Source organism: Cryptomeria japonica, chromosome 8 (assembly GCF_030272615.1).
Source record: "Cryptomeria japonica chromosome 8, Sugi_1.0, whole genome shotgun sequence".
Lineage (NCBI taxonomy): Eukaryota > Viridiplantae > Streptophyta > Pinopsida > Cupressales > Cupressaceae > Cryptomeria > Cryptomeria japonica.
The window spans coordinates 604,628,305-604,700,393 of NC_081412.1; the positions used below are offsets into that span (position 1 = coordinate 604,628,305).

The 72,089-nt window shown below is 38.0% G+C and overlaps 1 pseudogene; it reads left to right on the forward strand.

Annotated features, from left to right (window-relative positions):
• Nucleotides 1-15,484: 15,484 nt before the first annotated feature.
• On the forward strand, nucleotides 15,485-52,498 carry LOC131071735 (uncharacterized; annotated as a pseudogene).
• Nucleotides 52,499-72,089: the final 19,591 nt, after the last annotated feature.

Consider the following 72,089-nt stretch of genomic DNA (forward strand, 5'->3'; position numbering starts at 1 on the left):
TATTTAACCCACAAAGAAGAAGAAAAGGATTAAATGAACAAATCATAAAACCCTAGAAATAAGAGGACAAGGAATTAGGTCAAGACAACAAGAAATTAATGTAGGTTCGATCATGATTCTGATTGGCAAAGGACCAATGTTGATAAATGATTGAGATTGATTGACAAAAATCAATGACAAATTGACCAAGATTGACAAGGAGATCAAATTGATAGGTGCCAATTGACGAGGAACAATGACTAATCGATCCAAATTGACATGATTGAAAAGGACAAGGATCGATGACAAATCGATCGCAAAATGACAAGATTGACAAGGACAAGGATCGATGATGAATCGATCGCAAAATGATGAGATTGACAAGTTGATAATCGCAAATGATTACTAAAAAGCTAAAGATGATTGACAGATTGACAAGAGGACAAGGATCAACCAAAATCATGACTGAAGATTGCTATCGACAAGACCTAATTTGAAAGTGAGAAAAATGAGGAATGCAGAAGAAGGACTCGATGCTTACAAATGATAAAGACCAAGTGCGCAACATAGAAGAAATGTTAATGCAACACAAGAACCCTAAAATAAGGCAATGCACAAATGTTAAAGTATGACTCCACAAGCGTTGACCATTTTTAGATGTCTACATTATGAACTACTAGTCATTATTAGATTAGCCCCTTTTGGTTGTTGTTGTTTGTTGGCTACAACTGTCATGCTTAACTTTTTGTATCTCTTATGTCTTCTTTCAACTCGGTTAGTGCAGGATCAAGGGGGGCCAAAAAGTGGCGATGTGAAAAAAATAGCCTTCTTCACTCGCCCAAAAACGCGAAAATCCGTGTTGACTTTTTGCTTGGCCTGGTAATTACCTATGCAAATCGGATATCTGATTTTAATTTGTAATTTTAATTTTAAAAATATATTATATGTTACATATTATATAATATATAATATATTATTATATTATATGTTACATATTATATAATAAATAATATATTATTATATTATATAATATATTATATAATATAATATTACATTATATATATTATATAATACGTATTATATAATATATTATTATATTATAATATATAATATAATATAACATTATATTATAATATAACATTATATTATAATATAATATTATATTATATTATATTATAATATAATATTATATTATATTATATATTATAATATATATAATATAATACAATTTGTATTATATATTATATAATATATTATTATATTATATTATAATATAATAATATATTATATAATACGTATTATATAATACAATATTATATTATAATATAATATTATATATAATATAATATAATATTATATATAATATAATATAATATTATATTATATTATATATTATAATATATATAATATAATACAATACGTATTATATAATATATTAATATATTAATATATTAATATATTATTATATTATATATGTTATTTAAAAATAATTTAAGTATAAAAATCGAATATCCAATTTTATCGGATATCCAATTTTCTGAGACTTTTATATTTCGACAGTGACAACCCGTGAGTCATTTTTAACTCATGGGCCGCGTGATTTCATCAAAATCCGATATCCGGTGCACCCGATACCCAATTTTTTGACAAAAAATTGCTAAAAAATAGATTTAGAGGTAAGAATTTTATCGTTTTCAATCATTTTCATTCATTTTTTGTATTTTTTGTTAATGTTTATTTGATTTTTCATTGAAAATATGGTTTTTTTCATGAAAACTAGGTTTTTTAAAATCAAATACCTAATTGTTTAAATTTGTTAACTAAATTTAATTGTTTAATTTCAATTAGGTTAAAAATGGGGGATAACAATGAAAACACTGATCAACCACAACTGCAACAACCAAACCCTCATTTGCCAAACCCCCCCTCAATTCAAGATTTGATTGCACAAAATTTGAATGAATTGAGGGGGATTGCAGAAGTATATCGTAGGATCCCTCATCTAAACCCAATGTTTGATCCTCTCATGTTGATCATAAAAAGTATGGAAACCATGACTGAGGAGCACAATGCCACCCTTTTGTGGCGAGATTCTATGAGGGAAAAATATGCAGATGGCTTGTCGTATAAGGATATCAAGGATCTCGAGATATCCAAAGTTGAAATCACCTCATTGTTTGTCAATCCCCGTACTGGTCAGCCCATAGATCCCAAAAAAATAAAACTTTCTATTAAATGGTGCACAAATGATGGGATTGTGAAAAACTTTTGGGATCATTGGTGGATGGTTTTCGACAAAACACCCAACAACAATCTTGATATCCCTTTCTATTTCATAAAAAAATTGTATGCTGAGTTTGTTTTACACAAACATGTGAACTACTTTGACATCCAACCTTTCCAAGGTGTAGGTTTAGGTATGCCCCAAAATAGACCTAGGTCAGTCAGAGTACTCCAGGGCCCATATGTCCCCCCTCCTCCTGTTGATCCCCCACCTGCAGTGTGGCATCCTGATATCATTTGTGAGGCAACTTCACAGACCATATCGACTATTCACTCTTTAAGTAGCCTTTTGGTTTCTCAGGCTGTGTCAGTAGCTCAGCCTACTCTTGATGGTAGCGGTGCATCCGGTGGCGTTGACACATCATCCTTGGCTCCACACATATGCGTGCCCCATAGTTGTGCCATGTGTGGGCACGTATGCTTGGGTCCAGTTGGACAACCCGTTGATCCTCTTGTGGACAGTGCAGATTATGAGTTGCATGAGATGCATGATGCACCAGATATTATTACACAGACTGGAGGATACCCTGGGGAGCCCTCACATGCTAGAGGCGAGGAGGCACCGTCATCATACATTGATGATGTAGTGGTAAGATTTGTATTTTCACAGTTCATGTTATATTTTAATAAAATATTTATAAATTAGATAATATTAAGTACTAATTTTTATTTACATGGTCTATTTAACAATTGATGACCAAGGATGAGTTGAGACAAATTTAGGAGGGCACCTTGTCGGCCATTTCATTTGGCCTTGATAGCTTGATGGTACATATATTATTGCACCTAGTCATTTGTATTTTATTGTACATACATGCTCATCATTTATATTGGTATTAATTAGATTATGTAGTAACTTGCATGTATATCTTATTTTACTCTTGTAGGGCACAAGCAGCACGAGTGTGGGGTAGTGTGATTTAGGATCTGGTAGTGCAGTTGGAGACAAGGGAAAGGTAATTGAATGAAAATATGATTGAATGAATAGTTTAAATAACTTATAGTGATTATACATGTCTAGACATAGATTGATAGTTTCATATACTTGTTGTGTATATATACAGAGAATTCTTGGCTTCACATCCTTGATGACTACACCCAGTATACCTGAAGAAGAAGAAGAGATGCCTCGAGTAGATGTGTGTTTATTTTATTTTTTGATTAGTAGATATAATTTGTTATTATCAGTGACAATTATATGCTAACTTATATCAATGTCATGTTTATGAACATATGTAGGTTGTGTATGAAAATATTCAAAACATACCTCCTCTACCAAAGACATACATCAAGAGTCCTGCAAAGCTGAAGAGAAACCATGGAGATGATGTAAACATGAATAGTTCAATTATAGTTCATTTTTATGTTAACTTTTCGAATGTGAATTATATAATATAACTAATATTAATCGTGGTTTGTTTTTCTTGTGCAAGATCCTTCATAGTCGAGCAGTGCGGCGAAGAGGATCGATTTTGATGATCCATCAGCAGCTTAGGATGTTATAGATAGTTTTGGGATGCTTACATGTCTAGTTGGCATGTATATTTTGTATATGGACATACATTCATGTATTTAGACTTACATTTTGTTTCAGTTGGCGTTTATGTCATATTTGTGTATGGACATACATTTGTATTCATTTGACATTTTTACATATACAAAAGTTGATATTCGAACAGATAAATTGTTGCTCATCTGTGTGTGGTGTTATCATGGAAATCTTTAATCTTCATTCCAATAATTAACAATGGTTAATAATGGCTATTTAATAAACAATACAATTAATTTCATTTCATCATAAGTGTTGTTTTTATAATTAACAATATAAATCATTTAATGAATAATACAATACAATTCATTTAATGAACAATACAATTTATGAACAATACAATTCATTTAATCAACAATACAATACAATTCATTCAATGAACAATACAATTCATTTAATGAACAATACAATACAATTCATTTAATGAACAATACTTGATACAATTCATTATTACCCTATGCATGGTCCTATTTTTCCCCCCACCTCAGTCAAATGCTTGGGGTTTTATTAGGGAGGCAATTTTTCGGTTGGCAAAAAAATCGTCAATCTCACTCAATTGAATGTTGTCGCATGGCCAATTTCTCGTTCTGCTCGTCGCGATGACGAATCGTCAGCTCCAACATGTCTAGTTAGGCATTATTACCCTACGCATGCTCCTATTTCACCCCCCCCCCCACTCGATCGAATGCTCGGGGTCATACCCTACCAGCGTCGTCCCTTGAGCGCCCTAAGTGCTCAAAATTGTCAAACTTTGACAAGCCCTAACTTGAAATCCATGGCACCTGCAAATGATCTATTTGAACCTACGGGGCCACAAGAGGGGTCCCTACAAAATCCTATCTTGGTTTTTCAAGTTGCCCTACGGTTTTATTAGGGCAGCAATTTTTCTGTTGGCGAAAAAATCGTCAGTCTCACTCAATGGAATGTTGTCACGTGGCCGATATCTCGTTCTGCTCATTGCGATGATGAACCGTCAACTCTGACATGTCCAGTTAGGCATTATTACCCTACACATGCTCCTATTCGCCCCCCCCCCCACTCGATCAAACGCTCGGGGTCATACCCTACCGGCGTTGTCCCTTGAGTGTCCTAAGTGCTCAAAATTGTCAAACTTTGATGGGCCCTAACTCGGAATCTGTGGCACCTGCGAACAATCTGTTTGAACCTATGGGGCCATGAGAGGGGTCCCTACAAAATCCTATCCCAATTTTTCAATTTTCCCTACGGTTTTATTAAGGCAGCAATTTTTCTGTTGGCAAAACAATTGTCAGTCTCACTCAATGGAATGTTGTCGCGTGGTTGATTTCTCGTTCTGCTCATCACGATGATGAACCATCGGCTCCGACATGTCTAGTTAGGCATCATTACCCTATGCATGCTCCTATTTTTCCCACCCACTCGATCGAACGCTCGGGGTCATACCCTATCGGTGTCGTCCCTTGAGCATCCTAAGTGCTCAAAATTGCCAAACTTTGATGGGCCCTAACTTGGAATCCATGGCACCTGCGAATGATCCATTTGAACCTACAAGGCCATGAGAGGGGTCCCTACAAAATCCTATCTCATTTTTTCAAGTTTCCCTACGGTTTTATTAGGGTAGCAATTTTTTTGTTGGCAAAAAAATCGTCAGTCTCACTCAATGGAATGTTGTCGCGTGGCTGATTTCTCGTTCTGCTCGTCGTGATGACGAACTGTCGGCTCTGACATGTCCAGTTAGGCATTATTACCCTACGCATGCTCCTATTTTTCCCCCCCACTCAATTGAACACTCGGGGTCATACCCTACCGGCGTCGTCCCTTGAGCGCCCTAACTGCTAAAATTATATATAAACAAGCATTACACTGTAGACACATAATAATCATGAATATTTCCATGTATTGTATACACATAATTACCATTACACTTGCATGTGACATCCATGAAGGGATATGCAAACATGATTTTTTTTCATTATCAATACAACTACACTAATGTACTCATGTACAGATACAAGGACATTATCATCAATATAAATAAACCAATTTGCTCATGGACATTGTATATCATCACAACAATGTTACATCAATTCGCATCCATATACAAATACAACATCCCACTTCATCTGCATTAGACATCCTCATGTCCTAAGAGAAAAGCTTACGTACAACAATGCCTGCATATAAATGAAGACCAAAATAAGTAACCTTTTTATGCGGAATGAATGTGCTACAAGAAACAAATTATAACACTTAATACAAATTAGTTTGGCAAATTATAAATAGATCATTTCAAACATTTTTAAGACGCACAAGATTGTATAATTATGAAACTTACCAGTTTCTCTGCAAAGTATACAAGCATAACTTTGAAGAAAGACACATGTTGATTAAAGTCCTTCTCACTGCATTTCTCTGCATGGTTGAAGATGATGGTAGATATGGTCATTTCTAAATAGCAATACATTCACTTGAATTAATGTTTATGCACAAAATTTTATCTCATTAATGCACAAAAGAATATGTACCATCACCAAGAGAGGGTCTTGTAAATGGCGGATGATCTAGCATGAACCTGCATATCATAAAAAATCATAATGTGATGTACTATTGTATATCATCAAAAAAGACCTGGATAAGCATAAAGGTTTTGCGATAATTATATCATCAAAAATTGTTAGATAGTGTTCTCTAATAACAAAAATTGTAAAGCTCATCAAATGCATGATAATAAGTCGTGTTGCAAAAATACATCCCTTCCGATTATATCGTGTACCTGCTATGTGCTAATCGGGAAAGAGTTCTTACACATCTTGAAATGTTGATCCAACCACTGAGACCTATGGGTGTGCCTTGCATGCTTGTAGAAAATATTTTCCTTAAAATCCAAAATAAAATCAGCAATACTCACTTCTCTTGATACTAATTCACATCTAGAACCTTCACCTCCACTCTTCAAAGTATATTTCACTGTCTCGTATCTTTTTTTCTCAACATAATTATTTCCAAACTCGTGTTCGTTGCCCTCATGAAAACATGAAATAAACTTTGACAACCCAACGCATTTTGAGCACTTCTCATTCAAACAATCATTTCTATAGAAATAGCAACCATCATCTCTAGGGCATAGAAATAGATCTTGCAAGTCTCTTGATGATCTCGGAAATAGCATTGCACCACACTCCTGCAATATCTCATTAGTATGCATCGTAGAACGAATATGACATAAAAGTTCATGGTACATTGAAAACGCTACATGGTACTTGCAACAACAGGTATTGAGAATCTTAAGAGGAACACAATAAAATGGTTTCAAAGATTCAAAGGCCCTTTGTGATATTTGCAAAGTTGGATGTAATTCACAAAAAAATTTGTACAGCATTGTTTGGCTTGATTCCAAGAAATGTTTGGGATGCGGTGTGCAGTCTCGGTTGTCAATTCTTAATTTCAAAACGTCCTTTACATTGGGTGACACTCTAGAATTAGAGTGCCAAAATTGTTGAATCTCTTCCTTCACATTGTCAGTCAACTTTCTATCAACACGTGGAAGCTTCCCACCAAATGCCCATGTATCTTGTTGAAGTGGATCGTCAAGTCTTTGTCTTCGTGCAAGTGCTCTATCCAAAGTTTTATGGTTTATGTTAAAATCAACACAAGTTTGTCTCATTTGACGAGCCTTCCTCAATTGATGGCTTACTAAGGAGGTTGTAATCACTCTTCAAGCAGCTCTCTTATCTCTTTCTTTGGTATTCTTTCCAATAGAATTGAGAGTGTCAAATAGATTTTTTGCAATAATAGAATTTCTCTCCATCTTCTTGTTCATACGAATCTTCAATTTGTTTAGCAATGGTCTCATCTTTATCATCTTTATCAATTGAACAAAGAGTTGGCATTGCTCAGTCAATGTCTTATTGCTAAAATTTTGGTTGAAAAGTTGTGTAGCCCACAACCGAACGGTTCTTGTTGACCTCTTGCCTTCAAGATTTGCAATAATATTCTCATCGATTTCAAATAACCATTTTGGGGTTCTTGAAGGTCTTGGATTTGGAATTTGTCTTTCATCCATGAGAGGGTCTTCATTTCTAAAGTAATTAGGTGTTACATATGGTTCGCTTGGTTGAGCAATTCCACCTTCAATGTTAAATTTTTCCACATTTTCACCTCCTATGTCAAAATTTTCCACATGTTGAGCATTTTCATTATCACTTTCAACATTTTCAAAATTTTCAATATTTTCACTTTGAAAATCTACATTTTCATTTTCAATAACTTGTGGCACATTTTCAAATTCAATTTCCTCTTCAGTTGAAGCAACATTAGCAATATTTAACATACCTTGTCTTCTCCTCCTATGACATTCTCTATACACTTCAATTTGGTCATTTGAAAGTTTTCTTTTGTGTTTAGACTTTCGATGACTACTACTCCCCATTTCCCTCCACACATATGCTCCTTCATGATTGACAATGTAAGTTTTCACTTTAAGAATCTCCCAAAAGCACAAATTTATCTCTAGCTATCTGAAAACCTGTGATCCTCGATAGAAAATAGAATATGTAGACTGTGGGCCATTGGAATCTACAAAATGGCCCACAAACCCTTTTTTTCTTTTTTCTGTACTAAAATTGGATATCCGATTTTAGTACAAAAATTTGTGGTCCCCAAAAAATATCCCGTTGCCGCCATTTATTTAGTAAACTGCCACATGGCAGAAATCTGATATCCGATTAAATTGGATATCCGATTTTAGTACAAAAATTTGTGGTCCCCAAAAAATATCCTGTTGCCGCCATTTATTTAGTAAACTGCCACATGGCAGAAATCTGATATCCGATTAAATTGGATATCGGATTTTATTAGTCATATTTTAGACAGAGAGAGAGAGAGAGAGAGAGAGGGTCATATGGTGTCCCATGAACCCTTATGACCTCTTAGGACACCATATGACCCCTAAGGACAACATACGACCCCTTATGACACCATATGGTGTCATTAGGGGTAGTATGGTGTCCATAGGCGTCATATGGTGTCCTAGGACACCATATGACCCCTTAAGACACCAAATTATATGTTATGGGTCATATGTTGTCCTAAGGGGTCGTAAGACACCATATGACCCAAAGCGACCTAATATGGTGTCATTAGAGGTCATATGGTGTCCTAAGGGGTCATATGATGTCTTAAAGGGGTCATATGAAACAATATGACCCACTAGGATATAATATGACCCATAACGACCATATGACCCCTATGGACACCATATGACCCCTAAAGACACCATAGGACCCATTAAGACACCAAATCATGTCGTTAGGGGTCATATGATGTCTTAAAGGGGTCATATGACACAATATGACCCACTAGGACATAATATGACCCATAACGACCATATGACGCCTATGGACACCATATGACCCCTAACGACACCATAGGACCCCTTAAGACACCAAATCATGTTGTTAGGGGTCATATTGTGTCTTACGACCCCTTAGGACACCATATGAACCCTAACGACACAATTTGGTGTCTTAAGGGATCCTATGGTGTCCCAAGACACCATATGACCCCTAACGACACCATAGGACCCCTTAAGACACCAAATCATGTCATTAGGGGTCATATGGTGTCCTAAGGGGTCATAGGACCCAATATGACCCAAAGCGACCCAATATGGTGTCATTAGGGGTCATATGGTGTCCTAAGAGGTCACAAGGGTTCATGGGACACCATATGACCCCTTAGGACACCATATGACCCCTAACGACATGATTTGGTGTCTTAAGGGGTCCTATGGTGTCGTTAGGGGTCATATGGTGTCCATATGGGTCATATGGTGTCTTGGGACACCATAGGACCCCTTAAGACACCAAATTGTGTCGTTAGGGGTCATATGGTGTCCTAAGGGGTCGTAAGACACAATATGACCCCTAACGACATGATTTGGTGTCTTAAGGGGTCCTATGGTGTCGTTAGGGGTCATATGGTGTCCATAGGGGTCATATAGTGTCTTGGGACACCATAGGACCCCTTAAGACACCAAATTGTGGCGTTAGGGGTCATATTATGTCCTAAAGGGTTATATGGTCTCCCATGAACCCCTATGGACACCATATGACCATTAACGACACCATAGGACCCCTTAAGACACCAAATCATGTCTTTAGGGGTCATATGGTGTCCTAAGGGGTCGTAGGAGACAATATGACCCCTTAGGACACAATATGACCCAAAGCGACCCAATATGGTGTCATTAGGGGTCATATGGTGTCCTAAGAGGTCATAATGGTTCATAGGACACCATATGACCCCTTAGGACACCATATGACCCCTAATGATAGGATTTGGTGTCTTAATGGGTCATATGGTGTCATTAGGGGTCATATGGTGTCCATAGGGGTCATATGATGTCTTGGGACACCATATGACCCCTAATGGCACCATATTGGGTCGCTTTGGGTCATATTGTGTCCTAAGGGGTCATATTGTGTCCTACGACCCCTTAGGACACCATATGACCCCTAATGACATGATTTGGTGTCTTAAGGGGTCCTATGGTGTCGTTAGGGGTGATATGGTGTCCATAGGGGTCATATGGTGTCTTGGGACACCATAGGACCCCTTAAGACACCAAATTGTGTCGTTAGGGGTCATATGGTGTCCTAAGGGGTTGTAGGACACAATATGACCCCCTAGGACACAATATGACCCAAAGTGACCCAATATGGTGTCATTAGGGGTCATATGGTGTCCCAAGACATCATATGACCCCTATGGACACCATATGATCCCTAACGACACCATAGGACCCCTTAAGACACAAAATCATGTCGTTAGGAGTCATATGGTGTCCTGAGGGGTCATATGGTGTCCCATGAACCCTTATGACCTCTTAGGACACCATATGACCCCTAATGACACCATATTGGGTCGCTTTGGGGCATATTGTGTCCTAAGGGGTCATATTGTGTCCTACAACCCCTTAGGACACCATATGACCCCTAACGACATGATTTGGTGTCTTAAGGGGTCCTATGGTGTCGTTAGGGGTCATATGGTGTCTATAGGGGTCATATGGTGTCTTGGGACACCATAGGACCCCTTAAGACACCAAATTGTGTCATTAGGGATCATATGGTGTTCTAAGGGGTCGTAAGACACAATATGACCCCTAACGACATGATCTGGTGTCTTAAGGGGTCCTATGGTGTCGTTAGGGGTCATATGGTTTCCATAGGACCCCTTAGGACACAATATGACCCCTTAGAACACAATATGACCCAAAGCAACCCAATATGGTTTCATTAGGGGTCATATGGTGTCTTAAAAGTTCATAAGGGTTCATGGGACACCATATGACCCCTTAGGACACCATGTGACCCCTAACGACATGATTTGGTGTCTTAAGGGGTCCTATCATGTCCATAGGGGTCATATAGTGTCTTGGGATACCATACGACCCGTTATGACACCATATTGGGTCACTTTGGGTCATATGGTGTCCTAAGGGGTCATATGGTGTCCTACGACCCCTTAGGACACCATATGACAATTTAAGACACCATATTTGGTCGTTATGGGTCATATTGTGTCCTAGTGGGTCATATTGTGTCATATGACCCCTTTAAGACATCATATGACCCCTTAGGACACCATTAAACCCCTAATGACACCATATTGGGTCGCTTTGAGTCATATGGTGTCTTACGACCCCTTAGGACAACATATGACCCATAACACACAATTTGGTGTCTTAAGGGGTCATATGGTATCCTAGGACACCATATGATGCTTATGGACACCATTGTAGCGTCCTAAAATTGCGACACTTGCAATTTTGACTGCATTTGGATCTTCACGATGGCGGTGCAATGCTTCACCTGAATGGAGACCCCGAAACCTGTTTTTGACACCAAAAACTGCATTTTTCTGCACTTTGGCATGATCCCTCCTTGCACCCTGTTGTCCTGGGAGGTGGGACCATGGCGCCCAGTGCCCTGGTCCCTGGCCCTATTTTGGGCCCGGTCTCCTTTTGGGCATCGGGTCTTTAAGTTTGCAAATTGGAAAAAAATCTTTCTAGGTCGGCCTAAGGTCGGAAAAATCAGTCTTTCAACCCTAATTGACAAGTATATAAACTACATTTTCCCCTCTCAAAAGGAGGAGGAAAAAAGATAGGTAGCGGAAGCAATATTCAAACATTCAAGCATTCAAGCATTCCTTCAAGCAATTGAGCATTCTAAGTCTCCATTCAAGGCTAAGTGTTGCATTCAAGACAAGGATTCAACCATTGAAGAGGAGATCACTTACAACACATAACATACAACATACATTACACCTTCACATGTAAGAATACAAACATTCTTACAACAAGGTATCAGTACTTGTTTACATTACAAACATTTACATTTACAGCATTCTCATTTCTTGGTTAATTCCAAAACCGAGGTTTGACCTAAAGGCAAACCCCTCATCCCTAACCCCCCAATCATCCTCTCTTTTCTGTGTGTAGGTTGTAGGTACGCGGCTGTAATTGAAGATTTGGAATCCTTGTGCAGAGACGAACAGATCCACCTTCGTTTCGCGGATTTTTCGGAGGACCATGTGCAATCCGGGCGCCATCGTCCCGTCAACTTTCACTCAAATTTGCAGAACAGCACCGTCTCGACATTTTACTGCTAATTCTAGGTCCAAAGCTTCATCCCGTATCCCTATCTCTGTTTATAAGCGAATCTTTCTTACTTTTACATGCATTCCTAGTTCAATCAATCTTTCTACATGCTTTACAAAAGAGGGTATCCTTGATGTCGCAACCCTTGAAACTCGTTTAGAATCCAATCCTGCATTGTGTGGGATTGGATCTTGTGGGTTTCAACCCCTCTTTTGAATGTAAAGTCTCTCCTAAGTGAAAAACATCAACCCTAGTGACCTCCCTCCTCTCTCCTTGGAGTTGGGGAGGGGAGAACATCTAGGGTTCGATTTTTCCGCTTTACAACCATATGACCCCTAATGACACCATATGGTGTCATAAGGGGTCGTATGTTGTCCTTAGGGGTCATATGGTGTCCCATGAACCCTTATGACCCCTTAGGACACCATACGACCCGTTATTACACCATATTGGGTCGCTTTGGGTCCTATGGTGTCTTAATCTCTCTCTCTCCCCCTCTCCCCTAATCTTTCTCTCTCTCCCCTAATCTCTCTCTCCCTCTCCTTATCTCTCTCTCTCCCCTAATCTCTCTTTATCCCTCTCCCCTAATCTCTCCAGCTATCTCTCTCTCCCTCCCCCTCCTCATCTCTCTCCCTTTGTCTCTCTGTCTCTATCTCTCTCTCCCCTAATCTCTCCACTAATCTCTCTCTATCCCTCTCCCCTAATCTCTCTCTCTCTCTCTCTCTCTCTCCACTAATCTCTTTATCTCTCTCTACCTCCCCTCCCCTCCCTCCCTCTCTCTCCATCTCTCTCTCTTTCTCCCTTCCCCCTCCCCATCTCTCTCTCACTCTCTCCCCTAAGCTCTCTCTATCCCTCCCCCCTCCCTCTCTCTCTCTTTCCCCCCACTCCCCCTCTCCCTCTCCCTCTCCCTAATATCATATACTAATTTATTTATAAATTAATATATTAATATATTAATAAACAAATCTAGTTAGAGAATTTACTGATTAAAATCGGATATCCGATTTTTGCTATCAAATTTTCAAATTTCAAATTTCGGCTCGGGAATGTATTGGTATTTGGCTTGGAAGTGACAAGCCTGAAAAGTCAACTGAAAAAACGTGTTTTTCAGTATTCCTTGATTTTCCAGACTTTACATTAGTGGCTGATGACTTTTTTAGTAGCCAAAATTGATAAAATGAAAAGGGTTTTTTAAGGACGTTCCTAGGTTTCCAACAATATAAGGCTTGTCTTATTTCGACTTTAATAAATAATTATTATTTATTTTCTAATTGAATTCTGACAATAGTCCTGATTGAAAAACACTCATAACTTTCAAACGGTATAACATTTTTTGAATCCGAAACATGCATCACATCCTATGCTTTGTCTACTATCACAAAAAATTTAAAAAAATAAATTTCATTAGGTTTTGACCAAGTTAAGGTGGTCAGACGTAGGAGTTTCTGAATTTCTGAAAAGCTGTAGTAAAAAATTCATAAATAATTATTTACTTTATAAAAAATTAAAAAAAAATATGTGTCACATCCGGACATGAGTCTAATACTTATATTATAAATATTATAAAAAAATATTATGATTTGATTGTGATTAGGGTGGTCAGACATACGTGTACTTTTTATTTTTTTCCTGAAATTTTATAACCACTGCATTGAAATTTAAAATTTTCATCAAATAGGATTTTTTTTTTTCCAAAAAATAACTAGTAGCTTAGAAACTACATTCAATTTTCTATATATTCTCTTCTTACATATTTTAAAAATAATGTTCACAACTTATTCAAATTTTCATGTCAAGTTGCATAACTCTGATTTTCTGAAATTTCATTGCCACTTAAGGGCCTGTTTTTGCACACCATGATTCTGCACATACCCAACTACAAAAAAAAATATTGTGGATATACTCATCAAATTTCTTTCTTTATAGTCTCAATATTGTTGGCATTCTTTCTAAATAGAGAGGATGTCATTAAACATATAGATGGGTAAATTAATCTTTTAGTCAACATACCCTCTTTAATTTTTTTGAAAGAAAAATCTATCCTCTAATAAGTTGAGTAGGTCAAAGGTGATGATAATTTTTTAATTGTTATAATGTCTTTCAAAATATTAAGAAAGTTCATGCGAAAATACCAGGAGAGTGAGGCTGATGGTCCTAGTCAAACGATCTACTCCATACATAAGCGAAATCTGAAATATTCACAACAATGTGAAGAACTAAATTAATAACTATCTATATTACCCCATTTTATTATTTCAGAAATAGATCAATAGCAACAATCATAATAAAATGGTTTAAAAATGTTTCTACATTTAATGATAAAAAAACGAATAGCTCCATTAATACAACATAATTAAAGCCATACATAAAATGAAATCACAATTCTATACAACTCTCTAAAAAGTGCCTATCTCCCTTACGTAATAGGCTATGCCAATAAACAAATTCTCAAGCTCTTCATGGTCACCCGTATTCATGATTGTCTTATAGAGAGGTCATCTATAATTATCCTAAAGTGACATACACATCATCCTTGCTTTAAAAAAAAAGATTTAACTTAAATATTTTGGCATATAATGGCAGGTCTTGACAAGTACAGGTTATGGAAATTTACAAGCGACCAAAAAGAAATGAATGACAGGCATGATTAGCCTACAAAAAATTCTAGGCATGAAAACATGAAGGCGATAGTTTATATTTATACTAGTTGAAATTCCTTAGCCTTTTGTGATAAAGCGCATGAAAAAGGAAGCTGAGTTTGGTTTTCAAAAAGGTGACAAATCCAAAGGCATTAACCATATTTTGAGATTTTTGTAATTTATTAAATTTTTTTATCTCTCTATATTAACCAACATAAATAGAAACTTTAATCTTGAAAAATTATAACATACAATTGATAAAGAGCAATAATTGGTTAAACAAGACTCATTACAAATATAAATTCAGTGCTCACCACTTTCACTTGTAATCAGTATGCATATATACTCTTGGCATTAATTATACGCAAGGTGAGTGTAACACAGAAGAAAATACTCACAGGAAAAGGGGATTAGAGTTTTGGTGTTGGTTTTGATCATGGTTTTGATCAGTACACAGTAGAATTCAGAACATGGGAACTGTATAGTGGTTTATATGGATCCCCACCAGCCTGTTGAAGACAGGGTTGAGGATTTGCTTTCAAGGATGACTTTGGCTGAGAAAATTGGGTAGATGACCCAAATTAAGAGGGTAGTGGCTACCCCTGCAATTATAAGGGACCTAGGAATAGGTATGAATTTTTTTAGTGTTGTGGCTTAGGATTATTATGATCCAACTGGGTGTCATACTACATTTTTAGTCATTATGAATTGGGTATTGTATGATAAATTTCATCTTTTTAGGTTTAAACTTTTAAGGTATTCTAGCTTGTGAAATGTCTGAATTGGAAATTGCATTGCATTTGTTTTGGGTTTCTTCTGTTAGAAAATGCAATTTATTTAGCATAAAAAGTAAGATGGTTGGAGCAGTCCATAAAACTTGTAGTTACATTTCTTTTGCTATGTGTATTGCATGTGTTACAACATTGAGATTGGCCTAACATAAGGATTTTATTGATTTTGAGTTGGTGAGTGAATTAGAGGCAAAAAAATGGACACCCAAGTTGAAATTTCAGTGAAAGAGAAATCCTCCCACATTAGAATATTAATTTTTCTATTATGTATTTGTTCATTGATGTGGGTATTTGAATTTCATGGGTTTTTGGAGATAGATGGAGCATGACAGGTTTGAAAATTAAAGGACTTCTACTGCTATCTTCCCATTTTGTAATTAAAAATGATTTTTTTTTCATTGATTTTAGAGTTTTGTTTATACTTAATAAATTTTAAGGATGTGTGGTATTGGGCAAAGGTGACTGATACTGGTTTTAAAAGAATGCTATACTCTTGTCTTGTTAAGGATTTCGTGTATGCTTCATAGTAAGCATACTGTTGCATTGTGGCTAAAGAGCGTCATGTAGTTTTGAATGATTGATGGTACTATGTTGGTAGTATTTTTTATGACATCATTATTCATTGATGTAGAGATTTGAATTGCAAGGGTTTTCTATATACTGCAGATTTTAAGGATGCATTCCATTAGGGTTAGAATCTAGATGGCTCATCATGATTTGGGAAGGACTAATATCCTCCCATCTTAGTACAATTTTTTAACAAAATGTTTTTGTTAGTTGAAGTGGTGATTTGGATCTCAGGTATTTTACATATTTATATAAATGCAGGTAGTTTTATAATTGGTGCAGAAAGTATCCTTGGAACTAAGACATCTCCTATAATGTGGGCTAATATGGTTGATAGTTTCAGGATAGAGCTATGAGCTCCTGTCTTAGGATTCCTATGATTTTTGGAGCTGATGTTGTTCATGGTCATAGTAATGTTTATGGAGCAACAATTTTTTCACATAACATAGTGTTGAACACAGATACCACTGAGAGGGGGGTGAATCAGTGGTTCCTGAACTTTTTGACTTTCAAGTAAACTTCAGAATATCAATTATGCACTTAAACACTAAACAATCAAACCGGTAGAACAAGAAAGAAAGCCAAAAGGATCATTCACACAAATGTAACTCACAACACTAGATTTACAAGGAAAACCCAATGTGGGAAAAACCTCGGTGATAAAAGTTGTTGGAGACTACTACTCCAATCCAGCCTCACAGGTAAAACACTGAATTACAAATATTTTGGGCACCAACCCAAGGAGCACTAACCCCTGCACTTTTAGGGCATCAACCTAAGGAGCACCAACCCCTGCACCAATCTTTAACTTGGCGATGCATATTGAAATACTATTTGAATACAATTAAGGCTTCTTGTTGCAAATGAATTCTACAACTCTTTGATCAAATAACTCACTGCCGATTGACAGTCTTTTCTCCTCCACTGGATCTCACACTACCAGTTGTGAGATTAATTTCTCTGATTCTCGGCCTCTGTTGTCTCTCTTTCCCTCTTTCACACACTCTCTCAACACACTGAGTCACACTTGGATGCTGCCTGCTCTGCCACACCTTGTCTAGTAGGCTCAAATGCAAAACTATAGTTATGCCAGTAGAATCCTCTCAATGGTATGCTTGCTCACATACACTACAACTTTCTTAGAACTATTTCTAAGGCTAGCAAATCTTCTCCTTTTCTAACTCTCTCTCTCTCTCTCTCTCTCTCTCTCTCTCTCTCTCTCTCTCTCTCTCTCTCTCTCTCTTTTCTCTTCCTCTTCTCTAAAGCATCCACATGCTATGTCTTGAGCTCTCATCTCTTATCACGTGATTTCCCGCTAGAAAGCAATTCAAACTTCGGAGCAGTTAGGGTTTCCTCTTCCCAACACAATCTTCATGAGATCCGATCCATCCTGTCTTGGATCGATCACTTGTCCTTCAAGGATGTATCTATACATGGTTTCTGTAGACACCTAAAAATGGTCAACGCTTGCGAGGTCATACTTTAACATTTGCGCATTGCCTCATTTTAGGTTTTTGCGTCGCATTAACATTTCTCCTATGTCACGCACTTGGTTTTTATCATTTGCGAGCATCAAGTCATTCTTCTACATTCTTCATTCATCTCACTTTCGAATTTGGTCTTGTCGACAACACTATCCAATCATGATTTTGATCGATTTCATCCTATCGCATCAATGTGCGTGCTAATTTGTTATCATTTTGGACATCGTCAATCCTAATTAGGGTTTTGTCCTCTTATTAATCTTATCATCAACCTTATCATTTTGGACATCGTCAATCCTAATTAGGGTTTTGTCCTCTTATCGATTTGTCATCAATCTTTATCATTTTCAATCTTGTCGTTTAATGATCGATTTGTCACTGGTCATTGTCATGTTCGATCTTGTCATTTTGCGATCAATTTGTCATCGATCGTGGTCATTTTTAATCTTGTCATCTTGCAATCTATTTATCATCAATCCTTGTCCTCTTGTCAATTTTGTCATTTTGCGATCATTTCGCTATCGATCATTGTCTGTCTCAATTATGTCAATTTGGATCAATTTGTCATTGTTCCTCGTCAATTGGCGCATTTATCAAATCATTTATCACATTGGTCATTTATCAATCCAAAATCAAAATCATGATCGACATTAATTATCTTCAATCAAGACCTAATTGTCATTCTCGCATTGCTAATTCACCTTCTAGGGTTTCGTGATTTAGTCATTTAACCTTGCTTATCACTTTCTTCCTTTAGGATTAATAAATTACTTATTTATCCTAAGTCTTCTCATTACAATTAAATCTTCATTTAATTGGCTAATTATTCCTCTTTGTGAATTAATTAATAAATGATAAATTATTAATTAATTTACCTAATTTCTAATTCCTAATTTTCATCAATTTCAATTTTCTTAATTTTATAATTTCCTAATTTCAAATTCCTCCTATTTCTCTCCTAAATTCATGGAAATGACATGTCAATTTGTCATAATTTGTCATAATTGACATAATTGATTTGCAATTTCCATTTGAATTGAATCATGCTAATCTTGTCATCTCTCCAATTCTTCTATAAATTGGATGAATTTCTTCAATCAAACCCCTTAATTTGGTAATTGGTAATTGATAATCAGGCTATCAAATCTAAGCTTCTAGTACTCTTGATCAAGAATCCCGTCTACTTGCTTTCAATTGTGTGTGCACTTGTAGGTGAGATCCACAACTATTTGAAGAGGAAAGAAGAACAATGGAGCCGCATGGAAGGAGCATTCAAATCGTCATCCGGTTTGCATAATATTTAGTTTTGTATGCTTCGTTTTCATGTCTCTATTGAATGTGTCTTAGGATAGATCATTGCAATGAATGCATTTGTGATTGAGCTATTACGTTTATCTTGTTTTGTGATGATTTCCTATTTCCTATGCTACAGTTTCCATTATCCAATGCACATTTGCTAAAAAATAGAAATCTCAAACAAGATCTTCTGCCTTGAAACCTCTCGACACATAAAATGTTTCAGCTGTTTCCTTTTCGATGTCTTCCTAAATCTGATTTCCTTTGCATTGATCTAGGCGCCAACTACTCCTTGATCTTCCTCTTTCATTATTTCTTCCTCGAGCCACAACGGTCAGTTACAATCCTGTGATTTCTGGTTGTTTCATTTATATCGACAGACAGTTTCACCAACTGTGTCGATGATGGTTTTATCAACCTCTGCCTATTTGCCATCTCGGCTCCAGATAGCATCACCATGGTCAGTCACTCTACTCACCGACACATAGTCGATTCAAACTTGAACATTCAGCAAACTCATACCGGTACATGCTTTTACCGGTAAGGCCTTCTTCTTCTGCTAGTGCACACTATATCGGTAACACATCTTCACCTTAAGTGGTTTGTGACAACTTTAACATTCTACCTCTTCATCATAAACAAGCAACCATCCTTTAGACCGATTTGTGCCTTACCAGTAAGCCTTCATTCTGTTTACTCACACTCATGTGAATATTCATCATGCTGGTTGACATCAATGACAACTTTAATGCCAAAATTCCAACAATCTCCCCCTTTGGCATTGATGTCATCATCTCGCAAGACACTCTATATCGGTACATTTCTCCCCCTTTAACACAATGACAAAGGGTACTGTACACTCCCCCTTTGAACGCTATAAGCTCCCCCTAAACCACATAAGGCCTTCCTAGACAGATGACACAACTTCCAACTTCTGTTAGAGGTACTCAAAAGTGCTTACCGGTAACGGTTTGGTGAAAATGTCTGCTACTTGTTCACCAATAGGAACATAATCCATTTTTACCTCCCGTCCTTCAACCTTCTCTCTGAGAAAGTTATACTTGATAGCAATGTGCTTTGTTCTGAAATTCATGAATGAATTCTTTTCTATGTTGATTGCACTCGAATTATCACACCGGATGAGAATAGGATCAGTGATGTCCACCTGCATGTCTTTGAGAGTCTTCATCATCCAAAGCACCTGAGAGCAACATGTAGCAACAACAATGTATTCAACTTCAGCAGTAGATAGAGAGACTGAGTCCTGCTTCTTGCTATACCATGAGACCAACCGGTCGCCTAGAAAGAATGCATCACCACTTGTGCTCTTTCAATCATCAATGCAACCTGCCCAATCAACATCAGTGTATGCTTCCAAGATAAAATCTCCTTGTTTAGGATACCACAAACCATAGCTGAGTGTCCCTTGCAGGTACCTATAAATTCTGCTAACAACATTCATATGTGACTGCTTTGGTGTAGCTTGGAATCTGTCCACCATGCATACTACCTGAACTATATCTGGTCTTGAAGTAGTTAGATACAGTAGACTTCCTATCATGGACCTATACAGAGTCTGATCCACCACTGATGATTCATCATTCTTGCTCAATTTGCTACTGGTCACCATGGGGGTACTTACCAATTTACAATCTTCCAGTTGGAATTTCTTCAATATCTCCTTTGCACACTTGATTTGTGAGATAAAGATTCCTTTATTTTGCTGTAATATCTACAAACAAAGGAAGTGTAGCATCCTAAAATTGCGACACTTGCAATTTCGACTACATTTGGGTCTTCACGATGGCGATGCAACACGGAACCTGAATGGAGACCCCGAAACTTGTTCATGACATCAAAAACTACATTTCTCAGCACCCTGGCCTGATCCTCCTTGCACCCTGCTGTCCCGGGAGGTGGGACCATGGCGCCCAGTGCCTTGGTCCTTCAGGACTAGGGCGCCCAGCGCCCTGGTCCCCCAGGACCATGGCGCCCAGCGCCCTGGTCCCTGGCCCTATTTTTGGGCCTGGTCTCTTTTGGGTCTCGGGTCTTTATGTTTGCAAATTGGAAAATAACATTTCCTGGTCGGCCTAAGGTCGGGGAAAATCAGTCTATCAGCCCTAATTGACAAGTATATAAACCACATTTCCTCTCCCATTTTGGTAGGTGAAAAAAAAAGGCGAAAACGATATTCAAACATTCAAGCATTCAAGCATTCAAGCATTCCTTCAAGCAATTGAGCATTTTAAGTCTCCATTCAAGGCTAAGTGTTGCATTCAAGACAAGGATTCAACCATTGAAGAGGAGATCACATACAACACATTACATGCTACATACATTACACCTTCGCATGTAAGGATACAAACATTCTTACAACAAGGTATCAGTACTTGTTTACATTACAAACATTTACATTTACAACATTCTCATTTCTTGGTTAATTCCAAAACCAGGGTTTGACCTAAAGGCAAACCCCTCATCCCTAACCCCCCAATCGTCCTCTCTTTTCTGTGTGTAGGTTGCAGGTACGTGGCTGTAATTGAAGATCTGGAATCCTTGTGCAGAGACGAACAAATCCCCCTTCGTTTCGCGGATTTTTCGGAGGACCGTGTGCACGCTGGGCGCCATCGTCCCGTCAACTTTCGCTCAAATTTGCAGAACAGCACCGTCTCGACATTTTACTACTAATTCTAGGTCCGCAGCTTCATCCTATATTCCTATCTCTATTTATAAGTGAATCTTTCCTACTTTACATGCATTCCTAGTTCAATCTTTCTATCTACATTTCTTTACAAAAGAGGGTATCCTTGATATCTTAACCCTTGAAACTCATTTAGAATCCAATCTTGCATTGCGTGGGATTGGATCTTGTGGGTTTCAACCCCTCTTTTGAATGTAAAGTCTCTCCTAAGTGAAAACCATCAACCCTAGTGACTCTCCCTTCTCTCTCCTCGGAGTTGGGGAGGGGAGAACGACTAGGGTTTGATTTTTCCGCTTTACATTTTGGTGAACCCGACGTGAACATCCTCATTCTGATTATTCATGGTTAGATCTGAAAATTTTGTTTCCTTAATTACATTTCCATGTTTGATCTTTTGCAAATTTTAGAGGCTAATTGCATAAAAACCCTAAAATTTTCTTTTTAGTAATTAAGCTTGTGAAATGTCTAAATGTTAATGCTTGTTTCAGATCTACCCTTCTATCACAAATTATCAAATCATATCTGTGCTTTAATTTTGAAAATTAAGTGGTTAAGTGTCAAAACCCTAATTTTTAAAACCTTCTTGATTCAATCTTTGACTGATAATTTGACTGATCAAAACACCTCCAAATCGGCTGTAATTTTGGATTCCGCAATAAAATCACAATATCTTTCATCCCTAAAAATTTGGAAAAAAGTTGCGAGGACCGTGTGCACCCCGAGCGCCATCGTCCCCGACATTTTTTCTGAAATTTCGAGAGCTAGATCTTACTGTATTTTTCTGCTAAAATCCAGAATTTTGGCTGATTTCATCAATTCTAACACTTTTAAAATTACAGTCAAAGTTGGTCTAGGGATTGCTTGGATTAAGGCTTCTAATCATTCAAAAATTGTTGAAATTGAAATTCATGTCAGAATTGTGCTTCTTACTATCCTAAATCTGAAAAGTGTGTTGGCATTCATTCGAAATTTCAGTGTTTTATTCAAATTTTTGCAGTTTGTGACTTTTGAAATTAAGTGTTTAATTGCAACAACTTTGATTTCCACTTTCAAATTCGAATTTTGCATTAAATCGAGTCAACTTCTAAATTTCAAAACTTGCATTGCTTTCAGCATTCCCTCTAAAATCATAAAATTCAAAATTTCAGTTTCCCTCTCTTTTTCAAAATTCAAATTTTACATTTTTCAACAATCTTGGTAGGGTTCAATTTTGAGATTGCAACTTTAATTTGGCCAATCTACAGATCGTAAAATCACTCAATTTTTTCAGATTGGCTTTAAAATCATCATAACTTTCATCCCTGAAAATTTCGAAAAAAGTTGTGAGGACCATGTGCACTCCGAGCGCCACGGTCCCGAACATTGTTTTCGAAATTTCGGGAGATTGTCCTAATTGTATTTAACAGCTTAAATCTAGGAGATTGGCTGATTTTATTAAAATTTTCTACCTCTAAAATCCAAAATCTTCTCTCTTTCTTTAGTGCATGAGTTTTACAACAATAAGCCCTACTTACACTATTCCCGTTAGACGAAGCCTTAGAATTAAGTCTTTCCAAGGTGTAATTACCGAGGAGATGGAACCTAATTTGAATGGCCTTTTTAACGAGGACATGGGTAATTCCTCTAATCCTCTTAATGATGAAGAAGCTCTCCATGAGGTTTTTGTAGAACAACTTTCAAAATTGGATAACCAATTTGATGATTTTCGACAATGGATGTCTCAAGAATACCCCAATAGTCAAGCTCTTTCATTAATTGAGGGTCTAAAACGTATGGTTCAAAGTGATAAGAATGGAATTGATATTTTGCGTGGTATTGCACACATTGTGGATTCGAATGTGATGTCGATGAAGAGTTGTGCCGAAACCTTGGGTTATACACAACCTCCTACCCAAGTCAATCATTCTATTCCTTTCACAACTTCTATTGCTAGTATACCTACTTTTACATCAAACATAATGACTACTTCAACACAAGACATCCCACCTATGATCACCAGTCATGGGGGCAATCCATCTTCTTCAATCAACCCTCTTCCTTCATTCAATCCAACTTCTTCATTCATTCCTTCAGTGAGTGTTCCTATTATATCTCCACAAATGAACATGACGCAAGGGGGCAATTCGTTTAATCATTCCATTCCTCCTTGTAGTGTTCCTCCTTTCCAATCATCTCCTATGACTAACTATCATAGTGTCCCACCACCTTACTCTCTACCTTCTTTCAATAACATAACACCTCCATCACAATCTAACACGTCTAATATGAACTCTTTGACTGAAGCGACCATTAACAATCTTGCACAAACTATCTCTTCTTTACAGCAACAAATTGCCTCTATGAATCAATCTAAGTTTAGTGTGCCCACATTTGACATTGCGAGCCCACTTTCTCTTGACATTGTTCGAGCTATCCCCCCTAAACATGTTGAAATTCCACATTTGGAGCTTTATAATGGTAAGGGTGATCCTCTAACACATGTTAAGACCTTTCAAACAATATGTACTGATTTTGCTTATGACCAAAGGTTGCTTGCAAAATTGTTTACTAGAACATTAAGAGATAAAGCCCTACAATGGTATTGCTCGTTGCCTTCTTATTCTATTTCTTCTTTCGAACAACTTGCAAATGCTTTCATTCAACAATTTCAAAACAATATAAGTCCTAAAGTTACTTTGATTGATTTAATCCATTGTAAACAAGGTGTTAAAGAAAAAGTGACCAATTTCATTGGTAGATATAAGCATTTGTATGCTCAGATTTCTTTTCCAGTACCTGACAATGATATTCAAAGAATCTTTATTTCTAATTTACAAAAAGATATTAGAGAAAAATTCCTGTTTTCTGAGTTTACTTCTTTCCAACAGTTGTGCGCAACTCTTCACAATTATCAACTGACTGTGAGTCAAATGGAACAAGCAAATCCTATGACTCCGAGTGATAAGGGTGATAGTAGTCAACAACCATTTGGGAAGTTTAAACCGAATAGAGAGTCCATTAAATTCAATGAAAACATCATCAACAACAATGTGAATGCAGCATCAGGTGTGCCTCCTATTTCTAAGTTTTTCAAGAAAGAAAGAAAGTTTACTCCTTTGAATGAATCATTGCATAGTATTATGAATAAGTTATTGGAACAAAATGTGCTTACTCTTCCTCCTATAAGGCAAATAGATCTTGCAAAGATTAATTCACCCTATTTTGATAACAAATCTTTTTGTCAATTTCATCGTCATCCTGGGCATGATACTGAAAAATGTTTTGCTTTAAAGGGAAAAATTCAAGATTTGATTGATAATAATACTATCTCTGTTTCTGGAGTGAATGATAAAGGCAACACATCTGTAGCTCCTCCTAACCAAAATCTTCAGATTTTTACTGATCCATTGCCTTCTCATACCTCTAATGCGATTGATACTACTGATTCCTCTGTCTCACCTGATGATCTTGTGTCTATGACTCCTAATGTGATTAACTTTGTGGAGCAGCAGAAAATCCCTAAAGAACCTTCCATCACATTTGATTCCAGTGAAACTATCAGGGCACCTGATGGTCCTTTATATATAGTTGCAAAAGTCAAGAATACACCTTGCCGTGGAGTGCTTATTGATCCTTCTTGTATGGTTAATGTCATTACTGAAGAATTTCTTTTTACTTTACAATTGAATCAAGTGATCTATGATGAAACAAATGTCGTTGTGAAATTATTTGATGCATTTTCTTCTCTTGCAATTGGTTCTATTACATTACCTATTGAGGTCCATAACAAATCCCTTCATGTGGACTTTGCTATTATTCCATCATCCGAACAATTTTGTGTGAAGCTAGGCTATCCTTGGCTATCTTCCATGAAAGCTATTGCTTCTCCTATCCACAAGTGTTTGAAATTTCCCCATAATGGTGAAGTTGTTACTATCAATCATAGTCTCTTTAAACCTGCTGAAAGAACTTCTAGCGTTCCTATTGATTACTTTTGGCCTAAACAATTTCAATCTCTTCCTCCGCGAAGTGATCATCTTTTTAAATCTTATCAAAAGTGGAAAAAAGATATGATCCTATCTCTAAGTGAACCTAGAACACCCAAACTTGACATTCCTATCGTTCTTGAGAAGGAAGTTCTTCCTTTGAAAGATAAAACTAATGTCTTTCCTCAAGAAGATTCCCAACCCATCCCTATGGATGTGACTATGCCTATATCTAATAAACTTCCTAAAAGTAGACCTATACCTCCTCGTCATGATGGACTTGGTCTCCTTCCTAAACCAAATATTCCTCCCTTATATGGAGCAGTTCCTCCTCCTTCGTCTTATGGAGAGAAGAGACCTTCCTCTTCTCCTATTATTCAACCTAAGAGACCACAACCTAAACACCCAAGTGATAAAGATGAGAACATTCCTCCTCCTCAATCTTCTCAGCTTCCTACTAAGACTAGACGAAATCGTTCTGCACGTGAACGCCGACGAAAGCATCGTCTTAGAGCTCAGGCAGCTGCTTCTCAAACTTTGCAATCTCCAAAAACACCTTCAGCTAGTATTATTCCATTTTCTCCTCAGCCGAAAATTGAGCCAAAATCTCCTAAACATAAGATGCATGATGGTCTTGATCCTGTGTGAGTTAAAGATCCTATTTTTATAAATCTTGATGATGATATAGATGAAAATGTTATTCATGATGAAAATGTTACTCCTGTTCATTTTGATAGTGAATATGAATATGTTGATGTTGATAACCATTTATCTAACGCATTTTCTAAAGCACTTATCCTAGCTCCTAGACAAGAACAATGTGGCTCGGAACATGAACATAGGCCTTGTTTGGATCTTGTGATAGCTCCATCTGCTGTGTTGGATGTTCCTCCTCTAGCATGTTTCCTACCTTCCCGAAATATTGATCAGCAAGATCGGGGGGTAGATGACATGCTAGACTAGTTCATTAGCATAGCAGATTCTCTCCTCCTCTCTTGATCTTTTGTTACTTCTTCTATGTGTTATCCTCATTCTTCTATTTGTTGTCCTTAGTGTTGTCTACTTGAGGATGATGCAAAACATTGAGATCTCTTTTGGTCTCTCTCATGTTGACTCAAAAGACACATGTGTTCCCTTCTTCTAGGTGACCTTCCTTGATTGGGGAATGAAGAACAATTATGCATACATACATATGATATACATGAATTATCATATAGCATACTGACCCCGAGGAAAGCGAAGTCACCTCGTGCTTGGTGTTTTGTGTCTATTATCCTTGGGCTTATCTCACACTTGGGGGCTAAATCCTTGTGATAACGTGCTCCTTTCCCTTTTTCATTTCTTATATGTATCACTACCTTAAAGCAATCACCCCCGGTGAGTCGTGTGTGATCGCTTTAACGTAGGGGGGCATACATCCCGTTCATATCTTTTCAAGATACTTGAAAATTTCTTGACAAATTCAGCTTTGCATTGAAAATTTTTGATATCTTTCTTGCATGACTCATAGTGAGGGAACCTTACTACTGACAATCATGGTTCTCCCTCGTGATCTTCCCTTTTACTTTGTCAATCGAAGTCGTAAGATCCTTAGTCCACTGGGGGCTTGGTGTATCTTGCCTCCTTGACGTGGTGAAAGTTTTTCAATGTTGTTTCCTTGTACTTTACCGGAAGTATTGGCGTACGCTTATACTCCCGCTAAAGTGGGGGCTAAATGTAGCGTCCTAAAATTGCAACACTTGCAATTTCGATTGCATTTGGGTCTTCACGATGGTGATGCAACACGGAACCTGAATGGAGACCCCGAAACTTGTTCATGACATCAAAAACTGCATTTTTCAGCACCCTGGCCTGATCCTCCTTGCACCCTGCTGTCCCGGGAGATGGGACCATGGCGCCCAGCGCCCTGGTCCTTTAGGACTAGGGCGCCTAGTGCCCTGGTCCCCCAGGACCATGGCACCCAGCGCCCTGGTCCTTGGCCCTATTTTTGGGCCCGGTCTCTTTTGGGTCTCGAGTCTTTATGTTTGCAAATTGGAAAATAACATTTCCTGGTCGGCCTAAGGTCGGGGAAAATCAGTCTATCAGCCCTAATTGACAAGTGTATAAACCACATTTCCTCTCCCATTTTGGTAGGTGAAAAAAAAAGGCGAAAATGATATTCAAACATTCAAGCATTCAAGCATTCAAGCATTCCTTCAAGCAATCGAGCATTCTAAGTCTCCATTCAAGGCTAAGTGTTGCATTCAAGACAAGGATTCAACCATTGAAGAGGAGATCACATACAACACATTACATGCTACATACATTACACCTTTGCATGTAAGGATAAAAACATTCTTACAACAAGGTATCAATACTTGTTTACATTACAAACATTTACATTTACAGCATTCTCATTTCTTGGTTAATTCCAAAACCGGGGTTTGACCTAAAGGCAAACCCCTCATCCCTACCCCCCCAATCGTCCTCTCTTTTCTATGTGTAGGTTGTAGGTACGCGGCTGTAATTGAAGATCTGGAATCCTTGTGCAGAGACGAACAGATCCCCCTTCGTTTTGCGGATTTTTCGGAGGACCGTGTGCACGCCGGGTGCCATCGTCCCGTCAACTTTCGCTCAAATTTGCAGAACAACTACGTCTCGACATTTTACTGCTAATTCTAGGTCCGCAGCTTCATCCTATATTCCTATCTCTGTTTATAAGTGAATCTTTCCTACTTTACATGCATTCCTAGTTCAATCTTTCTATCTACATTTCTTTACAAAAGAGGGTATCCTTGATATCTTAACCCTTGAAACTCATTTAGAATCCAATCTTGCATTGCGTGGGATTGGATCTTGTGGGTTTCAACCCCTCTTTTGAATGTAAAGTCTCTCCTAAGTGAAAACCATCAACCCTAGTGACTCTCCCTTCTCTCTCCTCGGAGTTGGGGAGGGGAGAACGACTAGGGTTCGATTTTTCCACTTTACAGGAAGTAAGTCAATTCATGAAGCATTGACATCTCAAATTCAGACTACATCTGATCAACAAATTCTTTGTAGAGGGTGTCCTTGTTGCCTCCAAAGATGATGTCATCTACATACACAACCACAATGATCATGTGGTTTCCATCTTTCTTTATGTACAAATTGCTATCAGCACTTCCGTTTTTGAATCCCTGCTCCTTTAGGTAATGATCTAACCTTGAATAGCATGCTCTAGGAGCTTGATTTAGATCATACAAGGCCTTCTTCAACCGACACACAAAAGTCTCATCACCATGTAGCAGAAACCGTTCCGGTTGCTCCATTTACACTTCTTCATCCAAATTTCCATTTAGAAAGGCAGATTTTACATGCACTTGGTATACTTTATAGCCCTTGTAGGAAGAGTAGGCTAGAAACATTCTAATTACTTTTAATCTAGCTACCGGTGTAAATGTTTCTTCAAAGTCAGTCCCTTCTACTTGAGAGTATCCTTTGCACACTAGTCTAGCTTTATGCCTAGCAATCTTACCTTCTTCATTCATCTTGTTCCGGTAGACCCATTTAGTGCCAATGATGTTCTTGTCTTCTGGTCTAGGGACTAATTCCCTAGTCTTGTTGTTCTCAATTTGTTGCATTTCTTCTTCCATGGCATCCATCCATTCTTGTCTTTTCCTTGCCTCATTAAATGTTTTGGGTTCAACTTCAGTCATGAGGCATAGGTTGACTTGTTCATCATTTTGGGAAATTCTTCTTCTAGTTTGCACACCATCACTCTTATTTCCCAGAATTTTCTCTTCCGGGTGATTCAATTGTACATACCGGTTGGGACCCTTCTTGGATGCTTTCTCTGGTTTAATGTCTAACTGAGCTTCATCATCTTCATCATTGGAGTTATCATACCAATTGATCAGGGGTTGACATCCTTTGTGCATATCCTCATCAACTTTTACATGCACACTCTCAATGATTCTTCTTAGTCTTTTGTTGTAGCATTTGTAGGCTTTGTTGTTTGACGAGTAACCAAGGAAGATTCCTTCATCACTCTTGGAGTCAAAACTTCTTAGACCATCCATATCTTTCTTGATAAAGCACTTGCTTCCAAATACTTTGAAGTATTTGACTGATGGCTTTTGGTCATACCACAACTCACAAAGTGTCATCCTGTTGTTTGTTCTTAATTGAAACTGGTTTAAAGTATATGCAATAGTATGAACAACTTCTTTCAAATATGTGTTCAACAGACTGGCCTCATTTAACATGGTTCTGGCCATCTCCTTGACTGTCCCGTTCTTCCTTTCTACCACACCATTTTGTTGTGGTGTCCTAGGAGAAAAGTATTGCCTTCTAATTCCATGTTTTTCACAATAATCTTCAAATTCATTTGATGTAAACTTTCCACCCCAGTCTGATCTTAGGCATTTTAACTTGCACCCTCTTTCTTTCTCCACCATCTTCCGAAAGATCTTGAATCTTTCAAATGCTTGTGATTTATCTTGTAGGAAGGTGATCCATGTTATTCTTGAGTAATCATAAATGAAGAGCATAAAGTATCTTTCACCTGTAAGTTCTCTTGTCCTAGTTGGACCACACAGATCTGTATGCACAATTTCAAGTGGTCTTGAGGTGTTGTGCTCTTTTGTCCTGAGGATCACTTTAGTTTGCTTACCTTTTACACATTCATCACAAAATGTGCTTACCGGTTTGATGATGGGTGGAATATTCCTCACACACCCCTTTTTTCTTACTGCCACTAGGTTATCAAAGTTTACATGGCCTAATCTTCAGTGCCACAACCAACTTTCATCTACTTGTCCTAACATACATTGTGACTCATATCATTCCTTCAGATTATAAACATTTTGATCTGTTCTCTTTCCTCCTGCCACAACTTTACCGGTATTGTCTTTCTTTATTTGGCATCTGGTTGACTCAAAGGTGAATTTGTAACTTGTGTCACACATCTGACTCACACTCACCAGATTGTGATTTAGGCCTTCCACATAATATACATCACATGCCTTCAGTTTTCCATCAATGCTTAGAGTTCCTTTTCCCTTTATTTTGATGGAAGAAGTGTCTCCAAACCTTACTGATCCACCATTCTAGTCTTCAAGTTTGATGAATTTATTTTTGTCACCAGTCATGTGGTTGGAATAACCACTATCTACAAACCATAGATTTTTCCTCTCAGCGTGTAGGGCAGTTTGCACTATGAGACTTGATTCTGGCTTTTCTTTTTCTTTCTCAACCCAAACAGGTTTGGTCTCCTTCTTGTCGGCCACTATATTATGCTCAGGTTCAGTTACCAACTCTTGATCCGAATTTGTCTTCTTCTTCTTGATCTTCTAGTTTTTACATAATTTTGCTATATGTCCAAACTCCTGACAGTTATAGCATTTTACATCTTTATTTAAAGGAACATCCTTAAAATTATTGTAGGGTACCGGTTTATTCTTCCTACATTCAAAACTATTATGACCATATCCATTGCACTGATAACATACAAGATTCATATCCCAGAGTGCATTAAACTGATTTCTACTTTCATAACTCATAGAGGGCTTATTGATTAATCTTCAGTCATCTATTCTATGCCCAAATTTGTTACACCGGTAATAGTAACCATGAAAGTTCAAAACATATCAGTTAGTTTGTCTTGGTCTCGAATGGAACCACCTCATTGGGGGTCTTCCCTTCATGTTGTTGAGTCTAGTGAATCCTTAATGGTCAACTCTTGCATTTCTCCTTGGATCTGCATGTTGGTACAAGAAGTGTGACCTCCGGTTCATTGTTGTATACCGATTTGAGTGGCGATTTCCAACAACATCTGCATAAGTCTTTTTGCCAGTATCCTTGCCTATAGTGAATGTCTTTTTTTCTTCACTTTTAATTGAAGAGGTGAACATTATTTCTTTGTCAGATTTATCTTTTTGAGTTGAACTTTGACCTTCTTCAAATCCTAAGCCACCAGTGTCTTTGGATTGCTTCTATTTGCTCAACATCTTGTCTAAGGCCTCGATGCTGCTTTCATACTTGCTTCTTATTTTTATTTCTTCCTTACTTTCTTCAACCTCCTTTTTGAGCTTTATTATTTCTGCTTCCAACTCTTGATGCTCCTTTTCCTTCTTTGTCAGATCAGAGGTTGTAGCTTTACATGTCCTCTTAGTTTGTTCCAGCTGCAATTTCAAGTCAGATATAACTTGACTGGATTCTTCCAGGGATTGCTTCAAGAGATCTTGTTCATCTACTGCAACAAGCTTAACCCTCTTGAGTTTTCTTCTTGTTTTACTCAATTCCTCAAGAGCACTGATAATTTCGCTCTCCAAATCCACTTCATCTTCAATATCCTCCTCTTCCTCATCTTCATCAACTGGTTTATCAAGTGCCATGAAGAGATTGAATTTTCTGTCGTTCTCATGGTAATCATCTTCTGATGCATTTTCTTCATCTATTGTATCATCCTTAATAGTATATAGACTGTTTTGGTTCCGGTAGCCTCTCCTTCCTTATCGGTAGTCATTCCTTTCTCTGTCTTTGCTGGCAGATCTTGTGAACTCTCTTGACTAATCTCCACCGATTTCTTTGTGAGGACAATTAGCAGCAAAGTGTCCTACCTTCCCATAGTTGTGTTGGCATTTCACACTCTAATGGTAGTTGAAGGTAATTGAAGGTGTTATCATTGATGGCAACCTTGCAATCTTATGGCACCAACACTGGCAGACTCTATACCGACAGACACTTCACTGACAACGACAATAATGTTTACCGATACTCTAGCCAACATGATTTTGATTATTGTATATTGTATTTAATTGTAATATCTTTTTGTAAGATGACATGGCATATTATAATAAGACTCATATAAGTATGAGATCTTGTAGATCATTTTGATATACATAATAGGATAGAAGATGGATATGATAAGCGAATATTAAGGCAGATTTTGTATAGGGTTATGGTCATAGTATGAGCTTAAACCAGTACTAAATTTGGCATAGCATATGCTGTTTTGTAGCAGTACATCATATTGGATTCTCATAATCCATTTTGTAAGTTAGTGAGACTTCCTTTTGTATTTGACTAGTGAGCTCTAGGCAGTTGGCCTTCCTGCATGTGCAGGCACATTATTGTAAGTAATATCCATTCATTGGCCAGTGAGTGAATATTGTGGGTCACAAATCCCACCAAGGTTTTTCCCACATCGGGTTTCCTCGCCAAAAATCTTGTGTTATGGTGTGCTTTCTATGTTGTCTTTATTGTTCATATTTACTGCATTAATTCTTGTTTACCAGTACATTGTTTTGGAATGCAAATTACCTAATAAGTTCAGAAATTCTATCAACCGATTAGATACTGATTTAGCCCCCCCCTCTCAGTATCTTTGGGACAATCATCAATCCTAACAAGTTGAAACATTTAAGTGGTATCTTTCCTTTGTACCGGCCAGATCCTCTTTTGAGCTTCCTGACAAATTTTTCTATTTCTGCATCTGAGTCTTCACTGGATTCTTTATGCGTAGCTACTTCTTTCCCCTTTTTGGTGATGTTGAATGCTTCTTCTTTCCTTGAGGAAGTATCACCGGTTGTTCTCATCTCATAGGCTATCAGAGAGCCAAATAACTCATCCATTGTAAAAGTATTTAGATCCTTGGCTTCTTCTATGGTAGACACCTTAGTATCGTACTTGGGTGTGAGAGATCTAAGTACCTTCTTGACAAGAATCTTATCTGCAATCTCTTCTCCAAGTCCTCTCATAGTATTCACAGTTTCATCAAATCTGTGAAGATAGTCTGCAATCTTTTCATCATCTTTCATTTTGATGCTTTCAAGTTGGCCCCTTAGTGTTTGCAACTTGTGACTTTTGCATCTCCTTCAAACAACCTCTGCAATTTGTCCCAAGTCTTCTTTGATGAAACACAGTGCATGACTTTGACAAATTCATTATCAGACATTCCACTCAAGATAACATGTTTGGCCTTTGCATTATTCTCATACTCCTTTTTAGCATTTGGATCAGAGGGAGGAGCATTAGGAACAACATACCCATTCTTGACAAACATCCACACATCAAAACCCAGGGAGGAAATATATGTCTCCATTCTTCTGCTCTAGAAGGCATAGTTGGATCCATCAAACATGGGGGCTTTTGAGGAACCAGACTCATTTCTTGCCATTGTGCTCAAATTCAAGAATCTACCCAAGGTTTAAAGATAACCGAGAACCTAGGCTCTGATACCAATTGTTGAACACAGAGTACCACTAAGAGGGGGGTGAATCAGTGGTTCCTGAACTTTTTGACTTTCAAGTAAACTTCAGAATATCAGTTATGCACTTAAACACTAAACAATCAAACTGGTAGAACAAGAAAGAAAGCCCAAAGGATCAATCACACAAATGTAACTCACAACACCATATTTACAAGGAAAACCCAATGTGGGAAAAACCTCAATGAGAAAAGTTGCTGGATACTACTACTCCAATCCAGCCTCATAGGTAAAACACTGAATTACAAATATTTTGGGCACCAACCCAAGGAGCACCAACCCCTGCACAAAGCTTCAGCTTGGCAATGTATATTGAAATACTATTTGAATACAATTAAGGCTTCTTGTTGCAAATGAATTCTGCAACTCTTTGATCAAATAACTCACTGTCGATTGACAACCTTTTCTCCTCCACTAAATCTCATACTACGGGTTGTGAGATTACTTTCTCTGATTCTCGGCCTCTATTGTCTCTCTCTCCCTCTTTCACACAATCTCTCAACACACTAAGTCACACTTGGATGCTGCCTGCTCTGCCACACCTCGCCGGTTAGGCTCAAATGCAAAACTATAGTTATGCTGGTAGAATCCTCTCAATGGTATGCTTGCTCACATACACTGCAACTTTCTTAGAACTATTTCTAAGGCTAGAAAATATTCTCCTTTTCTAACTCTCTCTCTTTTCTCTTCCTCTTCTCCAAAGCATCCACACGCTCTATCTTGAGCTCTCATCTCTTATCATGTGATTTCCTGCTAGAAAGCAATTCAAACTTCAGAGAGGTTAGGGTTTCCTCTTCCTGACACAATCTTATTGAGATCCGATCCAACCTATCTTGGATCGATCACCTATCCTTCAAGTATGTATCTATACACGGTCTCCATTATCCAACGCACATTTTCTTAAAATAGAAATCTTGAACAAGATCTTCTGTCTTGAAATCTGTCGGCACATAAAACGCTTCAGCTATTTGCTTTTCAAGGTCTTCTTGAATCATATTTCCTTTGCATTGATCTAGGCACCAACTTCTCCCTGATCTTCCTCTGTTATTCTTTCTTCCTCAAGCCGCAATGGTCAGTTACAATCCCGTGATTTGTAGTTGTTTCATTTATATTGAAAAACAGTTTCACCAACCGTGTCGATGATGGTTTTATCAACCTCTGCCTATTTTCCACCTCGGCTCCATATGGAATCACCATGGTCAGTCACTCTTCTCACCGACACATAGTTGGTTCAAACTTGAACATTCAGCAAACTCATACCAATACACGCCTTTACCGGTAAGGCCTTCTTCTTTTGCTAATCGATAGTGCACACTATACCGGTAACACATCTTCACCTTTAGTGGTTTGTGACAACTTTAACTTTTTGCCTCTTCATCGTAAACAAGAAACCATCCTTCAGACTAGTTTGTGCCTTATCGATAAGCCTTCATTCTGTCTACTCACACTCATGTGAATATCCATCATGGAGGTTGACATCAATGACAACTTTAATGCCAAAATGCCAACACATAGGCCTTGGTGCAATAGGGAAAGTGATGTCCATTGCCTTTTTGGGTCTGTGTGGATAGATTTAACACAAAAATGATTTCTACAGTTGTCTAATGAGGTATTGCTTTGCAGAGATAATAATTTGGTGAAAAGAATAGGAGCTGATATTGCTCTTGAAGTTAGGGTGAGTGGTATTCAATTTGTATTTGAACCTTGCATGGTTGTAAGTACTTGATGCGGGACTGACGGTGTGGGACGTGCTTACTTAATGTGGGCCTAAATTAATTCTAAATTTCTTGATTCATGACTTGTTTGGCCATAGGAATGATGCACTCAAGGATGTTTCAGTTAGGCCTACCTTTTCAAATCTAATGGACATCTTGTTAGGCCCAATATAGAAAGCTAATGTGTTGAGAGGGGAGGGGTGAATCAGTACTCCAAAACTTTTCTTTTGTAATAACCTTACTATTATGCATAAACAAAATAGTGCAATAATATAAAACAAAACTGTAATCAACAGATAACATTCATACATGATTCACTCCATAACACATATATTTTGGTCACACAAAAACTCTTGGTTAGAGAGAAAACTACGGTGGGGATGGCACCCACAACTTCACTACTGCAATAATAAAGAATGCTCGGTTAGAGCTACATTTAGCTATTTCTGATAGCTTACCCTATTAGGAGTATTAAGATCAGTTAGATCTACCTTACTAAAGGATTTATACAACACTATATAAGTGTAGCACTTGGTTAAAGGATTTACAATTTATAGACTTGGTTAGAGTCTTTTACCCTGTTAAAGGTTTCTCTTACAACTTCAAAATATTACAATATAATCATTACAAATATCTGCAACTTTACATCTAAAATGCTAAAGCAGATTCTATGTGCTCTGAATAAGATTACCTAGTTGGTGGCATACCTCGGTAACCCATAATGAGACTCGGTAAACCCTTATGTTTACTCTGTTCTTCAACTGTTCACTGATAACCTTCTCAATGACCTCTCTATGTCTCTATAACAGTCTTCCTTCATGCATACACACTGCTATCTCATTGCATCTCTTATCACATCATATCGTGTCATATATCTAACCCTTGAATCATGTTGTTGTAGCGTCGTAAATTGTACGCACTCGCTAGGGTGATACAATTTCGCACCTAGTTTAGCACCCGCCTTAGTGCGTTTTGCATTCTGCATTACATTTCTCCTTAAGCACTTAATTAATCAAATTAATTAGGTCTAAGGCCCTATTTCATCATTTTCTACATCACAAAGTTGGGCCCTTTCACTAAAGCGCGCCCTTCGCATTTTATTCTTCCAATACACCACTTAATCAAAAACCCTAATTAAGTCCTATTTCGAACTTGGGGGCTTGGTTTCGGGGTCTAAACATCTCGAAATCACCTGTAACTTTGGGATTATCTCTAAAATCATCATATCTGACGGCCCTGAAAATTTGGTGAAAAGTTGTCGGGACCATGGCGCCCGTGCAACATGGTCCCAGACATTTTTCCCGAAATTTTGGGAGCACGATCCAATCATAAAATAAAGCTTAACCCCAAGAAATTGGCGGGATATTCAATCTCTAGGTCAGCCAAAATACGAATTTACGACCTAGGGTTTCATACATAAGAGCTCTCTTTCTTCATTTGAAAGGATCAGATTTTTGTTTCCAGGAACTTCATATGCAGCGAAAGAGCAGATCTTAGAAGACTTCAACAACACTCAACATCATTCTATCAAGCATCTATCAAATTCATTCATTCATCCAATTAGGGCTTGGAAGACATTGAAGAACAATAGGAGATTACCAACTGAAGATTGGCTTATACTCCTCCCTTGAGGGTTGGGTATGATTTCATATTGTTTTCATGTCCTTACATAAGCTTTGATATATCATTTATTCATGCTTTAGATCACATTGCATCTTGATTTAGAGCATTTGCATTATCATTTACAAGCAATTAGGGTTTACTTTCTAGGTTGCTCTAGTTTGCTTTCTTGCATTTTGGACCTTGCACACACACTAGGTCTGCACACACAATACATTTTACAAACAACTTGGCTATTCATGGAGGTGGAAATCACCAAAGCGGGGGTTTGACTAAGGCAAAACCCTATATAGCCGCCCTTCCCCCTTTTCAGATATTATTGCAGGTTTCGGGATTCGGACGACGCCGCAGGACACAGATTCGGAAAGAGGAGACTGAGACAGAACTCTGTGTGCAATTGCAGCTCAGAAGACTGGGACAGGGGCGCTGGGCGCCCTGGTCCCTGGGACAGAGGCACTGGGCGCCCTGGTCCTCCGGACAGACAGCTTTCCGACAGTGTTTCAGGGTGCAAAACAGTGGTTTCCGGTGCAGTTTTCAGGACAGTGGCGCCCGCGCCCCCGTCCCGAACATTTTCAGTCCAATTTCGACTCCGGGTACATATCTACATTCTTAGTTTATCCTTACATTTACAGCTATTCATTGCTTAATCTCAATTCTGCAAACTTGTTACTAGTTCATACTTACATTTTGAGGTTAGGGTTTGAACTTGTATCATTTTAGCTTTCAATTTCAACAAGGGAATAGAAATCCTAATAGATATCCCGTGGCTCTCTCTTTCACCAAAATAAGTAGCCAACCGTGCGATATCTCTAGGCTCTTTCGTATTCCGCAATGTGTGTCAAAAGTTAGGATTAGGGTACATTGTCCTAGTCTCGCTTTTTTCCCCTACACATTTTGGTGAACCCGACATGAATCTATCATTGCTTCCTCTTGCATTGCATTTGTTATTCCTAGATCTAGATTTAGTGTGTTTTTCATTTCATTAAAAGAGAAAAAAAAAAAAAAAAGAGAACTTGTGTTTCTTTGCATTGTGTGTTTCAATTTTATGCAATCTTTTCAAAATGTCAGATTTTTATTTGCAAAATGTTCATGCATTTGATGATTATTATGAGTATAGCCAAGATGAATTAGATGAAGCCTTAGATGAGTTCTTAAACCCTAAGGATGCTAAACCTTCATTTTACCAAAAACTCATAAACCTTGTTACTATGCCATTTAGGTGTGATGAGAAAGATATGGTGAATGATTCCTCTCAAGGATACATTCCTATCCACTCTTCCCCTGAATCTAGTAACATGGTTGTTTTCAATAATCCCCTCTATGAGGAGATGTCTCCTTTTGAATCAAAAGACAAACCTTTTAACCGATATGATCATGCTTTGTTGGATGATGCCCCTGATGACTTTGTGGCTTTGTCGAAACCTATAAACAAAAACAAGACCTCTAAATTGGTTAACATGATAAATTTGAATGAATATAACAAACCTCTCTTTGAAGTCCAAGGTGCTTATCCTTCTCCCACCTTTCAAATTCCTAAGACTCCTCTCCTTACTGTCCAAGGGAGGTATGATCATGATTCCTTTTGTACTCCGAATAAACCAATCATTACCGTACAAGGAAGACAATCTATAAGTCCTTACAATTATGCTAAGCAAATAACTAGAGAGAGTTATCATGCGGTTGCCCATATTTATCATACCAGAAATAATAAGCAACCTAACCCTCCTCCTGTTATTCCAGTTTCGCTTCCTAATCCTCAACCAATTCTTCCCCAAGCTCCCCGTATTTTGCAAGTTATGGGTAAGGAATATGATCTCATAGAATAGCTTAAAGCTACCCCTGCTAAGATATCCCTTTGGGATTTGATTCAAACTTCTTTCGCTCATCATGGGATGTTACAAGATGCCTTGAAAGATTTGAATGTTCCTCCACCGAATACATCTAGTAATATAGCATCTTTTGTTAACTCTGTGATGAATCCTAAACCTCAAATTGTGTTTACGCAAGATGAGTTGCCTACTAGTGAAGTCCAACAACAATATGATCCCTTGATGATTGTGGTTGTCATGAAAGACACTGCTATAAGACGAACACTAGTAGATAATGGCTCTGGCCTTAATGTGTGTAGCATCAATCTATTGCATAAGATGAATGTGGATACATCTCTTATGGAGCCTGACTCTCGTTCCATTCGTGGCTTTGACAATGTGGCTAAGACTTCATTGGGTATCATCACCTTACCTCTCACAGTGGGACCTGTTACTTTGCCTACTCCTATCCATGTTATGCCGGGAAATTTAACATACAACTTGTTATTAGGGAGGCCTTGGATTCATAGCATGCAAGCTGTCCCCTCTACATTGCATAGACAAGTTAAATTCATCTATAACAATAAGACATATACTTTGATGGGAGATACTAATTTTCAAGCATGTCTACAAACATCTAAAGGAGATTCTTCTAAGCCATCCTTGTCTAATGATGACTCTTTAAACAAGAAACCTATTGATGAGTCTTCGTTTCTCGAGGATCAAAATCCTTGGGATGAATCTGGAATTCCTAAGGAAGATCTTTCTCGGCTTGAAACTACACAAAAAAAGGATTTTGATCCTGAGAAGGTTCTTGTAGAAGATGATTGGGGATCTCTTGATTTTAATCCTACCTTTGTAGGTGAATATAAACTTCCTTCTAGAGAGCTTAAAGTTGAAAAGAAGGAAGAAACTGAAAATCACAAAGTTGAAAAGAAGGAAGAAACTAAAAATCAATCAACCCTGCCTAAGGCTATGAGTAATAACTTTGTAGCCGCTTCTCAAACTTCCTCTTCTCACATCTATAACTATGAAGAGTTTGATTCTTTGTCTTATGAAAAACCACCTTCTTTTCCTGAAATGGCTGATCGCTATGGTTGTGGTTTTCACATTTTTGCTAAGCATGGGTATCATGGAAAAGGTTGTGGTGCTAATGAACAAGGGATTAGAGTTCCTCTAGAGACTAATTTTCATAATTATGCCTTTGGACTTGGTTATAATCCCTGCAGATGTACTAAAGCCTCTAAAAGACCATGCATTAGTGTTAATGCTATCTCTACATCTTTATCAATACAACACCCTGAGTATATTGATGAGGATTCTTTGGATGATTGTGCTCTGGATATCTTCCCTACTGACGATGCTTTAGCTAAGTTCTTGGGAGCCTATGACACTCTTCCTCGTTATCATCACAATAGGGGTCTCCCTTATTGTTTGAACACTGAAGCTTATTTTGGAAAAGAGATTGATAATGATAAGAAGGTGAAAGAATTCCCTCAGTTAAAGGATACTCCTCAACAAAGTAACCTCCTCATAAGTGATACCCTTGATGTTAAGATGGATCCTTGCAACAAAGAAAAAATCATTAAAATTGGAAAATGTTTGGATGAAGAGGAACAGAAACAATATGAAGAGCTATTGCATGAATTCCCTGAGATCTTTGCTTGGGCATATTCTGACATGCCTGGTATAGATCCTAAGATTGTTACTCATAATATTGTCTTAGTCCCTGATGCTAAGCCCGTGAAACAAAAGATTCAAAAAATGAATCCTAAGATAGCTCTGCTTGTTAAAGCTGAGATTGAAAAATTATTAGAGGCTGGATTTATCCGCCCTATTGACTATTCCCCCTGGATTTCAAACATTGTCGCTATGGCTAAACCAGATAATAAAATAAGGATGTGTACCGACTTTCGGGATCTAAATAAGGCTTCTTTAAAAGATGATTTCCCTCTTCCAAACATTGACATGATAGTTGATTCTACGACAGGACATGCTTTGTTATCCTTCATGGATGGTTTTTCAGGCTATAATCAAATTTTCATAAACCCTCAAGATCAATTCAAAACCGCTTTCACCACTCTTTGGGGTACGTTTTGTTGGATAATGATGCCTTTTGGACTTAAAAACGCCGGTGCAACTTATCAACGAGCGAGGACCCTTATCTTTCATGATTATATGCATAAGATTTTAGAGGATTATGTTGATGATATTTTGGCTAAATCCTTTCTTCGCATGGATCATGTTAAAGTCCTTTGTCAAATTTTTGAAAGAATTCGTAAATATCACATGCGCTTGAATCCCCGAAAATGTGTTTTTGGTGTGGATAGTGGAAAACTATTAGGATTCATAGTTTCGCATCGTGGGATTGAGGTGGACACTAAGAAAATAGATGCTATTGTTAACATGCCACCTCCTCGAAATGTATCTCAACTTAAAAGCTTACAAGGAAAGATTCAAGCTATTCGTAGGTTTGTGTCTCAACTTGTGGATCGTACCTTTCCTTTTACTCAACTTCTTAAAAAGGATATCACTTTTCAGTGGAATGAAGATTGTCAACAAGCATTTGAAGATTTAAAAGTGTATTTAGCTAGTCCTCCTATTCTTCAACCTGCTGAACCTTCTAAACCCTTTATCCTGTATACAGCTGCTTCTTCTCATGCTCTCGCAGCATTGTTAGCACAACATGATAAAGATGGTAAAGAGTGTCCGGTGTATTACATAAGTCGTACCTTACTCGATTATGAGACCCGATATTCTGTGATAGAAAGACAATGCTTGGCCGTGGTGTTTGCGACTCAGAAATTGAGACATTATCTTTTAAATTCAGAAGTCCATGTCATGGTTAAGTTTGATCCGTTGAAGCATCTTTTCTCTAAAACTGATTTATTAGGACGTCTCGCTAAGTGGGTTATGATGTTAATTGAATTTGACCTTAAATTTGTTTCACAAAGAGCAATTAAAGGACAAGCGTTGACTGATCACTTAGTTGAGGCTCCTTCACCTTTTTCATTCCCTAACCCTGAGTCCTTTCCTGATGACTTCATTCTTTCTATAGAGGAAGATGAAACTTGGGAGTTATTCTTTGATGGCTCTAAGTGTCATACGGGATCGGGGGCAGGTGTTGTTCTGATTTCTCCTACAAAGAAACCTATTCCCTTGTCATATCATCTAAATTTCCTGTGTACCAATAACATTGCTGAGTATGAGGCTCTTATAGCAGGAATAAAAGCAGCCCTAGCTCTTAATATAAAACACATACATATCTATGGAGATTCGCAATTGATTATAAGACAAGTAACAGGACTATATCAAGCGAAACAGGACAAATTATCACAATATAAAGACCTTGCTATATCTTTATTACAAAATTTCGATTCTTATACCATGGAACCTGTTCCTCGAAAAGATAATCGACATGTGGATGCAATGGCATGTGTGGCTTCGTTAGTATCTTTAGAGGACCCTATGGTTGATCTTAACTTCGTTATTCACAATCTTACTTCTCCAGCTATTGAAGATGATTCTAGCTTGGTAACATGTTGTGACTTTGTAGACTCAGATGAATGGTTCTCGCATATTGTAAGATATTTGACCGATGGTACCTTCCCTGATTCTGCTAATAGGAACACTAGGGCTAGAATCCGCAAGTTGTCTGCTAGATATATCATCCTTTCTAATGTCCTTTATCGAAGGGGTTATGATGGTCTTCTCCTTCGTTGTCTTAACAAGTCGGAAATCCCTATTGCCCTTGAAGAGGCACATTCGGGTGCCTATGGAGGGCACTTTGGGGGCAAATCCTTGGTTCATAGGTTGCTTCGTATGGGATACTATTGGCAAACTATGCAGAAGGATTCCTTTTCATTTGTTAAGAAATGTCATCAATGTCAACAACACAATAACCTGATTCATGCTCCTGCCCAAGAACTTCGCTCTCAAGTAGCTTCTTGGCCCTTCTCCGCATGGGGTTTGGATCTTATTGGAAAAATCTCTCCTCCTTCATCTCAAGGACACACCTTCATTATAACCGCAACAGATTACTTTACGAAGTGGGTAGAGGCTATTCCCCTTCGCTCTACTACTGCTGAAGTGATTTGTCAATTTCTTCTAGAAAACATTATTTCTCGATTTGGGATACGTTCCACTGTTATATCAGATAATGGAACATCGTTTAAGAACAAGGATGTGAAGAAATTCCTCGAGAAGTATCATATCAAACATCGATTTTCTACACCGTATTACCCTCAGTCAAATGGTCAAGCCGAATCATCTAATAAGATAATTGAGCAAATTCTTCGTAAAACCATAAATAAGCATGGTAAGGATTGGAGTAACCAGCTAATCTACGCTCTTTGGGCTTACCGAACGAGTGTACGAATTGCTACGGGAACTACTCCTTATAATCTTGTTTATGGTGCTGACGCTATTATGCCCTTAGAGTTAGAAATTCCATCACTTAGGGTTTCTCTTAAAGGTATAGTAGATGACGACTCCTATAGAGAACAACGACTTCAACAGCTTGAGATGCTTGATGAACAGCGTATAAACGCTCTTGAGCATATCCAAGCGTATCACAAAACTCTACAGCAAAGCTATAATGATAAGGTCATTCAACGTTCCTTCTCAGTAGGTGATTTAGTCCTTTATGAGAATCAACGCAATGTGAATGCCTTGCCGGCCGAAAAGGGAAAATTTAGTCCTAATTGGCTTGGACCATATATCGTCATTGAGGATTATGGATCAGGTGCTTACAAAATAGCGGATGTAGACGGTACACCTCTTAAAGAACCTATCAATGCTATGCACTTGCGTAGATATTATGCTTAAATTCTTCACTTCTTATCTATCTTCTTCAACATTGGATAATATGTTAGTATTTCTTAATTAAAAGCAAAATAGAATTAAATGTTATGATGTTTGATCTATATTGCTTCGTTCCTGACAAGTATTTCTTCTTACTTTATAGTTTGTCTTGAATTCATTAATGTAAATTGTAAAAGGTTTACATTTTCATAATACTAGCATATTATACAGTGTCTTTATGTGTGTTAAGTAGAATCGTGTCATGTTGTGTTTAAGTTCAAAATTAAATCACATTAGTTATATGATTCTTAGACTTAATGCATATTTCTTCCTTATCATCAATGTCGTACTTGATTAAATATTTTAATTAAGTCACACATGTATCAATTTAATCATGGAGCATTGAGAAATCAATCACATAGAAATTAAATCCTGAACATACATGTACATTTACCAAATGTATTAGATTTAATCAAAACAAAATATACATTGTTTTAGGAATTAAAGATAACACATTTGAGACAAAAACGAGAAGCATGTATATATACATATATATATGTGTGGATCGTGTACAAACATGGGTCACTGTATATCCAAAATGTGACCTCTCTCTTACATCATACAATCATCTCCTATCCCTAGGGCTAGTGGCTGGAGAGTGTCGACTGGATGCTCCCTCCTGATCTGGCCGTGGAGGTGGACCCATGGGTGTGTAGCGCGATACAGATCGTGAGTGACTCCGAGAGGAACTCCTACGATCCCTATCCATGAGGATCGCACGATAGGTGGTAGCCTCGGTTTGGGCCGCTACTAGATCTCGCCGCACCTGCTGGAGGTCCTCTGATAGGACTCTCTCTCTCTGCCGTGCCTGATGGAGATCCTCCGATAGGATTCCCTCTCTCTGCCGCACCTGACGGAGATCCTCTGATAGGACTCTCTCTCTCTCCCTCCATATATCTACCTGTAATCGGAATGGGAAAAACAAATCCTCATGCCGACCCGCGTTCCCCTGAGGCCTGTAGGTAATCTGTGAGGAACTAGGAATCTGTGCTATCATGGAGATGTCTGTCATTGCCTGCTGAATCAAGGAACGCCATTCCTGCACATTAGCTGTGGCAGTAGAATAGATCTTTGTTAGTACCATTCTATATCATCAAAGCATTAATCAATCAATATAAACCTACTATACCTGGATCTCCCTCACGCCAGTAGGGATCATGATATGGTAGCATCTGTGACTGGGAACCGCTAGGCTCCCCTCGCTCAAATACTCTATCCATGATGGGTGTAGGCTGGATGGTACTGGTGACAGGTCTCCGTATCGCCTCTTGTTCCCCCTATTGGGGAATAAAAGGTGGGTCCAGGGCTATGGTATCGTCTCCTGAATGGTGGGGAGTTGCATCCGACTCCTCCTCATCATCTCTATCATCCTCCTCCTCGTCCTCCTCATCATCCTCATCCTCATCCGCATCATCACCTGCATCCTCCTCGTCCTCCTCTCTATCTGCATCCTCCTCCTCCTCGTCACTAGGCTGATCGCCTATAGGTGGATCAGGATCTCCCGCCTCCTCATGATCCTCTCCCTCATCTGGCTCCTCTGACCTGGATCCCTCGTCCTCGTCTCGGTCTCCATGTCTCCATGGGCCTGGATAGCCTGTCGGATGATCTGGTGGAAAGATAGGACCTGGATATGATCTCATGAACCATGAAATATATCTACGCTGTGCTCCAGGCTCTGCAGAATAGTCAGTGACTACATCCTGATCTGATCCCTCTATGTCTATCATCTCGATATCATCCACCGTCGGTCTCGCTACTGCTCTAGGTCTGGGAAGGACCCGTGAGTGTCGAGTATAGATGGGCACATCGGCTGGAACACACTGCTCTAGTCCAAACTGCCTCCGTACTCGGTCAAAGTAGAAAGGGACTATGATGTGTGCATATCGTCCTCGCAGTAGGCGGTTCCTCTATAGACATGCTAACTATCTCTCCATACCATCCCATCTGTGCATCCGTAGGTAAGGTCTCCACACTGTCACCTCGGCTGTCAGTCTATCAATAGTCACTCTCCAATACAACAAATCCCCAAATCTCCACTCGCTGGTCAATGGATAAGCGAACACCCTAGGTCGCTCGCTCGCTATACTCAGTGGATAGCCGACGGGCCTGGTGCATGTGAAGTGCTCTAAGATCCACACCTGCAGAAGTGTGCATGTCATCAAACTACAACCCTGTCCGAATACATACTCCTCAAGGTCGTGATAGAGATGTGCAAGCATACTCCGACCCCATGCATAAACTCTCCTATGTCTCTCCATCCCTCTGATACACCATGTGAGGCCCCCATGCATGTGTGTCCCTCGCCCATTAGGGCAGACGACTAGTGCTATGATGGCTATCATGAGGCGTCTCAGAAGTGGTATCTCTCCTGTAGGATGTAAGAGCCAGCTGACCATGATACGACCTCTCGTCTCGCTCGGCATGACTCTCCCTATGCAGTACATCTGCTCCCTCTGATGATCCTTTGCTACCCGATCAGTCGCATATGTGACTGTCGCTCCTCTAATAGGAAGACGCAGTATACGGTACACATCCTCGAGTGTGACCGTCAGCTCTCCTACCGGAAGGTGAAAGGTATAGGTGTCCGGATCCCATCTCTCCATCAGTGCCATCAGCATCGCAGGATGAAATCGAATGGCCGGCATAAGAATCATGTACCACAATCCTACTATCGATAGGGTGTCTCTCTCTGACTGAGTCAGCCGTGGAATCTGGTCTCGCAAAGTGCGAAGGATGTGTCCCGCTGTGTGCTCTCTCATGTACGGGAGACCCTGCAAAACGCAAACATGACCAAAATCAGTACTCAATCATCGAAATCGCAAATGCAAACTGTTGAACATTGAATGCTTGCCTTGTAACCCCTCGCCAGGCCCTGATTGGGGACCATGGCACCCTGTCAGGGACCATGGCGCCCTGTCAAGGACCATGGCGCCTTGAGGGGACCATGGCGCCCTATCAGGGACCATGGCGCCCTGCAGGGACCAGGGCACCCCTCAGGGACTAGGGTGCCCTAGGTGGGCCCCGGTCGGCATTCAGGGTCCGCATTCGATCACGAAAAAGTGAAACATGCGAGAAATCAAAAGTCAAATGTTCAGTCAACTCACCTCGTCCAGTGGCTCGTCGTCGATCACGGCCTGGCGCAGGATCTCGATCCTCGTGGGACGTTCCGGTCGTCGTGAAGGCATGATGACTAGGTGGGCTCCGCTGCACTGAATAGTATCTTGAAATTGACAAAGTGACGAATACAAGTGTCACTTTCGAAGTATATACTCTCGTTTGTTTATTCTTACTTCTTAAAACCCTAATTTTTATCTTATCCTTCATTTTATCATAACTTGGGTTTGGGAGATGCGATTTTCGAGCCGTTTGTTGCGTTGGAATCGTATTTTCCTTCTCCTACTCTCAGGATGTTCCAAAAAGTGCTCTGATGAAGCCTATTTAGTGAACACCCCTCATCAATACTCTATTACACAATTTGTCGCAAGTAAACATGCTACCCTGTTTCACCTCCCTAAATAAGCAAGTCGAAACAGGGGGGGGCATATAGCTACTCACAGATTTCATCACTTTCCCTAGTAAGCATTAGGTGATTTTTGTGATCTAACGTTTGTTTTGTAGGGTGCAGTTCCTAACTGTGTACTGCAGATACCACTGGGGGCTTCGTCCGACGACTTATGGATATATCCTTTTTCAAATAATGTTTACTTTTCTGTACTTTAGCTTGCATATGCACGTAGTACTCATATGACCGCTAAAGTGGGGGCTAAATGTAGCGTCGTAAATTGTACGCACTCGCTAGGGTGATACAATTTCGCACCTAGTTTAGCACCCGCCTTAGTGCGTTTTGCATTCTGCATTGCATTTCTCCTTAAGCACTTAATTAATCAAATTAATTAGGTCTAAGGCCCTATTTCATCATTTTCTACATCACAAAGTTGGGCCCTTTCACTAAAGCGCGCCCTTCGCATTTTATTCTTCCAATACACCACTTAATCAAAAACCCTAATTAAGTCCTATTTCAAACTTGGGGGCTTGGTTTCGGGGTCTAAACATCTCGAAATCACCTGTAACTTCGGGATTCTCTCTAAAATCATCATATCTGACGGCCCTGAAAATTTGGTGAAAAGTTGTCGGGACCATGGCGCCCGTGCAACATGGTCCCGGACATTTTTCCTGAAATTTTGGGAGCACGATCCAATCATAAAATAAAGCTTAACCCCAAGAAATTGGCAGGATATTCAATCTCTAGGTCGGCCAAAATACGAATTTACGACCTAGGGTTTCATACATAAGAGCTCTCTTTCTTCATTTGAAAGGATCGGATTTTTGTTTCCAGGAACTTCATATGCAGCGAAAGAGCAGATCTTAGAAGACTTCAACAACACTCAACATCATTCTATCAAGCATCTATCAAATTCATTCATTCATCCAATTAGGGCTTGGAAGACATTGAAGAACAATAGGAGATTACCGACTGAAGATTGGCTTATACTCCTCCCTTAAGGGTTGGGTATGATTTCATATTGTTTTCATGTCCTTACATAAGCTTTGATATATCATTTATTCATGCTTTAGATCACATTGCATCTTGATTTAGAGCATTTGCATTATCATTTACAAGCAATTAGGGTTTACTTTCTAGGTTGCTCTAGTTTGCTTTCTTGCATTTTGGACCTTGCACACACACTAGGTCTGCACACACAATACATTTTACAAACAACTTGGCTATTCGTGGAGGTGGAAATCACCAAAGCGGGGGTTTGACTAAGGCAAAACCCTATATAGCCGCCCTTCCCCCTTTTCAGATATTATTGCAGGTTTCGGGATTCGGACGACGCCGCAGGACACAGATCCGGAAAGAGGAGACTGAGACAGAACTCTGTGTGCAATTGCAGCTCAGAAGACTGGGACAGGGGTGCTGGGCGCCCTGGTCCTGCCAGGACAGGGGCGCTAGGCGCCCTGGTCCCTGGGACAGAGGCGCTGGGCGCCCTGGTCCTCCGGACAGACAGCTTTCCGACAGTTTCTAGACAGTGTTTCAGGGTGCAAAACAGTGGTTTCCGGTGCAGTTTTCAGGACAGTGGCGCCCGCGCCCCCGTCCCGAACATCTTCAGTCCGATTTCGACTCCGGGTACATATCTGCATTCTTAGTTTATCCTTACATTTACAGCTGTTCATTGCTTAATCTCAATTCTGCAAACTTGTTACTAGTTCATACTTACATTTTGAGGTTAGGGTTTGAACTTGTATCATTTTAGCTTTCAATTTCAACAAGGGAATAGAAATCCTAATAGATATCTCGTGGCTCTCTCTTTCACCAAAAGAAGTAGCCAACCGTGCGATATCTCTAGGCTCTTTCGTATTCCGCAATGTGTGTCAAAAGTTAGGATTAGGGTACATTGTCCTAGTCTCACTTTTTTCCCCTACACAGTTGTATATATAGATCTCTTACAACGGTGATCTGATTTATTGCTTTGATCTTACAAAAAGATTCTTCGATTAAACAAAATATCTCATAGGTTAGATTGATCTTGTAATCATACACAATCTCCTAGTGCAATTTCCAACACAAAAACGGTTAGATGTGCCTCGATCTTGTAACACGTTTTCATGTGCATGTCCAGGTTCAATGTATCTAGTAAGATGTTTTACTCAGTGAATATCAACTCGGTGAGTTAATTATACCACTCGGTAGTCATGAACCTTTACTCGATAAACAACTCGGTGAATACTGTGTTCTGTGACTGCTTTCTTCAGTAACCGACTAGACTATTCATACCGACTTCTCTGTGTGTACTGACTGCATGAATCGGTAATACTAACTGACTAGAATATAGTATGACTTTGCCTATGAAACTAATGGCAATTTGATAAGTAGTAACACATCTTTAGTGGGTTAAAAATTTGGTCATGCTTCATTTTTCTTTTGTTAGTCTATGATACATATAGTTTGATAAGAATTGTTTGATGTCTATTGTAATCTAGTACCAAAAGGTCTAGTAGCTCTCTTACAATTTCTTGCTAGCTTTAATGTATTTTCAATTTATTAGCCTGGTGCATGTGACTATTGTATTTTGTAGGTTTATTTAGGCCCTGTCAATTCATATCCTTTTCCAATGCTTTGGATTCTATGTTTATTGTATATAGAACCTTAATTACAATTGAAAGAAAAATTACCCTCTGTAGTCACAAGCTGTGGGCATATTGTATTTCTAACTTAAAGTAAAATTGACCTCTGCACTCTGCAGTCAATCTTTGGGTATATAGTATTTGTCTAGTGTTCTTATACTGTGATCATAGTAATTGAATAGGTATCTCGTGACCCAAGATGGGGAAAGTGCTTTGAATCTTACAATGAAGATACTGAATTAGTTATAAAAATGTCAGAGATCATTGAAGGGCTATAGGGCTCTCCTCCTAAAGAACATCCTAATGGCTATCCATGTGTGGGTGGAGGGTATGCTAGCTTTGTTATCATTTTTTATTATTACTTAATATACTTTGAACTGTTGGAATGTTTCTCAATTTCATGTTTGTCTTATGTTCAAATATTCAACTTCAGAATGAATGTTGTAGCTTGTGCCAAGCATTTTGTTGGAGATGGTGGAACAGAGGGAGGAGTCAATGAACACAATATTCTGGCAACCTATGACGATCTTTTCCAGATTCACATGCATCCATACCTGTACTCCTTGGCCAAGGGTGTATCCACTATCAAGGGTTCTTACTCTAGTTGGAATGGTATGAGAATGCATGGAAATCACTACCTTCTAACTAGGATTTTGAAAGATGAGCTTGGATTTAAAGTAAATATAACAAGTAGAGTTCAATTTTTATTATTTGATTTCTATAACAATAATTCCCTTGCAGAGGAGGAAATAAAACCAAACCACTGCTTACATTGAATTGCTATAGCTTCTCATTTTTTTTATTCTGATTAAGACACAGAGCAGGGCCGTTTAAGCAGCATGTCTTTGCTTATGCAAGAAAAATATGAAATACCCGCACAAACAAAATGCAAGAAATGTTGAGTTGATAATTGGCTTGATCAATTTGGATACAAGGATTTATCATTTCAGATTGGGAAGGAATATATACCATCACTTCCCCATTTGGTTCAAGCTACTCGTACTGTGTTTCTTCTTCGATCAATGCAGTAATTGACATGGTAACTTTTTTATACTATCTTAATTTTATACCACTATATTGGTTTTCCTTTCCAAATAGTAATTTAGTTTATCTAATCTTGAAATTACACTGGTGATGGTCCCCCTTAACTTCAAAACATTCATCAGTAACCTTATAGAATTGTTCAATTCAGGCCAAATTTCTATGGGCAGAATAGATGATGCAGTTAGGAGGATTCTCAAAGTCAAGTTCATTGCGGGCTTGTTTGAGCATCCCAAAACAGATAGATCATTGTTAGGCATGGTTGGGAATCCTATGAATAAAATGAAATCCACTTGTATTGCATGTATTTTTTCACTTTGACCACTTTGTATTACAATGTGACAAGATGCAGAGTACTTTGTTTTACTTAACAACTTTGAGGTCATTGGATTAATTCATTTTGATCTTTAATGAATGGTTTTGGTTCAGGCTCAGAGAAATAGCCAGAGAGGCAGTTCGCAAGTCACCGGTTCTATTGAAGAATGGAAGCATACCTTTAAACAAGAATGCCCAGAAGATACTAGTTGCAGGCAGTCATGCAGACAATCTGGGATACCGGTGTGGAGGATGGACAGTAAGCAAGCGAGGTAGCAGTGGACCCACAACCATAGGTAAAATGTTTTTTGATGTATATCATATGTCGAAGTGTTTCCAATTAAAAAAAAACAAAACAATTTTCTAATAAAATTTGTGTCTTTTTTAATAGGCACCACTATTCTAGAAGCAATTAAAAAGGTAGTCAGTCCAGACACTGAAGTGGTGTATGAAGAAAATCCAGATTCAAATTTCCTTGAAGGGAAATAATTCTCCTATGCCATTGTTGTTGTTGAAGAACCTCCATATTTTGAGAACAGCGGTGACAATTCTGTTCTTGCAATCCATCTGAATGGAACAGAGGTGATAAATAGTGTATGCAATAAGAATATCAAATGCCTTGTAATAATGATATCAGGAAGGCCTTTGGTGGTGGAACCGTATTTGAATAAAATGTATGCCTTTATGGCTGGATGGCTTCCTGGTAGTGAAAGGCAAGGTGTGATAGATGTTATATTTGGGGGCTATGATTTTCATGGAAGATTGCCAAGGACCTGGTTTAAGAATGTGGATCAGTTGCATATGAACTTTGGAGATGAGCATTATGACCCACTCTTTCCTTTTGGATTTGGAAAGAGCATGCATTTGGAAAGCATTTCCATTCATTAAATCCAAGGAATCTGGGTTCAAACAATCTTGACTGTTGGTTTGGTGTTTCACTTCTTGTGGTTGGTTCTGTAGTCTAGTGTCGTCTTCTTTTTTTGCGGGGGGTCCTTGTTGATTTTCTTGTAATAGGTTTTGGGGTCTTTTCAAAATCTTTTTTTTTCATAATTTCGAAAAAAACATTTACCTTAATCAAAACTTCCAATGTCAAAGCACTAAAAAATTTACAAGTAGGCTTAGATGATTTATATTGTTCAAATGCTATTGTGCATGAGTTTAGTCTCATAAGATATGTACCATTGTCAATATCACTTCATCTTCAGATCAATTATTTTTTATAAATCTAATAAAAATAATTATAAGAATAGAGAAAAGATAATGGAATTAAATTTGGTTAGTGTTACTGTCATGTTTTAAAGATTGAACCAAGTTAGTTGTGCAAGACTAACAATACAACTCCACTAAAAAATTAATTAGCTAAATTGAAAAGCTTTTTGTTTTGAAATAAAGACATAAATTTGAAGTTTTTCCAAACAAAATTTAGTATAAATTTTATTGCAATTTCATTGAAAGTCTCATAGACTATTCAATAAAGATATTCTCAAACGCTCAATCGAAAAAAAAGTTTGTTATCTTTCGGATTGAATTAATTATACACACACACACACACACACACACACACACACACACACACACACACACACACACACACACACACATACATATACACACACATATACACATATATGTATATATGTGTAACAAAAGAAATATTAATGAGCACTATTTATAAAAAAATTCAAAAGTTTAAAAGAAAAAATTAAAGTAATCAAAGAGAAAAGACTTAATTAACCCAAAAAACAAATGAAACTACTTCAATCATGTCAATAGTCCCTATCAACAATTATTGATTTGAAAAAAAACACTTGATGAGCACTACCTTTTGTGCAATCACGACAGGAGAGAGTCCTCAAAGAGAACTGCTTGTACCATGCAACAAGAGCAACATAACATAAGAAACACAATGAGATGGAGGCGATGCAAAATCAGAATTTTATTATATCAAGGAATTCAAATATAAATCAACCGACAACATGTGGGCTTGTAGGTTTGGCACACAGGCCTGATTACAAACATGCTCAAAATACAATATCTGGGCTCAAGCAAGAATGCGAGCTAACTTCAAATTTCCTAATCTTCCAATGAATCTTCTATGTTCTCTCTTGTTGTTTTTCTCTAAATGCTCGGTTACATTGATTTATATGGTATTCATAGCTCTAGGATGATCTGTGTTGGCCCAAGATGAAAAACTATTGTCGATGAAGAAGGTGTAACATGTAGAACAACTAGGTTAGCCTCCACCAAAGAATTCCTCCAAAAAATACATAGAATGAGGTGAAAACCTAAGGAAAGGTTGGCCATAAGCCAAGGAACGTTGGAGGCTATGGAATGAGGCTCCGCAATCCACATAAATGATCCACAATATTCTCCATTAGTAGATAGGTCCAAGCAATTCAAGTGCTCTGAGTTAGAAAACTCTCTCACTTTCTAGAAATGATAACTTGTCAAAAAAAGATCCAAGTAGATGAACATGTCCACAAACAAAATCCAGCTCTGCAAGATCTAGTGAACAAATGCGATAAAACACAGATTGAAATGGTGGAACTACAAAGCCGAACTGAACAAAAAACAAACTGGAATATAAATGTTTTTCGGGTGATGCAAGATTGCCAAGAACTAGGGATGCTCCTACATCAACCTTAAAGTGGCACTACTTATTAAAAGCTCCAAAAGCTTTAAAACAACATAAATTAAATTGAATAATTAAAAAAAAAACTACTTAAAACAATGTAATGTCATGTTCATGATTATCTCAATTCCAATATTTCTTTAAACAATAATGATTCAAACTTAGCTAACTAGTCAATGGGCCTTTGGTCTATTGGTGAAGTTGAATGGCTCCAAAGGATCCCACCAGTGATCAAGTTTTCTAGAGTGCAAGGCTCTAACATCATAAGGGATGAGGTCAAGATCATGCCCCGAACGGATTTGGCGAAATGGATACCCCTCAGTCCTTGGCTCTTAGCCAAAGAGGTTTAGCCTATTGGCTTGTGCCCCCGTATCGGGTGGCAAAAAATAATTTGTGAAGACCCTTGTTGGGATGGCAGCTCGTGAGCTTCATGCCCTTGCAGGGCTATTGTTCTTGTAGGTCTGGACCTCCATCAAAAAAAAAAAACTTAGCTAACTACAATCATTCAAGAAACAATCCAACTACATGCCCTACAACTGGTGTTATCCTCATTTATACTAATAACATTATAGATCATTAGAGATAAACTTTACGAAGAACACAATTTTGGGATATAATGGTCAAATTTCTTTCATTATATAATCTTAATATTGTTGCCATTCTTCCTCATTAGAGAGAACGAGTCATTAAACATGTAGATAAGTGAATTAACCTTCTAGTTAGCATGCCCCTCTAATGTATTTAAAAGCAAGATCCATTCCCTTAAAAAGTCTATTAGATAAAATGTGATGACAATTTTTTTATTTAATATGATGTCTTTCAAGATATTAAGAAATTTTTTGTTTTTGTTTTGTTTTATATTGAACAAAGAAGAATACAAAATTTTAATAAAATAATGAGTACAAGCTGAAATGTAGAAAATGAAAGAAAATGTCCTAGATCAACATTGAAACTAACTAAAGTAGAAGCTGTTAGATTCAATGAAAGTCCCATAGACATTGAGAGGGGGGGTGAATCAGTGTCTAATCGGTGGTTAGAATATTTAAATTTATTAATAATTTTGCCAGACAAAACAGTGTACTAGTAAACAAGAATTAATGCAGTAAACAGAAATAATAGAGACAACATAGAAACACACCATAACACAAGGTATTTAATGAGGAAACCCGGTATGGGAAAAACCTTGGTGGGATTTGTGACCCACAATATTTACTCACTAGCCAATGAATAAATACTACTTACAATAAGGGGACTGCACATGCAGGGAGGCCAACAACCTAGAGCTCACTGCTCAAATAAGAGTCTAATTGACTACAAAATGGATAATTAAATCCAATACAATGTACTGCTCAAAACAACATCTCTAATGCCAGGTTCAATACCGGTTTAAGCTCAGATAGATACCTTAACCAAAAACCTTCGCTGCCACTAAACAATTATGTTCAACCATACATATCATATTATCTACTACTTCTCACATCTCTCGCATATCAAAATGACCTATAAGATCTCATACCTATATGAGTCTTTTACAATATACCATGTCATCTTACAAAAGATAATTATATTACAATAAAAAAAGATCATCCCATGTCGGCTAGAGTGCTGATATGCTTTGTTGCCGATGTAATTTGAGTGTCGGTGTAAGTGCCCGCTGGTGCCGATGTCTGCCAGTGTATAATATATGTGATGTTGAGCATGTAGAAATCTATTGCTAGTGAGTTGCTAGTTGGTTGCCAGTTGGTTGCCATCAATGACAACTTAAACTATTCTCATAAGAGTGTAGAATGCCAACAGAAGCACACACATTTACAAGAGTTGATTGTAGAGCCTCTAAAACCTACTCAAATAGCCACAACTAAGAGTATTACAACACAACATAAATAGTGGTTGAACAAGAACCTTTATAATTTATGTAGCAAGCCAATTGGCTAAAAGTGACATCATGACAATAAACAAAACACCAACTATTCTATCATGCCCAAACTTTTGGACAAAAACGCAACAATATATTTTTTTTAAACAACATGAAATTACTTGATGTTCTAAGTTCAAACGATGAGATAACTTAATTAGTTTACACTAAAGATTAACTCACGTGACATTAATGTTAGGACCTAGAGGCAACTGAGAGGGGGGCGGGTGAATCAGTTGACTATTAATTTCAACCCAAATATAACTTAATCAAACTTAATGCATAATACCGGTAAACCAAACTTAATGTCGGTTGACAGTTTAATAGTTAATAACAATACCGGTGAAGCTTAATGCATGAAACAGAAAGAGAAACAACATCCACAACATATAGCACAAATATTTGTACGTGGAAACCCTATAAGGGGAAAAACCATGGTGGGAAACCTTACCCACAATCAGATGATACTACTACAGATAGTATGTGTGTACAAATGGGGTCTACACATGTAGAAAGGCCAACTGCCTAGAGCTCACTGCTCAAACACAAGATAGGAGTCACACTAACTACAATTGGATGGTTAAATCCAATGATAATGTACTGCTCAAAATAGCATCTTCTATGCTAGATTCAGTATCGGTTAATCTTTGATTATCTCCTTCAAACCTTCCTTGAATCTTCAAATGATGTCTGCGTGAGTAGCTCTGCCTATATTCGTATATACCGAATATCACTACCTTACCATACAATATTACCTTCCTCTACCACATAATCTAACAAATGAGATCTTACATATATACCAAAACCTAAGACCAAATGTGTAGGTCGACTCACTAAGAATATTACAATTAAATCAATTACAAATGAATCAAGATGTGATGCATCATGTCAGCTCAATGCATTTACAATAATAACCAATCAATAAATCATCTCCATAACGTGTCGTGCTGATCTGGAATAGATAACGCATGTCGGTCCATAACCTAGACCAATTTGCCAGTAACAACAAATATGCCAACTCAATTAGACCAATAACCAAATCATCAAAACAAAGTATCCAAACCATGTCTTCGACATAACCAAGTAATCTCCTAATGATAACAAATCATCCTCAGTGCCGGTGAACAATATACCCTATTAGTGAACCAAATATCGGTGACTGTGCATAAGTCATTGAACATGCCGGTTCAACATAATCAAAGATCTCCAGAAAGATAAGTGTTGATAAATATTGACATGAATAACAAAACCAATGCAACACATCCATAATACCAACAATCTCCCCCTTTGGCATTGATGGCAACACAAGATGAAAAAACATCTAAGTGCCAAAATCAGAATGCCAAAAACCAGATACCAACAATCTCCCAAAGAGATCAATTACTAGAAATCAAAATACAAAATATCTCTCCCCCTAGGATAATGATTCCTAAATACAAACTTTTTCCATAGATATCTCTCCCCCTTTGACATCAAATGCCAAAGCAATAAAAATATCAGAACATACAAAACCAATTATAGTGACCAATAGTTATGACCAACTACTCCCCCTGAGAAGTAACTCTCCTCCATCAAAGCCAGAAAAAGGTTTCTCTGTTAATTTCTGCTGGTCTGATGCCAATCTTCAACTGTCTAAGTCTCTACCAGTGAGGGTATTAGCCCAAGCTGCTCTCTGAGATATTCAAAGGATTCTTTAGGCAAAGGCTTTGTAAAGATATCTGCAATTTGTTCTTTAGTATTCACATAAACCAATTTCACTTCCTTTGCTTCAACATTCTCTTTCAGAAAATTGTATATGATAGAAACATGTTTAGTTTTAGAGTGAAATATTGGATTCTTAGATATATCAATTGCTGTTGAATTATCATAGTAAATGATTATAGGCTCTTTGCATTTTACCTTTATGTCCTTCAACATTTGCTTAATCCATAATACCTAAGTACAATTAGTTGCTGCTGCAATATATTCTGATTCTACTGTTGATAATGATGTACAACTTTGTTTCTTGCTCAACCATGAAATCAATCTGCTACCAAGAAAGAATGCACAAATACCAAATGCAAGAAATAATCTGACTGCCTCAATTCTAGCTACCGGTGCAAAGGTTTCATTATAATCAATTCCCTCTTTCTGTGAATATCCCTTACACACTAATCTTGCTTTATTTTTTATTACCTTACCATCTTCATTAAGTTTATTTCTAAATACCCATTTAGTTTCAATTACATTTTTGTCTTTAGGTCGGGGAACCAATGTCCATGTGTTATTCTTTTCAATTTGTTCCAATTCATCTTTCATAGCTTTAATCCAATGTTTATCTTCACATGCCTCAAAAATAGATGATGGTTCAATTTGTGAAATTAAACATACCTCTTCATTTTCCAGTCTTCCTCTTGTCATTACAACTTGATACTTATTCCCAATTATCTGACTTTCAGAGTGATTCAATCTTACATACCTGGGTTTATTCACTTGCTGCAGTTCTTCAGTCACTGTGGAATTCTCTGATGATGCTAGTGTGACTGGATCTACATTCTGTACTAGTGCACTCAGTGTAGGTTCATTTATGATAATCTCAATTGTCGGTTCAGAATCTACAGACCTTGAATTACCTCTAAATTGTTCATCTATCTTCACATTTTCACTCTCAACAATCTTTTACAATATTTTATTAAAACATCTGTATGCCTTGCTCTTAGATGAATAACCACAAAATATTCCTTCATCACTTCTAGGATCAAATTTACCGACATACTCATCTCTCCTAATATAACATTTGTTTCCAAATATTCTGAAATATTTAAGAGTAGGAGTATTACCAAACCATAGTTCATGAGGGGTCTTACTAGTTTCAACTTTGATGTGAACTCTAATGAAAGTGTAAACCGTTGTATTCACTGCTTCTCTCCTATACACATGAGGTAGGTTTGCTTCTGATATCATGCTTCTAGCTGCATCCAGAATAGTTTTGTTCTTCATTTCCACAACTCCATTCTGTTGGGGTGTCCAAGGTGTTGATAGTTGTCTTTTAATTACATTCACTTCACAGAATGTATTAAATTCCTTAGATGTGAATTCACCTCCTTGATCTGATCTTAAAAATTTGATTTTCTTACTGGTTTCATTCTCTACCATTGCCTTGAATAGTTTGAATTTCCCAAAAACTTTTGATTTGTCCCTGAGAAAAGTAACCCAACACATTCTAGAATAATCATCAATGATTAGCATAAAATATCTATCTCCCTGTAGACTTCTAGTTCTTGTCGGACCACATAAGTTAGTATGAATTAAATCAAGAACATTATTGGATTTCTCTAGAGTACTCTTAAAATTTGTTCTAACTTGCTTTCCAAATTGACATTCCTTACATACCAAATTATGAGGTTTTACAATCTTAGGTAAATCCCTTACTGCCTTAGTTGTACTGATTTTTACAATGCAATCAAAATTTACATGACAAAGTCTTTTATGCCATAACCAACTTTCATCAATATGTGCAATCAAGCATGTCTTTTCATTGTTATTCAAATGAAAGATATTACTTCTAGTCTGATTACCGGTTGCAATTTCCAAGCCAGTTTTGTTCAAGATTTTGCATTTACTATTCTTGAATTGTAACTGAAATCCCTTTTTAACTAATTGACCAACACTCAAAAGATTATGCTTCAAACCTTGAACATAATAAACGTTGTCAGTATTGTGCTTACCATCAAAAGATATAGTTCCTTTTCCTCTGATCAAACAAGCTTTATCATCTCCAAATCTTACTAGACCTCCATTGTATTCCTGAAAATATACGAATTTACTTTTATCACCAATCATATGATGTGAACACCTAGAATCAATGATCCATTCATCCTTTTCTTCAATTCTAGCTGCCAGGGCCTTCTCTACCGGTTGAACAGTAGGCACTGTTTGATCTTCTATTATTGCAACAAAAGCCCATCCATTGTCTATCGATTCCTCATCAGAATCATCAGTAACTCCTTCATCAGCATAGTAACATGATTTGTCTCTATTCTTCTTAAATTTGTATCTCTGATATTCAGGGTTAGGCTTATATGTTCTTTTAGCTTCTTCTCTCAATCTTGCATGTCTATCAGGACACCTAGATGTCATATGACTAATTTTATTGCAATTAAAACATTTAAATGGTGCTTTACCTTCATACTTACTTCCAACTAGACCTTTAGGCATTTCCTTGCGAATAGTGCTTCAAGTTCTTCCAGTTCTTCATTTTCCCTTCTGATATCTTCAAGTTCTTTTGCATAAAGTGCTTTCCAATTAGATTTCTTAGATGATGATGATGATGTTGCAGATGATGATGCTTTGAAGGCTAAATCTTTCTTAATTGTAGCAACAGGACCAAATTCCTCAAGGTCAAAAGTTGAAAGTTTTCCAACCAAAGTATCTCTAGATACTGATGTATTAGGCATTGTTCTCAACTCATTAATAGCAGTTACTTTCATTTTTTATGCCGGTGCCTATTCTCTTAAAACTTTAGAAACAATCTCATCTTCACTTAAGGATCCTCCACAACATTGTATACCCAAAATAGTTTCATTGACTCTTTCCATTAAAAAAGAAACTCTTTCATCTTCTTCCATTTTCAGATTTTCATACCTGACCCGGAAGCATTCCATTTTAGCACTTTTAATAGTGGTATCTCCTTCATTCAATGTTTTCAATTTATCCCAAATATCTTTAGCAGTAGATCAGTCTGATAATCCCATGATTTGCTGATTTGACAATGCGCTCAAAAGTGCTTCTCTTGCTTTGCAATCATTTTCTTGATCTTTCCTCAAGTTTGGTGGATTAGGTTGACTCTGTGTAGGACCAACATAGCCATTCTTTGTAACATCCCATATGTCTCTTCCAATGCAATTCAGATGTGTCTCCATTCTGATCTTTCATATACCATAGTTAGTTCCGTCAAGTTTCAGATTGTCCTTCCTGAAAAAGTTAGTTGCCATAGAATCTCCTCAAGCTGTTAGACTTCTGCAAAAAGAGGACTTAGCTCTGATACCAATTATTAGGACCCGGAGGCAACTGAGAGGGGGGGGTGAATCAGTTGACTATTAATTTCAACCCAAATATAACTTAATCAAACTTAATGCATAATACCAGTAAACCAAACTTAATGTCAGTTGACAGTTTAACAGTTAATAATAATACCGATGAAGCTTAATGCATGAAACAGAAAGAGAAACAACATCCACAACATATAACACATATATTTGTACATGGAAACCCTGTAAGGGGAAAAACCATGGTGGGAAACCTTACCCACAATCAGATGATACTATTACAGATAGCATGTGTGTACAAATGGGGTTTGCACATGCAGAAAGGCTAACTGCCTAGAGCTCACTGCTCAAACACAAGATGGGAGTCACACTGACTACAATTGGGTGGTTAAATCCAATGATAATGTACTGCTCAAAATAGCATCTTCTATGCTGGATTTAGTACCGGTTAAGCTCTGATTATCTCCTTCATACCTTCCTTGAATCTTAAAATGATGTCTGTGTGAGTAGCTCTGCTTATATTCATATATACCGAATATCACAACCTTACCATACAATATTACCTTCCTCTACCACATAATCTCACAAATGAGATCTTACATATATACCAAAACCTAAGACCAAATGTGTAGGTCGGCTCACTAAGAATATTACAATTAAATCAATTACAAATGAATCAAGATGGGATGCATCATGTCGGCTCAATGCATTTACAATAATAACCAATCAATAAATCATCTCCATAACGTGTCGTGCTGATCTGGAATAGATAACGCATGCTGGTCCATAACCTAGACCAATTTGCCGGTAACAACAAATATGCCAACTTGATTAGACCAATAACCAAATCATCAAAACAAAGTATCCAAACCATGTCTTCGACATAACCAAGTAATCTCCAGATGATAACATATCATCCTCAGTGCCGGTGAACAATATAACCTGCCGGTGAACCAAATACCGATGACTGTGCATAAGTCATTGAACATGCCGGTTCAACATAATCAAAGATCTCCAGAAAGATAAGTGTTGATAAGTGTTGACATCAGTGACAAAATCAATGCAACACATCCATAATACCAATAATTAAAAATGGTTTCCTAAAGAGATCGATAGAGTATTTAATTTAATTAGGAGACTTAAATCTTATCTCAATCTCCTAGACGGTTAAATAACAAAATAGGTTATAACTTACTTATCAATTACAATAATTACCATTACTTAAATTGAATAATTTAACCCTATAAATTCATCACATCTCTATTAATTAATTTGCCGAAATAAATCTTTGATTATTAATTAAGAGATAATAATAATCCTTTGCAACATTTAATAAAATTCCAAAATTTATAAAATTAATATTAATACAATTCCATTGTATTAATAATAATTAATTGAGCCAATAACAAAAAAGGTCTCCAAATAGTATTTTCGGTATTTAACTAAATCTATAATAATATTACCTAGCAACTAGACCTTTCATTAATGTAGAATTAAATTCCTCTCAAAGATCTAATATTTATTTACAATTCAATAACCTATACAAAATTTTCATAAATCCATACAAAAGTTACTTTATTTCTAATGAGGAAAATTCCCCGAGTATGTGCAGGATCATGGTGTGCCAAAACAGACCCTTAAGTGGCAATGAAATTTCCGAAAATCAGAGTAATGCAACTTGACATGAAAATTTGAATAAGTTGTGAACATTATTTTTAAAATATATAAGAAGAGAATATATAGAAAATTGAATGTAGTTTCTAAGGTACTAGTTGTTTTTTGGAAAAAAAAATCCTATTTGATGAAAATTTCAAATTTCAATGGAGTGGTACTAAAATTTCAGGAAAAAAATAAGAAGTAGACGTATGTATGACCACCCTAATCACAATCAAATCTTAATATTTTTTTATAATATTTATAATATAAGTATTAGACTCATGTCCGGATGTGACACATATTTTTTTTTTAATTTTTTATAAATTAAATAATTATTTATGAATTTTTTACTACAGCTTTTCAGAAATTCAGAAAATCCTATGTCTGACCACCTTAACTTGGTCAAAACCTTATGAATTTTTTTTTTAAATTTTTTTTTCCTATAGTAGATGAAGCATAGGATGTGACGCATGTTTCAGTTTCAAAAAATGTTATACCGTTTGAAAGTTATGAGTGTTTTTCAATCAGTATATCAATCAGAGAGAGAGAGAGAGAGAGAGAGAGAGAGAGAGAATATGACCCCTAACGACACAATTTGGTGTCTTAAAGGGTCCTATGGTATCGTTAGGGGTCATATGGTGTCTTGGGACACCATAGGACCCCTTAAGACACCAAATCATGTCGTTAGGGATCATATGGTGTCTTAAGGGGTCATATGGTGTTCCATGAACCCTTATGACCTCTTAGGACACCATATGACCCCTAATGGCACCATATTGGGTCGCTTTGTGTCATATTGTGTCCTAAGGGGTCATATTGTGTCCTAAGGGGTCATATGGTGTCCCAAGACACCATATGACCCCTATGGACACCATATGAACACTAACGACACCATAGGACCCCTTAAGACACCAAATCATGTCGTTAGGGGTCATATTATGTCTTACGGGGTCGTAGGACACAATATGACCCCTAACGACATGATTTGGTGTCTTAAGGGGTCCTATGGTGTCGTTAGGGGTCATATGGTGTCCATAGGGGTCATATGGTGTCCCACGAACCCTTATGACCTCTTAGGAAACCATATGACCCCTAATGACACCATATTGGGTCTCTTTGGGTCATATTGTGTCCTAAGGGGTCCTATGGTGTCCCAAGACACCATATGACCCCTAACGACACCATAGGACCCCTTAAGACAGCAAATCATGTCGTTAGGGGTCATATTATGCCTTACGAGGTCGTAGGATACAATATGACCCCTAACGACATGATTTGGTGTCTTAAGGTGTCCTATGGTGTCGTTAGGGGTCATAGGGTGTCCATAGGGGTCATATGGTGTCACATGAACCCTTATGACCTCTTAGGACACCATATGACCCCTCATGACACCATATTGGGTCATTTTGGGTCATATTGTAGGGAAAAGGGGTCATATTGTGTCCTAAGGGGTCCTATGGTGTCCCAAGACACCATATGACCCCTATAGACACCATATGACCCCTTATGACACCAAATCACATCGTTAGGGGTCATATTGTGTCTTACGGGGTTGTAGGACACAATATGACCCCTAACGACATGATTTGGTGTCTTAAGGGGTCCTATGGTATCATTAGGGGTCATAGGGTGTCCATAGGGGTCATATGGTGTCCCATGAAGCCTTATGACCTCTTAGCACACCATATGACCCCTAATGACACCATATTGGGTTGCTTTGGGTCATATTGTGTCCTATGGTTCCCCAAGACACCATATGACCCCTATGGACACCCTATGCCCCCTAACGACACCATAGGACCCCTTAAGACACCAAATCATGTCGTTAGGGGTCATATTGTGTCCTACGGACCATAGGACCCCTTAAGACACCAAATCATGTCGTTAGGGGTCATATTGTGTCCTACGGGTTGTAGGACACAATATGACCCCTAACGACATGATTTGGTGTCTTAAGGGGTCCTATGGTGTCGTTAGGGGTCATAGGGTGTCCATAGGGGTCATATGGTGTCCCATGAACCCTTATGACCTCTTAGGACACCATATGACCCCTAATGACACCATATTGGGTCACTTTGGGTCATATTTTAGGGAAAAGGGGTCATATTGTGTCCTAAGGGGTCCTATGGTGTCCCAAGACACCATATCACCCCTATGGACACCATATGACCCCTAACAACACCATAGGACCCCTTAAGACACCAAATCATGTCATTAGGGGTCATATTGTTTCCTACGGGGTCGTAGGACACAATATGACCCCTAATGACATGATTTGGTGTCTTAAGGGGTCCTATGGTGTCGTTAGGGGTCATCAGGTGTCCATGGGGGTCATATGGTGTCCCATGAACCCTTATGACCTCTTAGGACACCATATGACCCCTAATGACACCATATTGGGTCGCTTTGGGTCATATTGTGTGCTAAGGGGTCATATGGTGTCCCAAGACACCATATGACCCCTATGGACACCATATAACCGCTAACAAAACCATAGGACCCCTTAAGACACCGAATCATGTCGTTAGGGGTCATATTGTGTCTTACAGGGTCGTAGGACACAATATGACCCCTAACGACATGATTTGGTGTCTTAAGGGGTCCTATGGTGTCGTTAGGGGTCATAGAGTGTCCATAGGGGTCATATGGTGTCCCATGAACCCATATGACCTCTTAGGACACCATATGACCCCTAATGACACCATATTGGGTCGCTTTGGGTCATATTGTGTCCTAAGGGGTCATATTGTGTCCTAAGGGGTCCTATGGTGTCCCAAGACACCATATGACCCCTGTGGACACCATATGACCCCTAACGACACCATAGGACCCCTTAAGACACCAAATCATGTCGTTAGGGGTCATATTATGTCTTACGAGGTGGGGTTGTAGGACATAATATGACCCCTAACGACATGATTTGGTGTCTTAAGGGGTCCTATGGTGTTGTTAGGGGTCATAGGGCGTCCATAGGGGTCATATGGTGTCCCATGAACCCTTATGACCTCTTAGGAGACCATATGACCCCTAATGACCCCATATGAGCCCTATAGGACACAATATGATGTCCTAAGGGGTCCTATGGTGCCCCAAGACACCATATGACCCCTATGGACACCATATGACCCCTAACGACCCCATATGACCCCTATAGGACATAATATGGTGTCCTAAGGGGTTGTATGGTGTCCCAAGACACCATATGACCCCTATGGACACCATATGACCCCTAACGACTCCATATGACCCCTATAGGACACAATATGTTGTCCTAAGGGGTCTTATGGTGTCCCAAGACACCATATGACCCCTAATGACACCATAGGACCCCTTAAGACACCAAATCATGTCATTAGGGGCCATATTGTGTCTTACGGGGTCATAGGACACAATATGACCCCTAACGACATGATTTGGTGTCTTAAGGGGTCCTATGGTGTTGTTAGGGGTCATAGGGTGTGCATAGGGCTCATATGGTGTCTTGGGACATCATAGGACCCCTTAGGACACAATATGACCCAAAGCGACCCAATATGGTGTCATTAGGGGTCATATGGTGTGTTAAGAGGTCATAAGGGTTCATGGGACACCATATGACCCCTATGGACACCCTATGACCCCTAACAACACCATAGGACCCCTTAAGACACCAAATCATGTCATTAGGGGTCATATTGTGTCCTACAACCCTGTAAGACACAATATGACCCCTAACGACATGATTTGGTGTCTTAAGGGGTCCTATGGTGTCGTTAGGGGTCATATGCTGTCTTGGGACACCATAGGACCCCTTAGGACACAATATGACCCCTTAGGACACAATATGACCCAAAGCGACCCCATATGGTGTCCATAGGGGTCATATGGTGTCCATATGGGTCATATGGGGTCCATAGGGGTCATATGACCACTTAGGACACCATATGACCCCTAACGACATGATTTGGTGTCTTAAGGGGTCCTATGGTGTCCCAAGACACCATATGACCCCTCTCTCTCTCTCTCTCTCTCTCTCTCTCTCTCTCCTCCTCTCTCTCTTTCTCCCTCTCTCCCTCTCCTTCTCTCTCTCTCTAAAATATGACTAATAAAATCCGATATCCGATTTAATCGGATATCGGATTTCTGTAATGTGGTAGTTTACTAAATAAATGGTGGCAACGAGAATTTTTTTGGGGACCACAAATTTTTGTACTAAAATCGGATATCGGATTTTATCCGATATCCGATTTTTGTACAAAAAAGCAAGAAAAGAAGGGTTTGTGGGCCATTCTATAGATTCCAATGGCCCACAGTCTGCATATTCTATTTTCTGTCGAGGATCATGGGTTTTTAGACAGCTAGAGACAAATTTGTGCTTTTGGGAGATTATTAAAGTGAAAACTTACATTGTCAATCATGAAGGAGCATGTGTGGAGGGAAATGGGGAGTAGTAGTCGTCGGAAGTCTAAACGCAAAAGAAAACTTTCAAATGACCAAATTGAAGTGTATAGAGAAAGAGATAGAGAATGTCATAGGAGGAGAAGACAAGGTATGTTAAATATTGCTAATGTTACTTCAACTGAAGAGGAAATTGAATTTGAAAATGTGCCACAAGTTATTGAAAATGAAAATGTAGATTTTCAAAGTGAAAATATTGAAAATTTTGAAAATGTTGTAAGTGATAATGAAAATGCTCATCATGTGGAAAATTTTGACATAGGAGGTGAAAATGTGGAAAACTTTAACGTTGAAAGTGGAATTGCTCAACCAAGTGAACCATATGTAACACCTAATTACTTTAGAAATGAAGACCCTCTCATGGATGAAAGACAAATTCCAAATCCAAGACCTTCAAGAACCCCAAAATGGTTATTTGAAATCGATGAGAACATTATTGCAAATCTTGAAGGCAAGAGTTCAACAAGAACCCTTCGGTTGTGGGCTACACCACTTTTCAACCAAAATTTTAGCAATAAGACATTGACTGAGAAATGCCAACTCTTTGTTCAATTGCTAAAGATGATAAAGATGAGACCATTGCTAAACAAATTGAAGATTCTTATGAACAAGAAGATGGAGAGAAATTCTATTATTGCAAAAAATCTATTTGACGCTCTCAATTCTATTGGAAAGAATACCAAAGAAAGAGATAAGAGAGCCGCTTGAAGAGTGATTACAACCTCCTTAGTAAGCCATCAATTGAGGAAGGCTCGTCAAATGAGACAAACTTGTGTTGATTTTAACATAAACCATAAAACTTTGGATAGAGCACTTGCACGAAGACAAAGACTTGACGATCCACTTCAACAAGATACATGGGCATTTGGTGGGAGGCTTCCACGTGTTGATAGAAAGTTGACTGACAATGTGAAGGAAGAGATTCAACAATTTTGGCACTCTAATTCTAGAGTGTCACCCAATGTAAAGGACGTTTTGAAATTAAGAATTGACAACCGAGACTGCACACTGCATCCCAAACATTTCTTGGAATCAAGACAAACAATTTTGTACAATTTTTTTTGTGAATTACATCCAACTTTGCAAATATCACAAAGGGCCTTCTAATCTTTGAAACCATTTTATTTTGTTCCTCTTAAGATTCGCAATACCTGTTGTTGCAAGTACCATGTGGAGTTTTCAATGTACCATGAACTTTTATGTCATATTCGTTCTACGATGCATACTAATGAGATGTTGCAGGAGTATGGTGCAATGCTATTTCCGAGATCATCAAGAGACTTGCAAGATCTATTTTTATGCCCTAGAGATGATGGTTGCTATTTCTATAGAAATGATTGTTTGAATGAGAAGTGCTCAGAATGCAGTGGGTTGTCAAAGTTTGTTTCATGTTTTCATGAGGGAAGCGAACATGAGTTTGGAAATAATTATGTTGAGAAAAAAAGATATGAGACAGTGAAAAATAATTTGAAGAGTGGAGGTGAAGGTTCTAGATGTGAATTAGTCTCAAGAGAAGTGAGTATTGCTGATTTTATTTTGGATTTTAAGGAAAATGTTTTCTACAAGTATGCAAGGCACACCCATAGGTCTTAGTGGTTGGATCAACAGTTTAGGATGTGTAAGAACTCTTTCCCGATAGGCATTATTGTAGTGGTGGTCGATTTTGTAGAGAACTATACATTGCAACCACAGAATGAGGTACAATCTCAGTACTACAATTCAGTCCAGATTGCTATTTTTGTTCACATTACATATAGACATGCTCCTGATAGTACAAAAGAGGACATGAAGATAATCAGGGAGTATCATTTTTATATGAGTGATGATAGATCACACTCCTCCGAGTATGTGCAACATTCTTTCGAGATTTTTTTTGAGTTCTTGCATGAGAAAGATATTGCAATTGACCGACATATAATATGGTCAGATAACTGTACGGGTCAATTCAAGAATGCCTGTATGTTTTATTGGTTGAGTAGAATGCACGTGGAGAGGCATATACCTCATATTTGGTGTTTTTTTGAGGAAGGGCATGGGAAGGGAGAGCGTGATGGAGTAGGTGCATGTTTGAAGAGAGCTCTAGTTAAGGAGCAATTGAGGATTTCAGGTGCAAATTTCTTTGATGCATGTTCTATTGTTGATTGGTGTAGTTCAACATTGTCACATGGAGGTACTCTTGATTCAACAGTGAGCAGATTCTTTTGGTTAGTTGAGGAGGGAACAGTGGGAGATAGATTGGATTGTCAAACAATTAAAGATTCTTCAAAGATGCATTCATTTCTCAGCTCAGATGCAAATACATGGACCATTTGGACACAAGCGTTAGCTTGTTTTTTTCAGAGTTGTGTTCGGTGTGATTGGGATCAGTGCGAGTCAAGTGAGTGGGTTGATACGTGGGTTCCCCACTATCTAACTCCTTTATCTCAAACAATATCCTTGTCAAACGATGACATGGAAAGCTCACTTGAGTATGATCGTCTATCAGATCTTGTACAACCAGGACATGTTTTTGCAGTTGTTGCATTGCAATGGAATGAAGAGTGATCAGAATATTGGTTGGCACGATGTGTATAGGGAAAACAAAAGCTAACACAACCAGTGACAGATGATGATGGGTTCACATATCCTACAGGTTTAGTTGTTGTTGTGGGGACTTGGTTGCGAACATACATGATTAGAAAGAATGGCATGCCTACATTTGAAGACTGTGAGAGACACACAACCATTATAATGTATTCACACCTTATTATAGCTACAAATGTCAAGTTGTTGAAGCATCAAGCAAAACTGAAGACCAAAGAGCTATGGACAGTGACTACTACTGATCATGAAGCAATACTAGATACTCTTAAACAAAGAGATGACCCTTCAGGCACACTTGAGTAGTAGGTCTTTAATGGTGCCTTATTTTTTTTATCATGCATTTCATTTGGAACAATGATCATTTAACCTTAATGATCAAGTTTGTTACATGTATATTAAGGATGTGTTGAAAATGCAGGTCTATTGATGAACATTTTTTTTTGGCAACACGGTTTTTGAATGCACATAGCGGGTACAGGATATAATCGGAAGGGACATATTTTTGCAACACGACTTATTATCATGCATTTCATGAGCTTTACAATTTTTGTTATTAGAGAACACTATTTGACAATTTTTTATGATATAATTATCGCAAAACCTTTATGCTCATGCAAGTGTTTATTGATGATATACAATAGTACATCACATTATGATTTTTGATGATATACGAGTTCATGCTAGATCATTTTCCATTGACAAGACCTTCTCTTGGTGATGGTACATATCCTTTTGTGCATTAATGAGATAAAATTTTGTGCATAAACATTAAGTCAAGTGAATGTATTGCTATTTAGAAATGACCATATCTACCATCGTCTTCAACCATGCAGAGAAATGCAGTGAGAAGGGCTTTAATCAACATGCGCCTTTCTTCAAAGTTATGCTTGTATACTTTGCAGAGAAAATGGTAAGTTTCATAATTATACAATCTTGTGCGTCTTAAAAATGTTTGAAATGATCTATTTATAATTTGCCAAACTAATTTATATTAAGTGTTATAATTTGTTTCTTGTAGCACATTCATTCTGCATAAAAAGGTTACTTATTTTGGTCTTCATTTATATATAGACATTGCTATACGCAAGCTTTTCTCTTAAGACGTGAGGATGTCTGATGTAGATGAAGTGGGAAGTTGTATTTGTATATGGATGTGAATTGATGTAACATTGTTATGATGATATACAATGTCCATGAGCAAATTATGTGTATACAATACATGGAAATATTCATGATCATTATGTGTCTACAATGTAATGCTTGAAAATATTGATGATATACAATGTCCATGAAAAAAAAATCATGTTTGCATATCCCTTCATGGTAATTATGTGTATACAATACATGGAAATATTCATGATCATTATGTGTCTACAGTGTAATGCTTGTTTATATATAATTTTAGCGCTCAAGGGATGACGTCGGTAGGGTATGACCCCGACCGTTCGATCGAATGGGGGGGAAAAATAGGAGCATGCGTAGGGAAATAATGCCTAACTCGACATGTTGGAGCCGATGGTTCATCATCGCGATGAGCAGAATGAGAAATCGGCCATGCGACAACATTCCATTAAGTGAGACTGACGATTTTTTTGCCAACCGAAAAATTGCTGCCCTAATAAAACTGTAGGGCAACTTGAAAAATCGAGATAGGCTTTTGTAGGGACCCCTCTTGTGGTCTCATAGGTTCAAAAGGATCATTCATAGGTGTTAGGCCCAATATGGAAAGCTAATGTACTGAGAGGGGAGGGGTGAATCAGTACTTCAAAACTTTTCTTCAACAATATCTTTACTGTTATGCATAAACCATAAACTGTTGTAACATAACATAAAGCTAAAATAACCAAATAATAATCATACACGATTCACTCCATAACACATATATTTTGGTTACGCAGAAACTCTTGATTAGAGAGAAAAACTACGGTGGGGATGGCACCCACAACTTCACTACTACAATAATAAAGAGTGCTCGGTTAGAGCTACATATTTAGCTATTTCTAATAGCTTACTCTATTAGGAGTAACAAGATCAGCTAGATCTACCTTGCTAAAGGATTTCACAACACTCAATACAAATGCTGTACCTAGTTAGAGGCTTTACAATTTATAGACTTGGTTAGAGTCTTTTACCTTGTTAAAGGTTTCTCTTACAACTCAAAATATATCAATCAATATTACAAATATCTGCAACTTTACATTTGGAATGCTGAAGCAGATTCTATATGCT